We start from the raw sequence: 72,089 nt of genomic DNA on the forward strand, positions 1-72,089 counted from the left end.
AAGTGCCCAGATGGCTTACCTCACGCCAAACAAAGGCAACTGACAACATACTTCAAACAAATGGCAACAAAACCCCAGTTATCTGCAAGACAAATTCTGCAGGCTTTGGGTTTCATGGCATCCTGCATTCTACTAATTCCATATGCGAGACTGCATATGAGGAAACTTCAATGGTATCTAAAAAGTTTATGGAGCCAACATTGTCACAGCCTGGAAATAATGATTCCTCTCATTCCCTGCCTACAACAGGAGTTTCTTTGGTGGGCAGAGACATGTCAACAAAACAAGAGACTGTCATTCACTCTACCCCCTGCCACCCAAACCCTAACTACAGATGGATCAGACTATGCTTGGGGGGCCCACCTGGCAGGGAGATGCATTCAGGGCAAATGGAGCCCAAATCAAATACATCTGCATATCAACCAGAAAGAGATGCTAGCTGTTCAGAATGCTCCGACAGCCTTCAAGGACTTATTTCATCCAGGACAAGTACTGATAGACTGACAACACCACAGTTATGTGGTACATAAACAAGCAGGGGGGGTACACATTCCTACCCCCTTTACAGACTTGCCATGGCTTTGTGGAACACAGCCTTGACTTGCCAAATACATCAAGCTCAATTCCTGCCAGGAAAGCAAAATACTCTGGCAGATGACCTACGCAGAAATCTTATGGACCCACACAAATGGAAACTGGATCAAAAAATCTTCATTTTATTACAGAAATGGGGGGCCCAGACATAGATCTATTTGCCTCTCCCCAAAATTAGCAGTTAGACAAATTCTGCGCAAGAACTCATCACAAAAAAGCATGGAAAGTGGATGCTCTATCCTTCAGCTGGAAAAACCTATCAGTCTATGCCTTTCCCCCTATGCCTCTACTCTCCAAGGTCTTACTAAAAGTCAGACAGGAAAAAACAAAAATGATCCTAATTGCTCTGGACAGGCCTCGCCAGCACTGGTACCTGCTTCTAAGGAATATCTCACCTTCCTCCATGGTACTTGCCTCAAATACCTCATCTACTGTCTCAGCAGAACTATCAAATTCTGCACACACAGCTCCAAACTCTGAATCTTGCAGCATGGCTAATCAACTAATTATTCAAACAACACCTCTCAGTAAATCTGTGATGGATGTCATTTTGGAAGCCAGAAGGCCTAGTACTAGAAAATCTTGTGCTGATAAATGGAAGAGATTATGTGCTTGGAACCAAGCAAAGGGAATAGACACAGCAAAGTCCAATATCCCTCAGATTTTACAATATTTGACTGAGATGCTTGACAAGGGCTTATCTTTTCTTCAATAAAAATCCATGCCTCTGCCATCTCTGCTCATTACAACACAGAGCCTACCTTTTCTCATCCGCTGCTTAAACAGTATCTTAAAGGGGCCAAAAATTTAAGGCCTCCCAGAAGAGCACCAGATCCTGCATTGGACCTAAATTTTGTGCTGGAAAAACTCACCCTACCTTCTTTTGAACCAGCAGCTACTGCAGATATAAAATTTCTATCTTGGAAAACAGCTTTTCTTTTGGCAGTCACTTCAGCAAGAAGGGTTTCAGAACTACAGGCTCTCATGGCAGTGGAGCCTTTTATTATATTTTACCCGGACAGGGTGTCCCTCAGGACCAATCCTTCTTTTATGCCTAAGGTGGTATCCAGTGTGGCTCTTAACCAGACCATTCACCTGCCAACATTTTACTCAAATCCACAGAACAAGGGGGAGCAGATTCTGCATTCATTTGATGTACACAGACAACTGAGATTCTACTTAAATAGGACCAAATCTATAAGAAAGTCTGAGCAACTAGTGGTAGCATTTGCTGCAGGGTAAGAGGGGAAGGCTGTTACAAAGCAGACTATTTCTAAATGGATAAGCCACTGCATTCGTTTCTGCTATTTGCACCATGGTAAACCTGTGCCCAAGGGGATCAGATCACATTCCACCAGGGCTGCCTCTACTTCAGCAGCTTTTCTCAGAGGGGTCCCAACCAAAGACATTCTAGTAGCTGCTACTTGGAGCTCTTTTCATACTTTCACAAAGCATTATCATTTACCTCTCTTCTCCAAATCCAGGACAGGCTTTGCCACTGCAGTCCTGCAGGGCCTTATAGCCGCTGCTAATGCTGTTTAGTTCCATCCTCCAATCCATAGCTTTGGGATCCTACCCAAATGTAATGACTGCAACAGTGAAACACGAAGAACATAGTACAGTTGTGTACACTTACCATAAATGTAGATGTTCAAGTGTATTCACTGTTGCAGTCTGGGTACCCACCCACCATCCCCCATTCTATACCTTTTCTTTCCTTCACTATACTCAAAAGCCTTTGTGGTGTATTTGCTTTTAGTTGAAGGTAAATTTTATGTTTCTAGGGTGCATTTATATATTTAGTTTATTGAAATATTTTTGCTCCCCATTTGGGGGGCACCTGACATCTGGGGCAAGAAAAACTGATTAAAATGGCATTGGCTGCATGTTTTATACCCCTGACGTCATGGAAGAGACAGCAACCAATGCAGGACCCAAGACTTTGTTATTCAGGCCGACTGAGGGCAACCTGCCAGCAGATTACCCAAATGTAATGACTGCAACAGTGAAAACTCTATAACATCTACATTTATGGTAAGTGTACACAACTGTACTTTTTGTCTATGGGGAATGGCACCCTGCAGTGGTGAGGACCCTGTGTTACAGATTTATCAGCCTTACATATATTCACTCCAAAGCTATGGGTTGCATTGACCTCCCAAACTGCAACATGAGTTATCTTGTTAAACTTGACTGCCAACAGTTTGGCTCTTTGAAGGAGAGTTGTCCTATTTTCATGTTGCAGTATTCCAATTGTTAGGTTTTCCTGTCTTTCTACCCAAACATCTGGCCAGTGTACAAAAGCTTCTAGTCACTGTTCGGTATATAGGATGTCTGACGTTGGGCCAGGGAGCTTGGGCCATAAATGACATCTGCACATACCTTTCCTCAAAACTTCTCTGCCGCCATTCGAACATCAGCGTTCCTGCCATCTTTGTTTCGAGTCTTTGCTAAAGATAAGTAACTCATTGGGAACATTTTGTTTCCTTCTATTACGCATGCTTGTTAGGGTTGCATGTCATCCAGTAAGGGAAAGTGCAAGTGTGGTCGTCAAATCCTCCTTAAGGACACCCACAATCTTTGCTTTTTCTGTCTAGGGCATCACACAGCTATCTTTCCTGCTTGACCTGTCAGGCCTTAGTTCTGAAAACCCTTCGTAGTCACCTACACGCACTAAATATCTAAAGTGAAGTTGTTCTATCTCGCCATTCATTCTTTACTGATTGGTTCAGAACCAATCCTCAGTTCCAACTCTGCTGACTGCAAAAGCTCAAGGCCAACTCCCTATCCCATGATGCACCATGATCTTCCCTCAGATCTTATTTGCCGCTGCAACTAGATCGGGTGTAAGCTCTGGCCAGTGAAGAACTTTTTGAATCAATTAAGCAGAAATCTTCTGGGCCCACATGAGTGGCAACTCAACAGAAGCACCTTCATCCTAATAACTCAGAAATGGGGAACCCCGAAGGTCGAGCTCTTTGCCTCTCACACCAAACATAAGCTCAGCAAATTCTGCACCAGGGAGCATTACTGCATGGCTTGGAAAGTGGATGCATTGTCCTTCCCTTGGGTCAGTCTGTTGGTCTATGCTTATACTCCTGTACCTCTCATCCCCAGGGTACTGATCAAAATAAGGGAGGAAAAACCAAGGACCATTCTCATAGCTCCACACTTGACCTCACCAGCACTGGTGCCCCTTGCTGCGCAGCCTGTCCTCACTACTCCATGGTATCTTCCTCAGATTCCAAACCTCCTGACCCAAAGGGAAGGGGAGTTCTTGCATCCCCAATTGCAGACAATCAATTTGGCAGCTTGGCTTATTCCCTAAACCTGAACCAATCTGTCAGCCTCATTAAACAAGCTCTGGATGTTTTCCATGAGGCCAGACATCCTAGTACCAGAAAGTCTCATGCTGATAAATGGAGAAGGTTCTGTACCTGGATCCAGGCTAAGGGAGCCAATACGGCACAGCCCTCCCTCCCATCCTGGATTACTTAGCTGACCTTATACACAGTGGCCTCTCTTTCTCCTCTATAAAAAATTCATGCCTCTATTTCTGCTCATTTTCCCACTGAACAGCCCCTTTTCTCACACCCTTTGATCAAACAGTTTCTAAGAGGGGCATGCAACTTGAGGCCACCTAGAAGGGCACCAGCTTGGGACCTTAACTTTGTATTGGAAAAGCTCACCCTGCCCCTTTTCGAACCAGCTTCTTCTGCAGAGTAACATTTCTCTCTTATGGAAGACAGAATTCCTTCTGGCCATCACTTCAGCCAGAAGAGTCTCTGAGCTGCAAGCACTCATGGCTATGGAACCCTTCATCATCTTTCATGCAGATAGGGTATCCCTCAGAACTAACCCATCCTTCATGCCCAAGGGGGTGTCTAGTGTGGCTCTCAACCAATCCATTCATTTGCCCACCTTTTTTCCTAATCCCCTGAACAAGAGAGAAAGGATTCTTTACTCTCTATGTGTACAGACAGCTCAGATTCTATCTAGACAGGACAAAATCCTTCAGAAAGTCTGATCAACTGCTGGCTAGATTTGCTACATGGGCAGAAGGCAAAGCCATCTCCAAACCATTTCCAAGTGGATAGCACACTGCATCCATTTCTGCTACAAACAGCATGGAAAGCCTCCCCCAAAGGGGGTCAGGACACACTCCTCCAGATCAGTCTCCACCTCTGCGGCTTTCCTCAGAGGAGTCCCCACTAGGGACATCCTGGAGGCTGCCACCTGGACATCTGTTCACACTTTTACCAAGCATTACCACCTGCCCCTCTCCTCCAAATTCAGGGCAGGGTTTGCCTCTGCAGTCTTGCAGGGCATCCTAGCCAGCCCCTAGTTTCATTGACTGCATCCACCCTTTTCCTCAGCTTTGGGAATCAACCCAAATGTGATGACTGCAACAGTGAAACACGAAGAACATAGTACAGTTGTGTACACTTACCATAAATGTAGATGTTCGAGTGTGTTCACTGTTGCAGTCCTGCCCCCCCCCCCTCCAATCCCCCTTTCTTCTCTTCCTCCTTTTATTACCATTCTAACTTGTTCTCCTTTCCTTTCAAGGGACTTATTGGTATTTATTTTCCACTGGTGGGGTTTCTTCCACCAGATCCTGGCCTTTTACTTAGAGGCTCCTGACAGGTTAGGGCAAGAAAAACTGATGTAATGGCGTGGGCTGCTTTACTTTATACTACTGACAACCTGACGTCAGTCCTCAAGTGACATCAACTGACGCAGCAAAAGAAAAGACCCAGAAAAGACCCGTCTACTCTAAACACCTTTTTTTGGTGATTCCAAAATTCAAGATGCTAACTATTCAACAGTTGCTCCCTATGCTAGGCAAAGATGCCTGGTTGGCAACACTAGATTTAAAGGAAGCATACCTGTACATCCCAATCGGAATCTTGCAGAAGATACCTACACTTCAAAGCAGGCTACATGCACTATCATTTCTCTGCACTGCCCTTTGGCTTATCTACTGCGCCCAGGGTATTCACAAAGTGTCTAGCTTCAGTCATTGCATTTTTCAGGCAAAGCAATATTCAAGTATACCCTTACCTGGATGATGTCCAATTCAGGCAGAAAGCCAGGACATTTTGAATCATCTGGCCTTTGTACAAAGGGTACTAACTTGTCTGGGGTACACCATAAATGAAAAGAAATTACACCTGGTACCCTGTCAACAAATTATACTCCTGGGAGCAAGCTTGAATGCAACTTCCCAGATGGCTTTCCTCACGCCAAAGAAACAAATTCATTTAACAACCTACTTCAAACAAGTGGCCACAAAAACCCTACTATCCGCAAGGCAAATACTACAAACCTTGGGGTTCATGGCCTCCTGCATCCTTCTAATTCCATATGCGAGACTGCATATGAGTAAACTACAATGGTATCTAAAAAGCCTATAGTGTCAACATTCTCAGGATCTAGAAGCAATGATTCCTGTCATACCTTGCCTACACCTAGAGTTCCTTTGGTGGGCAGAGGCCTGTCACCAAAACAAGGGACTACCATTCACACTATCCCATGCCACCCAAACCCTAACAACAGACACATCAGACTATGCATTGGGGGCTCACCTGGCAAGGAAGTACATTCAGGGCAAATGGAACCCAAGTCAAATGCACCTGCATATCAGTCAAAAAACTGTTAGCTGTACAGTATGTTCTGACAGCTTTCAAGGACCAAATTCTTCCAGGACAATTAGTGGTAAAGACAGACAACACCACTGTTATGTAGTACATAAACAAGCAGGGGGGTACCCATTCTTACCACCTCTGCAGATTAGCCATGGCATTGTGGAACACAGCCATGAGCTACCAAGTGCATCTACAAGGTCACTTCCTGCCAGGAAAACTAAATACACTGGCAGACGGACTAAGCAGAAACCTCATGGACCCACACAAGTGGAAACTGGAACCAAGGATTTTCAACATGTAGACAAGCCCAGATATAGACCTGTTTGCCTCCCCACAGAACTATCAATTGGAGAAATTTTGCACAAGGACTCCCCACAAGCAGGTATGGAAAGTGGATGCTTTGTCCTTCCTCCTCTGCCTCTGATCTCCAAAGTACTGCTAAAGGTAAAACAAGACAAACCAAGGACATTTTTGATTGCACCAGACTGGCCACGCCAACACTGGTACCCCCTCTTGCACTGTGTGTCACTGTTGGCCCCATGGCACCTGCCTCAGACTTCTACCCTACTGTCTCAGCAGGAGAACCAGATTCTGCACCCTCAGCTTCAAACTCTGAACCTAGCAGCCTGGCTAATTTCCTGATCTCTCCTTTACCATCCCTCAGTTAACCAGTGATGGATATCATTTTAGATGTAAGGAGGCCTAGTACTAGAAAATTTTATGCTGAAAAATGGAAAAGATTCTGTGCCTGGAACCAATCTCAAGGGACAAGCACAGCAGCGCCCAGTTTACCTCAGATTTTACAATACTTAACTGAGATGTTTCACAAGGGCCTGTCCTTTTCCTCCATCAAAATTCACGCCTCAGCCTTTTCAGCTCATTATAACACACAACTTCCCCTCTTCTCTCATCCACTGCTCAAGCAGTTCCTCAGAGGGGCCAAAAATTAAGACCACCCAGGAGAGCTCCAAACCCAGCCTGGGACCTTAACTTTGTATTGGAAAAAATCTCTCTCCCTCCTTTCAAGCCAGCTGCTACTGCAGTTTTAAAATTTCTTTCTTGGAAAACAGCTTTCCTTTTAGCAATCACATCAGCTAGAAGGGTATCGGAATTACAGGCCCTTATGGCAGTGGAACCATTCATCGTCTTTAATGCAGACAGGGTGTCCCTCAGAACTAATCCCTCCTTCATGCCCGAGTTGGTATCCAGTGTGGCGCTTATTCAGTCCATCCATTTGCCAACCTTCTTTCTTAATCCACAGAACAAAGGGAAACTGATACTGCACTCCTTAGATGTACACAGACAACTTAGATTCTACTTGGACAGGACTAAACCTCAAAGGAAATCTGAACTGCTGGTGGCATTTGCTGCAGGGACAGAGGGAAAGGCTATTTCAAAGCAAACTATTTCTAAATGGATAGGTCATTGCATTAATTTCTGCTATAAGCACCATGGAAAACCTATCCCACAGGGGATTGGACCCCACTCAACCAGGGCTGCATCTACCTCTACAGCCTTTCTCATAGGTGTCCCTACCAGGGACATCCTAGAAGCTGCTACCTAGAGTTCTGTACATACTTTCACCAAGCATTACCATTTGCCAGTTTTCTGTACGTCCAGAGCTGGCTTTGCCACTGCAGTCTTGCAGGGCCTTATAGCTGTTCCTAATGCTATCTAAATTCCTCTTCCCATCCTTAGCTTTGGGAATACACCCAAATGTGTGATGACTGCAACAGTGAAACATGAAGAACATAGTACAGTTGTGTACACTTACCATAAATGTAGATGTTCAAGTGTATTCACTGTTGCAGTCCTGGTTACCCTCCCTCCAGCCACCTGACTTCTTTTGGCTATACATCTACTCTCCTTTACTATGCTTAAAAGCTATTTGGTGTATTTGCTTTTTTGTTGAAGGTATAACCTTGTATGTTTATATATTTAATTGCTCCCCATTAGGGGGTCACCTGACATCTGGGGCAAGAAAAATTGATGTAATGGTGTCGGCTGCATGTTTTATACCCCTGACATCATAGAGGAAGAGACAGCAACTGACGCAGGACCCAAGACTTTGTTAATCAGGCCGACTGAGGGCTACTGCAAGTAGATAACCCAAATGTGATGACTGCAACAGTGAATACAGTCTAACATCTACATTTATGGTAAGTGTACACATCTGTACTGTATTCGGGCTGGCCAAGGGCTACCCTGGTATGGATAACCCAAATGTGATGACTGCAACAGTGAACACACTCAAACATTTGCATTTATGGTAAGTGTACACAACTGTACTTTCTAGGGGTTACTCCATTCCCTTCTCCCAGCCCCCTCCAATTTGGAAATTTCTCCCATCCATACCACCCTGCCAAAGGGAATTGTCCAATCTCGAGGTGCAAGACCTCCTTCAAAAAAGAGCATTTCAAGTGGTCCCAACAGGATGAGGATCTGGAACTTACTCATTTCTTTTTGGTGCCAAAGAAGACCAAGGACCTGCATCCAATTCTGGACTAAAGCGAGCTGAGTCTGTCAAGTCCAGGTTCTGGATGATCACTGTTCAGTCCATTCTGCCTCTTTTGCTCAAGTATGATTGGATGTGCTGGGTGGATCTCAAGGACGTGTACTATCATATAACGATTGACAGATGCTGCAGGAGACATTTACACTTTTGGTTAGGGCCAATCATTACCAGTTCAGAGTCCTGACCTTTGGACTCACCACAGACCCCCGTGTGTTTCCTAAATGTATGGCAGCGGTGGCAGCTCATCTCTGTCTCCAAGATATCCAGGTTTTTCCATACGTAGACGATTTGCATTTCATGTATCCCATGAGGCATTGACTATCACTGGCCACCAGGTATGGCCTCAGCCTTTTCCAGCATCTAGGCATCATGGTGAATCTTCCCCAGTCTAATCTCATTCCAAGCCAAAACCTGAAGATGTCCTTCAAGGATGCATCTGCAGTCCTTACATATGGGTTGTCCTGCCTCAGGCAGCCATTCGGTCGGCCGGATTCCAAAGTCTGGGTCCGGCGTCGGCTGATGTCACCCTCTCCCTGATGTCAGAGGGCCTGGGGTATAAAAGCGTCAGCCGACGCCATCTTCCTCAGTCTTTCTTGCCATGTGGTGCCCAAAGCAGAAGCAGTTCGCAAGTGCCGGTCGGCCAGCTCCTGTAACTTCAGCTACCGAAGACTTCAAAAGCTAAGTACCCCGTTGGGGACTCTTTCTTGCCTCAGCCGATGTCAGATCAAACGCTTAAAGTTAATAATTGCTTAACTTGTGGGAAATAAATACCTCATAAGGATTTCCATTCCTACTGCCTCCCCTGCCTAGGCCCAGACCACGACGTCTCGGCCTGTACAGCCTATGTCTCCTTCAACCGACGCACTCTTGGGCATCGGGCGGAGTTTGCAGAGGAATTTTTTGGGGCTAGTTACTGTTACAATATGCTGTCGGAGACTCCGACTACTCATTTAATCAAAAAACGGAAGGACAAGGACCGACACACGTGGACCGTGGTTTTGGCTGAAACCATGCCTAGGCCTACCGCGAGTGTCTCGGTCTCGGCTGAAACCGAGTCCTTGCTACTTCCGACCGTCGAAACCGCACAACCGACAACCTCGGCCCCGGAGGCCTCTGCTGAGTCGGTTATAGAATTTCCCTCAGAAACCGGTGTTCCGGAAACATCCGACACCATTTCTCTAGACAAAACTACGCCAGCACGTGGAGCAGCCAGACCTCCTGCATCCATGTCCATAAAGGCATTCACTAGGGCTAAAGCTGCTAAACAGCCAAAATCTCTGCCTCCCAAGGCTATTCCTCAGGGATCCACTACAGGTTCACAGATTCTAAGTTTAGCTGAGGACCTTATTTCTGTAATTAGGGGTTCTCAGCCACATCCGGACAGGGGCTCCCAACCTCCTCTAGACAAAAGGCCCAGGGTTGAGCCCACTGATCCCCAGTCCTCTGATGAGGCCTCAGATGGCTCTGTTCTTTCAGACTACCAGGAGGAGGCCTTTATGGCCTACGAGGATTCTGATGCAGAGGAATCTATTCCCTCTGCCTCCCCTCCTGAAGAGCTGTCCTTTGGGGAGACCCTTCACTCCATGAGAGAGCATCTCAAATGGCAGGGCCAGGAATTCTCTGATTCCAGGAAGAGATTAAGGACCTTTCTGCATTTACCTCAGCGTAGACCTTTGGCTATTCCTCCTGTTTTGGATGTCATTGATGATGTGTACTCTGAGTCTAGCATTACCCCTGACTCCCTTCCTCCGGCTCCTGTCAAACCCGATAGGTACTACAGGGTCCCGGACTCACATCATTTCCTTTACAAGGCCCACTCTGCTGATCCTGAAACTATTTCCCAGGGCCCTAAAGGGGTTGCATCTGCCACTACTAAAAATCCACTCCCCTCTGAAAGGGAGTCCAGGGCTTTAGAGAGATGGGGTAAAAAAGTGTATACTTCTTCCACTCTTTCTATGAGGGCATTAAATTGTCAATTCCATATGATACAGTACCAAGAGTATTTGTTAGATGAATTGCATAAAAACTGTCTTCACCTGAACCCCTAGATCGCAAGTCACTTCAGGATCTGGTACATAACTCCCAACAGGTTAGCAACCATTTCTTGCAGTGTGGTTATGATGCATTGGAAGCTTCATGTAGGTCAGCAATGACAGGTGCAGTCATACGTAGGCATGCTTGGCTGAAGGAACAAACTCTGCCAGATCATGCTAAAGCAAAGCTTCTGGATGCGCCACTGGAAAAGCAAAAGTTATTTGGCTCCACTGCTCAGGAGGTCTTAAAGAAACTTGAGGAAAAGGCTAAATCTGTACAGATAGTCAAAGATTTTCTCCAGGTCCAACCACCAAGATTCAGCAGAAATTGGCCCTCTAAGAATTGGTCCTTTCCAGACACAGAGAGATTTCAGAGAGGCAAGAACAGGTGTGCTAGAGGTAGAGGGCAAGCTAGAGGCTCCTACAAAGGACATCAATGGCAGCCTCCTGACCAGAGAGGTAGTGCAGGACCTACAACTGCTCCACAAGGACAGACTCAATGACTTCACCTTGACCCCGCCAACCAGGGCTCAGTTGGAAGCACCTTTGGGCAGAAAGCTATCTTTATTCTCAAAAAATTGGCACAGTATTACAAGGGACAAATAGACACTGCAAATAATAGACAAAGGATACAGGTTCCATTTTCATACATTACCAAAAAGAAAAGGCATGCCAAACCTGCCACCGAATCAAAGGACAGAGGCTTTAAAACAAATCTCCAACCTATTGCAAATGAAAGCTATAGAAAAGGTTCCTCTCACAGAACAAGGCCAAGGATTTTATTCCAGACTATTCTTTGTCCCAAGAAAAGAAAAACAATGGAGGCCTATTCTCGACTTGTCCACACTGAATACTTATCTCATTGTGCCAAAATTCAAAATGCTAACCCTTCAGCAACTCCTTCCCATGCTGGGCAAGGGGTCTTGGCTGGTAACTCTAGACCTCAAGGAGGCATACCTGCATGTCCCTATTAGACAAAGTTGCAGAAGACACCTCGGATTTCTTGCAGGTTCAGAGCTTTATCAATTCTCAGCATTGCCCTTTGGCTTATCTACTGCGCCCAGAGTATTCACGAAATGCCTGGCATCAGTAATTGCACACTGCAGACTTCACAGGATTCAAATATACCCATATCTGGACGACTGCCTTATACAAGCAGACAGCCAACAAACTTTGGTAAAACACTTGAATTATGCCATCCGCCTACTTCAGGCTTTGGAATATACAGTCAACATTCACAAATCAAGACTTGTTCCATCCCAAAGGATAATTTTCCTGGGTGCGAAGCTAGACACAACCACCCAAATGGCTTTTCTCACAGAAGAAAAACAAAGACAACTACCAGATTACTTCGAAAAACTGACAAAACAAACTCAGCTGACTGCAAGGAAAATCCTGCAGGCCCTGGGTTACATGGCATCTTGCATTCTTCTGATTCCACAAGCAAGGCTACATATGAGGAAACTACAATGGTACCTAAGGAGTTTATGGTGGCAGCACAGTCACAGCCTAGAAGCTTTGATACCACTCATTCCATGCCTTCAAAAGGAATTTCGGTGGTGGGCTCAAGCAAGCCAGTCAAACAGGGGTCTGCCCTTCAGCAAACCAATAATCAGCCAAACCATTACAATGGACGCTTCAGACCATGGATGGGGAGCACACATGGAGGGCAGATGCATCCAAGGACTATGGTCACAGAAAGAATTGCACATGCACATAAACCAGAAGGAAATGCTGGTGGCGATACATGCAATCAAGGCCTTCAAACATTTCCTGCACCAAGGACACCTGCTAATAAGGACAGACAATACCACAGTTATGTGGTACATAAACAAGCAAGGAGGTACCCATTCCTACCCTCTTTGCAGGCTGGCAATGAATCTTTGGGAACTTTCCCTAAAACTCAATATAGAGCTGCAATCCCAGTTTGTGCCAGGAAAAGACAATATACTGGCGGACAGCCTAAGCAGAAATATCATGGATCCACATGAATGGATGCTGCATCCAGACATCTTCCTTCAGATATCACAATCATGGGGGAGACCGGACATAGATCTTTTTGCCTCCCACCACAACCATCAGCTGAAGAAATTCTGCTCAAGGACATACCACCCACAAGCATGGAAAGTGGACGCCCTCTCTTTCAGCTGGAATACTCTAACAGTGTATGCATTCCCACCTCTTCCATTAATGACCAAGGTCTTACTGAAGATCAGGACAGAGCAGCCCAAAGTGATTCTGATAGCTCCGGACTGGCCCAGACAACACTGGTACCCACTGTTAAGGAGCATGTCACGCACAAAACCGTGGCCTCTACCACAATGGCCACTTCTTCTGACACAACACAATTACAAAACTCTGCACTCCAGCCTGAAAACCTTGCAGCTGACAGCCTGGAGAATACCTTGACTCCTCACCAGGATAAGCTATCCAAGACAGTGAAGAACATCATCATGAAAGCTCGCTGGCCTTCCACAAGAAAGGCATATTCAGCAAAATGGAAAAGATTTTGCACTTGGAACACCACAAAGGGCCTAGATGCGACAGTGATGAACTTGGCACATATCCTGGAATACTTGGCGGAAATGATCCACAATGGCCTTTCATACTCTTCCATAAAAATTCATGCTTCAGCAATTTCAGCAGAATACAATACTGATCCACCTGTCTTTTCTCATCCTCTCCTAAGGCAGTTTCTAAGGGGAGTTAAAAACATCAATCCTCCAAGGAAACCACCAGTGCCTACATGGGACTTTAACTTCATGTTGGAAAAATTAACTCTACCTCCCTTTGAACCAGCAGCATCTTCAGAGCTACAGTTCCTGTCTTGGAAGACTGCCTTCCTTATGGCCATAGCCTCAGCAAGAAGAGTATCTGAGTTGCAGGCTCTCATGGCAGTACAACCATTTCTTATTTTTCATCAGGACAGAGTTTCACTGAGAACCAATCCTTCATTCATGCCAAAGGTGGTATCCAGGGTCTCACTGAACCAAGCTATTCACCTGCCTACCTTCTTTCCAAATCCACAGAACAAAGGGGAGAAACTTCTGCATACCCTGGACATTCACAGACAGTTGCGCTACTACTTGGACAGAACTAAGACTTACAGAAAATCTGACCAGCTATTTGTAGCATATGCTGCTGGTGTACAAGGAAAAGCACTTTCCAAACAGACAATTTCAAAATGGATAGGGAATTGCATTCGATTCTGTTACTCTTTTCATGGCAAAACCATGCCAGCTAACATTAGACCTCATTCCACCAGAGCCACAGCCACCTCCACAGCCTTCTTAAGAGGGGTGGCTACCAAGGACATTTTAGAAGCTGCTACATGGAGCTCCGTGCATACATTTTCCAAGCATTACAACTTACCCTTATATTCCAGATCCAGAGCAGGCTTTGCTATGGCAGTCCTGCAGGGCATTTTAGCTACACCATCCCTTTCTTAGATCCTACCACCCCCAGCTTGGCTATGGTATTATACCCATATGTAAGGACTGCAGATGCATCCTTGAAGGACATAGTACAGTTACCTACCATAAATGTAGATGTCCGATAGGTATGCATCTGCAGTCAGGTTTACCCTCCCTCCTTCCCCTCTGTGGTATTTTCTGGGTACTTATCCCTCTTATAGCTAGCTGGGGTTATCTATTATGGTGTATTTGTTTTATATTACTGTGCATGTTTGGAATTTTTTGCATCTCTCCAAATTTAGCCTTCCTTAGAGGGCACTGGCATCTGGGGCAAGAAAAACTGAGGAAGATGGCGTTGGCTGATGCTTTTATACCCCAGACACTCTGACGTCGGGGAGAGGGTGACATCAGCCGAGGCCGGACCCAGACTTTGGAATCTGGCCGACCGAAGGGCTGCCTGAGGCAGGACAACCCATATGTAAGGACTGCAGATGCATACCTATCGGACATCTACATTTATGGTAGGTACAAAACTGTACATTCATCGGGTTCCATCTGGACACTGTATTTGTCGACTGCATAACTGCCTCCCTGCACGGTCCAGCTCATTCGAGATCAGGTCTCTCTCTTGCTGGAGCTAGTGTGCCGATCTGTTCACTTTATTCTCCAAACGTTGGGTTTGATGGCAGCTGCCATTCAGTTGGTACCTCTCAACTGGTATCACATGCAAATTCTTCAATGGATTTTGGCAGACAAGTGGTCCATTCTGTCTCGGCTAATGTCCATGATAAAGTTGACTCAGGTGTGCAGGAATCATTGGTTTGATGGCTTCACTCTCTTAACCTATTTCTAAGCAGACCATTTTGTCTTCCCTGCCCAAGGCCACAGTGACCACGAACACCTCCCTGTTGGGGTGGGGGGGCATTGACAGGACAGTTCAAGGCATGTGGTCCCTTGCAGAGACCAAATTGCACATAAACGTCCTGGAGATGAGCAGTCCTAATGTTGCAAGCCTTTCAGGAGTTCTCCCTCTGGGGACTATAGCAATTCAGACTGACAAAATGGCAGTTGTTTGGCATATAAACAAGCAAGGGGGAACGTACTTATCCTCTGTGCAGAGGCACCTTGAAAATGTGGGAATGGGTGAGGTCTTCCAGGTGCTTTCTTCTTGCGACTCATATACCCTGGCGTTCCAAAGTGTTGGCCTGACAGACACAGCAGGTCCATCTTCAGTCCTAACGAGTGGTCCCTGGATCCGTCAGTGGCAAGACAAATCTTCGACCATTGGGGTCAGCGTTGCTGCAACTTTTTTGCCTCCCTAGTCAACCACAAATGCAGCAATTACTTTGCCGTGATTCCCCCCATCAGGGGAGTCACCCAGGGATGCTCTAGTTCATGATTGGCCTCTGGGTCTCCTCTATGCTTGTCCTCCTATTCCCCTAATACCCAAAGTCCTTCAGAAAGCTTGTTGTGTAAAGACCCCTCTCCTCCTCATTGCCCTTTTCTTGCCTCATCAAGCATGGTTCTCCTTCCTAAGGTCTCATTTGGAGTATCCACCTTGGGTACTAGATCCCATTCCGGATCTTATTTTCCAGTCTCTGGACCCTTCGCCTAACTGCATGGTTTCTCCAGTTCCATTAATCCTTTCGTAGTCCAAGATTCCTTCCCCAGTGAGGAGCATTATTTTAGCTTCTCAAAAACTGTCTATGAAAAGGTGTATTCCAGTAAATGAAAAGCAGTCCCTAACACCAAAAATCAATGGAACCAGCTAGTCCATGTAAGCAGTCCCTAACACCAAAAATCATTGGAACCAGCTAGTCCATGTGATATTCAATTCCTTTCCTGGAAGACTGCTTTTTAGTGGCCATTACTTCAGCCAAGAGGGTCACTAACTCCAGGCTCTGTGCATTAAGCCTCCGATGTTCTTAGTGTTTCACTCATCACATTTGGGTTATCCTGCCATGAGTAGCCTGAATACCAGAGGCTTAGTATTTCTGTGTCAGTTGCTGTCGCTCCAGGACTGACGTCAGGTTGTCAGTGGTATAAAAACAGGCAGCCTACACCATTACATCAGTCTTTCTTGTCAAGGAGCCCGAAGCAGAAGCAGTTCACATGAGTGCCGGTCGGCCGCTACTTTAGTTTTCATTTCTGAATTGAAGTTGAAGTCTTCTAAAGCTAAATACACCATTGGGGATCCTTTTTTCTTGCTCTAATCGATGTCAGGAAAAGTTAACAATTGTCTCACCTGTGGAAAGCAAATACCACACCGAAACTTCCATTCTTACTGCATCACCTGTTTAGGCCCAGACCCTGACATCCCTCGCTGTTGCTTTTGTGCTTTGTTCAACTCCAGAGCTATACGTTGTCAGGCCCTTATTGTAGCTAGATATTTTCACGCTCAGTCCTTGAATTCCATTATGGCTTCGGTAAGCCATCTGACTACTGATCTTCTGAAAAAACATAAGAATAAAGACAGACACAGACCGCACAGATCCAAAACTGCCGATGACACTTCCGCTAAGCTAGTCAGTTCTCCGGTCCTCAGTGAGTTGCTTTCACAGCGCCTGATGCCCACTTCTGTGGATTCGCAGGCCGCTACAGAGTCCCTTTCGGAGTCCGGTATGCTGCGAGACTTTGACTAAGGATCCTGTGGATGTCTCTACCTTGGATGGGTCCAGAGGCGCTGAGCAGGCACCGGCTTCAGAGGAAGTACTTTGCACTACTGATACTCGACACAGACAGACTTCTTTCACGTATTCAGTTCTTTCTAAAACTACCGAGTTTCTAAGGCCCAGGGTACAAACTACACACAAAAAACAGACGACCCAAGCTCATGCACCTGCTTCCTTTCCTCAATCTCAAATGCTTAAAATACACGAAAAAGGTAAAAAACACCAAAAACTCAATAAAAACACCACGACTCAGGACACCAAAACTTTGTAGGATTAGCGCTTTCGTTTATGCTGATTAGATAAACTTCATCAGATACAAACCAAAGGGAAACAGTCATTTATATATACAAAATAACATGACATCACATCCTGTCAATCAAGAATTACAAAAAATATAGATATATAAAGAATAAACATATTATTGATAAAACAATTAATGTATATGAAATATGTTAAAAATATGTAAATATATATATATATATATATATATATATATATATATATATACTTATTAAATATATATATACATTATCTAAAAATAATTTACAGTAATCTAACGAAATAATGCCTTCAGTTTCAACAAACTCATAATGGAAACTGTGTCATTAAGTCCAGGAAACACAGAAGCATTCAGCCTAAGCTGCCACATAAGTTCCTTTTCCTCTAAGTGTAGAGAAACAGGTCCCCCTCTCCCACTATCCAAAACTTTTTCTATCACTAAAAATTTAAATTCATGATGTGGGAAGTCTGATACATGCCTAGCCAAAGCGTTTGTTAGATTTAATTTTGCTATAGCATGTGTATGTTCATATATTCTACATTTTACCATTCTATCAGTCTTCCCTATGTAATATGCGGGACATTGGTTACATAGGGCTAGATAGACTACTCCTTTGCTGTTACAATTGAATTTATCTTTTAAATAAAATTTACATCCATTAATTTCAAAAAATTCAGAGACATAAATATATTTACACATGTTACAAGCCCCACACTTGACCATTCCACAGTAATGTCTATAAGTGTTTTTCTGTTTAAATTCCAAAATGTTCTTTAGATTTCTCCCTTTTCTAAAGGTGACATTAGGTGTCAAGCCCAAGATATCTTTCAAGGAGATATCGTCCAACAAAAAGGACCAATTTTTAATGATGATTGTTTTTATATTGTGAAAATGTAGTGATGAAATTAGTGCCTATAAAGTCCTTATCAAATTCACTACTATTTGAACTGGATGATTCAATGGATGTATAACTTGAAATATTTGGTTTATTAACATCTAAACAGATGCTTGGTGAATCAGGTAATACATCCATCCCATATTTTAGGATTGGTGAAAATATTCCTTGCTGTCTTTTAAATGTTACTTCTCTCGTAAGATCATTAATGAGACTAGATGGATATCCCCTATTCAAGAACATATTATACAATATTCCACATTCATCTTCGAAGTCATTCTCCAAAGTAGACATTCTAGCTGCCCTAACCAACTGACCTTTAACAATTCCACGATGTCCTTCAAGGATGCATCTGCAGTCATAACATATGGGTTGTCCTGCCTCAGGCAGCCCTTCGGTCGCTGGATTCCAAAGTCTGGGTCTGGCCTCGGCTGATGTCGCACCTTCCCCGACGTCAGAGCGTCTGGGGTATAAAAGCATCAGCTGACGCCATTTTCCTCAGTCTTTCTTGCCGCGCGGTGCCTGAAGCAGAAGCTGTTCGCAAGTGCCGGTCGGTCAGATCCAGTGATTTCAGCTACCGAAAACTTCGAAAAAGCTAAGTACCCCGTTGGGGACTCTTTCTTGCCTCAGCCGATGTCAGATAAAGTAAATAATTGTTTAACTTGTGGGAAACAAATACCTCATAAGGATTTCCATTTATACTGCCTTCCTTGCTTAGGCCCAGACCACGACGTATCGTCCTGTTCAGCCTGTGCTTCCTTCAACCGACGAACTCTTACACATCGGTCGGAGTTTGCAAAGGAATTTTTGGGGCTAGTTTTGCATATAAAATGCCGTCGGAGACTCCGACATCACATTTGGTGAAAAAACGGAAGGACAAGGACCGACACTCGCGGCCCGTGGTTTCGGCTGAAACCACTGTAAGGCCTACCATGATTGTCTCGGTTTCGGCCGAAACTGAGTCCTCGGAGATTCCTTCATCCGAATCCACTCAACCGACCACCGTGGCCCGGGAGGCACCGGCTGAGTCGGCTACCGAGCTACCTACCGAAACCAGTGCCCAGGATATGTCCGACACCATACCTTTGGACATATCTACTCCTGCACGTGGGGCAGCTAGGCCCCCTGCTTCCATGTCCATTAAGGCCTTTTCTAGGGCTAAAGCTGCTAAACTTTCTAAAGCTTTGCCTCCCAAGACTACATCCCAGAGGCCTTCCTCTAGTTCTCAGATCCTCAGCCTTGCAGAGGACCTTATTTCTTTAATTAGAGGTTCACAACCTCACCCAGACAGGGCCTCTCACCCTCCACCAGACAAAAGGCCCAGGACTGAGCCTTCTGACCCACACTCTTCAGATGAGTCCTCGGATGGTTCTGAGTTGTCAGACCACCAGGAGGAGGCTTAGTCGCCTATGAGGATTCTGATGCAGAAGAATCTATCCCTTCGGCCTCCCCTCCTGAAGAGTTTTCTTTTGGTGAGACTTTACACTGCATGAGAGAGCATTTTCAATGGCAAGGTCAGGATTTCTCTGATTCTAGAAAAAGATTAAGGACCTTTTTACATTTGCCTCAGCATAGGCCCTTAGCTATACCTCCTGTTTTGAATGTAATTGATGATGTGTACAATGATGTCAGTACAGCCCCTGATACTCTCCCTCCGGCCCCTGCCAAACCTGATGGATACTACAGGGTCCCGGATTCTCATTTTCATCTGTATAAAGCCCATTCTGCAGACCCAGAAACTATTACTCTGGGCCCTAAAGGGGTTGCGGCTGCCTCTGCCAAAAATCCTCTACCTTCTGAAAGAGAGTCTAGAGCTTTAGAGAGATGGGGAAAGAAGGTATATACTTCTGCAACTCTTTCCGTCAGGGCACTAAATTGTCAATTTCATATGATACAGTACCAAGAGTATTAGTTAGATGAACTGAACAAAAAGCTTTCTTCTCCTGAGCCCCTTGACCATAAATCCCTTCAGGATTTGGTACACAACTCACAGCAGGTTAGTAATCATTTCTTAAAATGTGGTTATGATGCATTGGAGGCTTCATTTAGGTCAGCTATGACTGGGGCAGTTATTCGTAGGCATGCCTGGCTGAAGGAACAATCTTTGCCAGACCATGTTAAAGCTAAACTCCTGGATGCTCCAATGAAGAAACAAAATTTATTTGGCTCCTCTGCTCAGGAGGTCTTAAAAAAGTATGAAGAAAAGGCAAAATCTGTGCAAACAGTTAAGGATTTCCTACAAGTACAACCACCAAGATTCAGCAGAAACTGGCCTACTAAGAATTGGTCCTTTCCAGACTCGGACAGAGCCCAGAGAGGCAGGAACAGATGCCCCAGAGGCAAAGGCCAATCTAGGGGCTCTTACAGAGGCCGCCAAGTGGCAGCCTACCAACCAGAGAGGTAGTGCAACAGTAGCAACAACAACCACTACACCAGGACAGGCTCAATGACTTTACTCTGATTCCGCCCACCAGGGCTCAACTAGAAGCACCCTTGGGCAGAAAGCTTTCTTTATTCTCGGAAAATTGGCATTATATTACAAGGGACACATGGACACTGCAAATAATAGACAAAGGATACAGGTTCCACTTCCACACTTTGCCAAAAGAGCGGAATGCCAAACCTACCACCAAATCAGAGGGCAGAGGCTTTAAAGCAGATCAACAACTTGCTTCAAATGAAAGCTATAGAAAAGGTACCACTTTCAGAGCAAGGCCAAGGATTTTACTCCAGACTATTCCTTGTACCAAGAAAAGAAAATCAATGGAGGCCTATTCTCGACATGTCCGCACTGAATACTTACCTCATTGTGCCAAAATTCAAGATGCTGACCCTACAGCAACTTCTTCCCATGTTGGGCAAGGAGTCTTGGCTGGTGACTCTAGATCTCAAGAAGGCATACCTGCACGTCCCTATTCGACCAAACTGCAGAAGACACCTCAGATTTCTTGCAGAATCAGAGCATTATCAATTCTCAGCATTGCCCTTTGGCTTATCTACTGCGCCTAGAGTAGTCACGAAATGCCTGGCATCAGTAATTGCACACTGCAGACTTCAGGGGATTCAAATCTACCCTTATCTGGGTGACTGCCTTATACAAGCAGACAACAAGGTAAATTTGATAAAAGACTTGGCCTATGCCATCCACCTACTACAGGCATTGGGATACACAGTCAACATCCAAAAATCAAGACTGGTTCCATCCCAAAGGATAACCTCTCTGGGTGCGGATCTAGACACAACCACCCAAATGGCCTTTCTCACAGAAGAAAAACAAAAACAACTTCCGGATTACTTCATGAATTTGACAAGACAAGCTCAGCTTACTGCAAGGAAAATCCTGCAGGCCCTGGGTTACATGGCATCCTGCATAATTCTGATACCACAGGCCAGGCTGCATATGAGAAAATTACAATGGTACCTAAGGAGTGTATGGTCTCAACACAGTCACAGTTTGGAAACGTTGATACCAATCATTCCTTGCCTTCAAAAGGAATTCCTGTGGTGGGCTCAGGCCTGCCAGTTCAACAGAGGGTTGCCTTTCAACAAACCAAAAACAAAACAAACCATCACCACGGACGCTTCAGACCGAGGATGGGGAGCACACATGAAGGGCAACTGTATCCAAGGCTTATGGTCTCAAGGACAGCTACACATGCACATAAACCAAAAGGAAATGCTGGCAGTGATGCATGCAATCGAGGCTTTCAAACCCTTCCTCCATCAAGGCCACCTGTTAATAAGGACAGACAACACCACGGTCATGTGGTACATAAACAAGCAGGGAGGCACACACTCCTACCCTCTATGCTGGCTGGCTATGAATCTATGGGAGCTATGCCTGAAACTCAATATCCAACTGCAGTCCCAGTTCGTGCCAGGAAAGGAAAATGCACTGGCAGACAGCTTAAGCAGAACTACCATGGATGCACACGAATGGATGCTGCACCCAGACATCTTCCAACTCATAACAAAGGCATGGGGAACGCCGGAGATAGATCTGTTCGCCTCCCCCCTCAACCATCAACTGAGGGCATTCTGCTCAAGGACATACCACCCACAAGCATGGAGGGTGGACTCTCTCTCTCTCTCTTTCAGCTGGAAAGCTCTAAAAGTATATGTCTTCCCACCTCTTCCTTTAATGTACAAGGTTCTACTGAAGATCAGGGAGGAACAGCCAAGAGTGATTCTGATAGCTCCAGACTGGCCAAGGCAACACTGGTATCCACTATTGAGGAGCATGTCACAGGCAAAACCATGGCCTCTCCCCCTATGGCCTCTTCTTCTGACGCAGAACAATTTCAAGATCATGCATCCCAATTTGAAAACATTGCAGCGAACTGCCTGGAAAATCCCTTAAATCCAAAACAAAATGTTTTATCACAGAAAGTGAAGGACATTATCATGGAAGCTTGCCGGCCTTCCACAAGGAAGACATACTCAGCTAAATGGAAAAGATTTTTCATTTGGAAAACATCAAAAGGCTTAGATGTGACAGTGGCAAGCATGACACATATTCTAGAATACTTAGCAGAACTGTTCCACAATGGCCTTTCCTATTCTTCCATAAAGATTAATGCCTCAGCAATTTCAGCAGAATACAATGTGGATCCACCTATCTTCTCACAACCTCTCCTCAAGCAATTTCTGAGAGGGATCAAAAATATCAAACCTCCAAGAAAACCCCCTTTACCTGCTTGGGATCTCAACTTTGTCTTGGAGAAACTAACACTTCCTCCCTTTGAACCAGCAGCAACAGTGGATCTTCAGTTTCTGTCTTGGAAAACTGCATTCCTTCTGGCAATAACTTCAGCAAGAAGAGTATCTGAGTTACAAGCATTAATGGCAGTACAGCCATTTCTTATCTTCCATCAGGACAGAGTTACACTAAGAACTAATCCTACTTTTATGCCAAAGGTGGTATCTAGGGTATCCTTGAACCAAGCTATTCACTTGCCTACATTCTTCCCAAATCCACAGAATAGAGGGGAAAAACTTCTGCACACCCTGGATATACACAGATAACTACGCTACTACTTGGACAGAACTAAAAGTAGCAGAAAAACTGACCAACTATTTGTAGTACATGCTGCTGGGGTGCAAGGAAAAGCAATTTCCAAACAGACAATTTCAAAATGGATAGGAAATTGCATTCGATTTTGTTACTCCTTTCATGGAAAGTCAGTTCCTGCAAACATCAAGCCTCATTCCACAAGGGCTACGGCCACCACTACAGCCTTCCTACGAGGGGTAGCTACCAAGGACATTTTAGAAGCTGCTACTTGGAGCTCCGTGCATACATTTACCAAACATTACAATCTACCTTTATACTCCAGATCGAGAGCAGGCTTTGCTACTGCAGTCCTGCAGGGGATCTTAACTACGCCATCTTTTTCTTAGTACCTCCTCCCCCAGATTGGCTGTGGTATTCTACCCATATGTTATGACTGCAGATGCATCCTTGAAGGACATAGTACAGTTTTGTACCTACCATAAATGTAGATGTCCGATAGGTATGCATCTGCAGTCAGGTTTACCCTCCCTCCTACCCCTCTGTGGTATTCCTAGGGTGTTTTCCCCTGTTTTAGCTAGCTGGGGGAATCTATTATGGTGTATTTGTTTGTACATACATGAATATATATATATATATATATATATATATATATATATATATAAAATTTTGCAAATGTTTGGAATTCTATTGCATTATCCAATTTTAGACTTCCTAGAGGGCACCTGGCATCTGGAGCAAGAAAAACTGAGGAAAATGGCGTCGGCTGATGCTTTTATACCCCAGACGCTCTGACGTCGGGGAAGGTGCGACATCAGCCGAAGCCAGACTCAGACTTTGGAATCCGGCCGACCGAAGGGCTGCCTGAGGCAGGGTACAAAACTGTACTTTTTTGATGTAGTGGATGGCAGCTAGAAAAGTGGAGAAATGAGTTTGAATATGTTGGTTTTCGATATATTCTAGATGTGAAGTATTAAGGGAATAGTTTTTGTTTAACAGAACATCTAAATAAGTAATAGATTTCTCTTGAAATTCATAGGTGAATTGGAGAAAGTTTGTAGAATTGTTCATGGCAGAAATAAAAGTTTCAACACCTTCGTTATTTCCCTTCCAAAGAATAAAAATATCATCTAGGTAACGAGTATACCACATTACATTCTCTGTGAAAAGGGGATTTTTAAAAAGAAAATTCTCTTCCCATGCTGCCATCACGGTATTAGCGAAGGTCCCACCACAAGGGGAACCCATCGCTATCCCAGTTTTCTGCAAAAAGAATTTCCCATCGAAGGTGAAAAAGTTATTCGTCAGAACTATTTCTAACAAATAAATCAAAACATCAATATCTTCTCCAGCCATACCTTTATCTAATAAAAAATCCCTGATCCATTCACACCCAGTATTTTGTGGAATACAGGTGTAAAGATCCCGGACATCTATGGTTAGAAAATTATATTCCATATTAAATTGGACTTTATTAATAGCTTCCAGAAATGCCCAGGAATCTTTACAAATCTGTTTTTGATTTTTTAAGAACGTTTTAAATTTTTGATCAATATATTTGGCACAGCCACAAGTAATAGACTGCCTACCATCAATGATTGGTCTCCAAGGAGGCATATCTAAACCTTTGTGGATTTTAGGCAGTCCAAAAAGTCTCGGAATTAGGGGGTAAGTCATCTTCAGATAATTGAATAAATCACTATCAATTCTATTTTCCATAAAAAGGTCAGTTATGTAACCATTCAATCTCCGGTAAGCACCATTGATTTCATTCAATGAGACCTCCAAATAGGCTGGGGAGTCTAGTAAAGCCAATATTTTGTTGATATAATCATCCTTATTAAAGAATACTAAACCCCCTCCTTTATCGGGTTTGCAAATCCATACATTAGCGAATTTCAGAGTATCTAACAAGTTGAGTTCATATTCAGATAAATTATTATTTTTGTTATTCTTACATTTGTACCATGTATGTAATACACATCGGATATCATTCTCACATATTTTTTCATACAAATTAATTAGTGGGTGTAAAGGTGGATTGAAAACACTTGCTATTCTGAAATCACTAAGTAAGCTTGTAGTGTTATTAAACATAACTTTCAAGTTTAACTTTCTGGTAAAAAGTTTTAAATCAACTAGAGTCTTAGCTAAATCACTTTTAAAGCCAGGGATAAAATTTAAACCCTTTGCTAACACATCTACTAATTGTATATCAGGTCGGAAATCAGAGTAATTATATATCTTGAAATCACCATCAGTATTTGAGATTATCTCAACATTTTCAGATAGATTAGTCTCAATAAGATGGAAGCCAGAACCTACAAGAGGAATCAACATTTCTTCCTCTTGTTCTGGTATTTCCTCTTCTTCTGAGTCTGATATCTGGGCACATGTTGTTGACCATTCTTTTTACCCCCGGCCTGAAAAAACTTTTTATTATTATTATTCCTTGAATTGCCATTGTTATTATTTACCCCAATATTGGTTGTCTTATTAGCAATTCTTTCACTTCTCCTTATTGGTGAATTATCATTCATTTCACATTCTTCATGCACAACATCTACTGACTGAAATGAACATTCAGGGTCAACATTATCATCAGTGGAAATAACATTACCACTGCTCAATACATTATTATTATTCCCAAGATTTATTTTGGGGAGGGGGTACACAGTACCTTTAGTGTAAGCTAAAGCATCCCTGTTTAATTTTTTAACTTTGTTCTCTTTGATTTTTTCCAACGAGCTAACAATACTGGAAAAAATACGTAGAAAATCAAACTTATATCTAGGAAAATTCTTATCCATTCTAATGGCATTCTCTAATACAGTAACTTCATTTTCCAAAGTTAACAGTTGTTCACTATAATGTTTAATGAGACAGTCAATAAACTCTAGTCCTTGTTTGTCAAAGAGATGTCGAAGATCTTGATGAAACTGTGAGTGTGGCACTAAACCATTCGGAAAACGCCACTGTCTCAAACCCTTAGGTACTTGTTGTCTCATATTACACTCTTTGAGATATTGTATCTCTATTTGTAACTTCTTAAATTTAAAAAGCTTTACATCAGAAGTCTTTAAATTGTTAGCCAAATCATTAGAATCTATGTTATCATTATGTTGCATATCCACGACATTATTGTTGAACAAATTGTTCGGTTCTTTCAACCAGTCATTTGGTATAGGGATAGACGAGACAGTACCTGTATTGTTAGAGGAATTACTACGAATAAACAGATTGTCCGAACCATTCGATGGCCTCGCTATAGCAGCATGAGTATTTCCATTGATGTTACCAGACCTATTCAACGGTAACCCATTCGACGATCCTGCTCTAGCAGCATAAGTCTTTCCATTGATGTTACCAGACCTATTCAACGGTAACGCATTCAACGGTAAAGCACTTGCGTTACAGTTATGTCCATTCGCGCTGTTTATAGCAGCTGTAGTAGGATTCAAGTTCCGGTACACCCGATCATTCGATCCTGGTGATGCATTGGGTTCAAAGTTCAATGGCTGCTGTTGTTGGGGCTGCTGCTGCGGTAGTTGATTCGGACCATTTAGGCATTGTGAGGTACTGTCTAATGTTTCATTCACAGTTTTATTACGATCAATGTTTCCACTATTTCCACTGTTATCACGAGTGGTAACATCCTTAGGTTTGTTGAAATTCGAGGCATTCACGTTAGGACTCCGACTCATAATCCCTGCAACCTGGCTTGCAAGGTTCTCCACATGTTGCGTGAGGAGTTCAATAAGAGCCGTTAGTTTCCCTACAGAAGTTGACTCATTGTTACTGCTGGTTAAATTTAAACCAGCTGGGTTGACACCATCATTGTCCAGTGAGTCTGAGGTATTAAATAAACTTTGAGATCCAGTAGCCATGATGTTCCAAACACAAACTCAAGAAAAACACGAAAAAGGTAAAAAACACCAAAAACTTTTTCAAATGCTTAAAATGGTGGAAGACCTTATGCTTATTAGGGGAAGCCAGGCTACCCCTTCCAAAAGAAAGAGACTTGTCCCCAGTATTTTTAGCTGAACAGGAGTCCAATGATTCTGATGCTTCTGAATATGAAGACATGCAACCCCTCTCTGCTTATGAGGATTCTGATGTAGCAAATCCATTTCTTCTGCCTCTCCACCTGAGGATTTTTAATTTGGGGAAACCCTTCATACTTTAAGGGACCATTTCCAATGGGAATGTCAAGACTATCCTCAGTCAAAAAAGAGACTCTGGGAATTTAGATTTACCACAGCACAGACTTTTGGCCATTCCTCCTGTCCTGGAAGTTGTGCATGATGTTTTTAGGGAATCCAGTTTGACTCCTGACACCCTTCCTCCTGCTCCCAGGAAACCTGACAGGTACTACAGGGTCCCTGACTCTCTCAAATTCCTTTTCAAAAATCCTACTGCTGACCCAGAGATCATCTCTCAAGGACCTAAAGGAATTAAAGCAACCTCGGCCAAGAATCCCATCACCTCAGACGGGGATTCCAGAGCTTTAGACTGATGGGGTAAAAAAGTATATACCTCTGCTACTCTTGCTATTAGATCATTACATTGTCAGTTCCACATGCTGAAATAGCAGCATACCATGGAACTCTCAAACAAAAAATATCTTCCTTTCCTGCTTGTGCAGAAAATAAAGAATTACAAGAGCTTATGCATTCTGCAAGTCAAGTTACTATGCCCACCTTGCTATGTGGCTTTGACGCCCTAGAAGCATCTTGCAGGGCAGCAGTCAGTAGTTCTGTCCTTAGAATGAATACTTGGTTTAAGGAACAGATCATGTCTCCTGTCAAGGCTCCTTGCCAAAGCACTAGAGGTTTTAGTAAATTTTGGTGCTTGGATCCTGGTTCTACGTTGTTTTTTTTCAACTTTGCTTAGATCCTGTCATCTTTGTTCTAACAGTTAAAGACTTCTTACAAGTCCAGTCTCCGAGGTTCGGTAGGCATTGCCCCTCCAAGCACTGGTCCTTTCCTACTCCCTTCTAGCCAGCTCAGCCCAGACCCAAAAGAAACAGACCCCACCCAGACAGCAGCCCCAGGGAATGCAAAGATCTAAGAAATGGAGATGTTCATCGTATTTCACTGTTGCAGTCATTACAATTGGTTATCCTGCTGGCAGGCTACCCACAGTCGGCCCGAGTTCCAAAGTCGGTTGCTGTCACCTATTCCCTGACGTCAGTGCGCCGGGGCTATAAAAGATGCAGCCGATGCCATTTTCTTCAGTCTTTCTTGCCGCGTGGTGCCCAAAGCAAAAGCAGTTCGCAAGTGCCGGTCAGCCGACTCCTGAGATTTTCAAATTCAAATTTCAGATCCGAAGTCTTCATTAAAGCTAAGTACCCCATTGGGGAAACTTTTTTCTTGCTCCAGACTGATGTCAGAAAAAGTTAATAATTGTATTTCTTGTGGGAAGCAAATACCTCAAGGATTTTCATTCTTGCTATATTCCTTGCCTAGGCCCTGACCACGACGTTGCTAGTTGTCGGTTTTGTGCTAGATTTAACCAACGCACTATTAAGCGTCGATACGATTTTGCATTTCATTACTTTGGCAGAAGATTCAATTATATAATGCAGTCGGATCAGCAGACTACCAGAGTTTATAAAAAGCGCAAAGTAAAAGAAAAAGACAGGCATCCGAGGTCCAAAACCGACGACGAGGCTTCCGTTAGACCTGTCGCCAGTTCTCCGGTTCTCAGTGAGGCACTTTAGCAGCCCCTGATGCCTGCTACCTCAGAGCCACAGGCCGCTTCCGACTCCCATGTGGAGCCGACTAGACCGCTGGAAACTCAAGGTATTAGACACTCGGAAACTATTCCCCTCAGACGATGGGTCCGGAGCCGCTGAGCAGGCATCTGCTTCTGAGGGTATTTTCAGGCCTACGCAGTTATATGTAAAGCCATCTTCAGCTTCAAAGACTAAAACAGCTCTAAAGACAAAGAAAAAAGTACAGCATTCTCCTGGACTGGCCTCCATGCCGAAAAAACAGATGCTTAAAATGGCCGAAGACCTAATTACTTTGATTAGGGGTTCCCATCCCCCTCCTAATAAGAGGCCTAGGCAAGACATAGATTATGAATCTTCAGATCAGGTTTCCATTTCTTCTGATTCCTCTTCTGAACAGGAATATTCCCTTCCTCCCTATGAGGATTCTAATGCTGAAGAATCTATTCCTTCAGCGTCTCCTCCTGAGGATTATTCTTTTGGTGAGACCCTGCATACTATGAGGAAGCATTTCCATTGGGAGAGCCAGGATTACTCAAAATCCAAGAAAAGGCTCAGAGACTTCCTTTTATTACCCCAGCACAGGCCCCTTGCTGTTCCTCCTGTTTTAGACATTGTAGATGTATTTTCAGAGTCCGGTCTGTCTCCTGACTCTTTACCACAAGCTCCTGTTAAGCCAGACAGATGCTACAGGGTTCCTGATTCTCATAAAGTTCTTTACAAAAACCCTGCTGCTGACCCAGAAACTATTTCTCAGGGTCCCAAAGGGGTCAAGGCTTCCACTGCAAAAAAACCTATCCCTTCTGATAGGGATTCAAGGGCCCTGGACAGATGTGGAAAAAAAATTTTATACTTCTGCTACCTTGGCTGTAAGAGCTTTAAATTGTCAGTTTCATATGCTTAAATAACAACAATATCTTATGTCACAGCTTAAACAGAAAATGTTGACAAATTCAGAATGTGCAGAAAAAGAAATGCAGGATTTATTGCATGCAGCTGAACAAGTGGGAAAGCATACTTTGCAATGTGGTTTTGATTCTCTAGAGGCCTCTTGTAGGGCCACAGTTACAGGTTCTGTCATTAGGAGGCATGCTTGGTTAAAAGAACAGAATCTGCCCGATCATGTTAAAGCAAAGCTTTTAGATGCTCCATTACAACATGATTCCTTATTTGGTGTTAAAGCAGAAGAGGTGTTGAAGAAAATGGAGGACAAAGCTAAATCTATTTAAACAGTGAAGGATTTCTTACAGGTACAGCCTCCCAGATTTAGCAGGAACTGGCCTACAAAGAATTGGTCCTTTCCAGTGTCAGACAGGCCACAAAGAGGCAGATCACAGCCCCAAGGCTCATACAGGCCTAAACAATGGGGTGCTTCTACCTCCAAAAGCGGAGAGGAAAAATCACAGCCATACAGGAAACAGTCTCAATGACCTTCCCCTGCCAGCACCAAGCACTTATCTTCTGGCAGCTCCTTTGGGGGGGGGACTAGCACTTTTTTCACAAAATTGGCACATGATCACCCAGGACAAATGGGTCTTAAGTATCGTATCTCAAGGCTACAGGTTCCACTTTCATACTCTGCGAAGGCCAAATGGTATGCCAGACCTGCCACGCATTCAATGGGCAGAGGCACAAAAGCAAGTTTCATCCCTCATGGACATGAGAGTCATTCAGCAAGAACCACAGCAAGAGCAGGGACAAGGATTTTACTCAAGGCTATTCTTGGTACCCAGAAAGGACAAAGTCTGGAGACCAATACTGGACCTGTCTATCCTAAACACATTCCTGGATATTCCAAAATTCAAAATGTTAACTCTGCGGCAGCTTCTGCCCATGCTGGGCAAGAAAGCTTGGCTTGTGACTTTAGACCTAAAGGAGGCGTACATGCATGTACCAGTCAGACAGTAATGCAGAAGGTACCTCAGATTTATAGCTGGCTCAACGCACTATCAATTCTCTGCACTGCCCTTTGGCTTATCTACTATGCCCAGGGTCTTCACAAAATGCCTGGTACCAGTAATTGCATTTTGCAGACAAAGAGGAATACAAATATATCCTTACTTGGATGACTGCCTTATTCAAGCAGAGAACAAGAACATCGTACCACAGCATCTGGCGTTTGTAAAAAGATTATTAACAGGTCTAGGGTACACAGTAAACGAAAAGAAATCAAAAATCATACTGTCTCAAGAGATAATATTCCTGGGTGCAAGCTTAAATACAACTGCCCAGATGGCTTATCTCACGCCAGACAGACACAGACAACTGACTACTTATTTCAAAATGTTGGCAACAAAGACCCAGTTATCTGCAAGAAAAATTCTGCAGGCTTTGGGCTTCATGGCATCCTGCATACTGCTAATTCCATATGCAAGACTGCATATGAGGAAACTACAATGGTACCTGAAAAGTGTTTGGACTCAACATTGCCACAACCTGGAAACAATAATTACCCTCTTTCCCTGCCTGCAACAGGAATTTCGATGGTGGGCAAGAGCCGGTCACCTCAACACGGGACAGCCATTCACCTTACCCACAGCCAGGCAGACATTGACAACAGATGCATCAGACTATGCCTGGGGTGCCCATATGGCAGGAAGATGTATTCAGGGCACATGGTCCGCAAGTCAAATGCATCTACATATCAATCAAAAAGAGATGCTAGCTGTTCAGAATGGCCTTACAGCCTTCAAGGATAAACTTCATCCGGGACAACTACTGATAAAGACGGACAATACTACAGTCCTGTGGTACATAAACAAGCAGGGGGGCAGGCATTCCTACCCCCTCTGCAGACTAGGCATGAACTTGTGGAACACAGCACTGACTTACCAAGTACATCTGCAAGCACAATTTCTGCCAGGAAGGGTAAATACTCTGGCAGACGAACTAAGCAGAAACCTAATGGATCCCCACGAGTGGAAATTGGATACACAAGTCTTCAGCATGATAACAAGGAACTGGGGATGCCTGGACATAGACCTATTTGCCTGTCCTCACAACTGCCATTTACAAAGATTCTGCACAAGGACTTATCACAAGCAAGCATGGAAAGTGGATGCTCCATCTTTCAGCTGGAAAAACCTGACAGTATATGCCTTTCCTCCTCTGCCTCTCCTCCCCAAGGTACTCCTCAAGGTCAGACAAGAAAATCCAAAAATGATACTTATTGCCCCAGAGTGGCCCGCCAGCACTGGTACCCAGTCCTAAAGAGCTTGTCTCAATGCCCAGCTTGGTCATTACCTCAAATTCCTCACTTATTGACCCAACAAGGCAGTCAGATACTGCACAGTCAAATCAGGACCTTAAACCTGGCACCATGGTGGATAATGTAGCCATTCAAGACACACCTCTCTCTAAAGCAGTGATGGATGTTATTTTAGAGGCCAGGAGGCCTAGCACCAGAAAATCTTATGCAGAAAAATGGAAGAGATTCTGTGCTTGGAACCAGGCAATAGGTATTGACACGACTGTTCCAAATATTCCTCAGATTTTTCAATACTTAACTGAGATGCTGGATAAAGGCCTTTCCTTTTCTTCAATTAAAATTCATGCCTCTGCCATTTCAGCTCATTACAATACAGAACCACCTATTTTTTCTCATCCATTGCTAAGGCAGTACCTCAGAGGAGCAAAAAACATAAGACCTCCAAGGAGAGCTCCAATATCTGCTTGAGACCTCAACTATGTCTTGGAAAAACTCACACTGCCTCCGTTTGAGCCAGCCTCTGCAGCTGATATAAAATTCTTATCCTGGAAAACCGCTCTGCTCCTAGCAATAACCTCCGCTATACGAGTCTCAGAGTTACAGGCACTCATGGCTGTGGAACCTTTTATCATTTTCCATCCTGACAGGGTTTCTCTAAGGACAAACCCTACATTTATGCCTAAGGTAGTGTCCAGTGTGGCCCTTAACCAAACAATTAATTTGCCTACCTTTTACCCAAACCCACAGAATAAGGGTGAGAGACTTCTGCATTCTTTGGACATTCACAGGCAGCTATGCTTCTACTTGGATAGAACTAAAGCTTTCAGAAAGACTGAACTTCTAGTGGCATACGCTGCAGGATCACAAGGAAAGCCGATCTCAAAACAGACTATTTCAAAGTGGATAGGCCACTACATTCGTTTCTATTCACAGCATGGCAAATCAGTGCCTAAGGGCATTAGGCCACATTCAACCAGAGCAATAGCCACTTCAGCAGCTTTCCTCAGAGGAGTACCAACCAAAGACTTACCTCTCTACTCTAAATCCAGGGCAGGCTTTGCCACTGCAGTTTTGCAGGGCCTGATAGCCTCTCCTAATCCTCTTTAGCCAGCCTCCCAACCTTAGCTTTGGGATTCAACCCAATTGTAATGACTGCAACAGTGAAACACGATGAACATAGTACAGTTGTGTACCTACCATAAATTTAGATGTTAGAGTGTGTTCACTGTTGCAGTCCAAGTTACCCACCCACCATCCCCCTTTTCCTTGCTGGGACTTATCTGTACTTCTCTATTCTAGACAACCTATGTGGTGTATTTGCTTGTAGTTGAAGGAAAAGTTGTTTTTTGTGTATGCATGCTTATTGGCATAATTTAGCCTACCTTTTTAGGGGCACCTGACGTCTGGGGCAAGAAAAACGGAAGAAAATGGCGTCGGCTGCATCTTTTTATACCCCTGGCGCACTGACGTCAGGGAAGAGGTGACAACAACCGACGCTGGACCCAGACTTTGGAACTCGGGCCGACTGTGGGTAGCCTGCCAGCAGGATAACCCAATTGTAATGACTGCAACAGTGAATACACTCGAACATCTACATTTATGGTAGGTACACAACTGTACTTTCTTCCTTTTCAAAAACAGGGAGTGCAAGCCACCCCCTTATGATAAGAACTCACAATGACTTTACCCCTCCACCCCTTACCTCTGCCCACCTGCTTGTGCCCCTAGGAAGAAAAATCTTCTTCCATGCAAGCAACTGGGCCTCTATTACCAATGACCGATGGGTCCCCAACATAGTGTCCCAGGGATACAGATTTTATTTCCACACACTGCCAACCCCAAAAGGGTTCCCAGATCTTCCTCCAAACCAGTGGGCAGAGGCGGAAAAGCAAGTCCTTTCCCTGCTGTCCAGGAGGGCAATACAGCATGTTCCTGCAGACCAGATAGGCCAAGGTTTCTAGTCCAGATTCTTCCTGGTACCCAGAAAAGATGGCACCTGGTGCTCAGTCCTCAATCTATCCATTCTAAACACCTTTCTGGTGGTACTAAAATTCAAAATGTTCATGCTACAGCAGTTTCTTCCTATGCTTTCCAAGGATGCTTGGTTAGCCACCTTAGACCTAAAAGTGGCCCACCTACACATCCCAATAAAGGAATCTTGCAGGAAATATCTATGATGTTCTTTGTGTTTCACTATTGCAGTCATCACATTTGGGTTATCTACCTGCAGGTAGCCCTCAGCTGGCCTGAATACCAGAGTCTTGGATTCCTGCATCGAATGCTCTCTCTTCTTCCATTACGTCAGGTTGTTAGGGGTATAAAACATGCAGCCGACGCCATTACATCAGTCGTTCTTGCCGCATGGTGCCCGAAGCAGAAGCAGTTCGCAAGTGCCAGTCGGCCAACTCCCGAAATTTTCTTTTTCGAATTTCAGAAACAAAGTCTTCAAAAAAAGCTAAGTACCCCGTTGAGGGTTCCTTTTTCTTGTTCTTAACCAATGTCAGTAAAAGTTAACAATTGTCTTGCCTGTGGAAAGCAAATACCTGATAAATGATTTTCATTCATACTGCATTCCTTGTTTGGCCCAAATGACGATGTCCCTTGCTGTCAGTTTTGCGCCTTGTTCAGTCCTTGAACTATACGTCATCGGTCTAGATTTGCAGCAGATTATTTTGGTACTCTGTATAACTGTCCAGAAATGGCTTCGATAAGCCATCCGACTACTGATATTGCGAAAAAACATAAGGATAGAGACAGAACGCATAGGTCCAAAATTGTCAACACTTCCGTTAAGCTAGTTGCCAGTCTGCTGGTAGTCAGTGAGGTGCTTTTGCAGCCCCTGATACCCACTACCTCAGGTTCGCAGGCCTCTACTGATACCCATTCGGAGTCCGGTATGCTACGAGATGCTGCTTCTACTATGGAACCTGCAGATGTCTCTAACTTGGATGGGTCCGGAGCCGCTGTGCAGGCACCGGCTTCTGAGGGTGTATTCAGGCCTACAGACTTGCATTTTAAACAGACGCCGTCTTTCTTCATCCAGGCCTAAAACTCTACCCACGCCTAGAAAACCAACGTCCAAACTGCATGCTCAGGCCCATATGCCTAAAAAAACAAATACTTAGAATGGCTGAAAGACCTTATTACCTTAATTAGGGGAAGCCAGCCTACCAACTCTAAGAGACCTAGAACTGATTTTCCTTCTGATCAGGAATCTGATATTTCTGTTTCTTCTGATTACCAGGATTTGCCCTTATCGACCTATGAGGATTCTGATGCAGAGGATTCCATTCCCTCTGCTTCCCCTCCAGAAGATTTTTCTTTTGGTGAAACCTTGCACACTCTTAAGGAGCATTTCCACTGGGAAAGCCAGGATTACTCTTATTTTAGGATTATTCTTACTCCTCCCTCAACACAGGCCTTTATTTATCCCTCTTGTTCTGGACATTGTAGATGATGCTTTCTTGGAATCTAGCATTTCCCCAGACACTTTACCTCCAGCTCCCAGAAAACCTGACAGGTATTACAGAGTACCTGACTCTCACAAGTTCCTCTTCAAGAATCCTACTGCGAACCCAGAGACCATTTCCCAAGGACCAAAGGGTATTAAGGCTACTGCTGCCAAAAACCCTACCCCTTCTGATAGAGATTCCAGAGCCTTGGACAGATGGGGTAAGAAGGTATATACTTCTGCTACTTTGGCCATTAGGGCTTAAAATTGCCAGGTTCATATGTTAAAGTATCAGCAGCATATTATGGGACTGCTTAAACAGAAAATGATGTTGATTCCTGACTGTGCTAAACACAAAGAATTACAGGATTTAATGCATTCTGCAGAACAAGTTGGTAATGTGGTTTTGACTCTTTAGAAGCATCTTGCAGGGCTGCTGTCACTGACTGGGTCTGTACTTAAAAGGCATGCTTGGCTTGAGGAGCAAAACTTGCCAGATCATGTTAAAGCTAAATTACTGGAAGCTTCCTTAAGCCAAGACTGCCTGTTTGGCAACAAAGCAAAAGTCCTCAAAAAGATGGAGGAAAAAGCTAAATCTATGCAAACTGTTAAAGATTTCCTCCAAGTACAGCCTTCCAGATTTAGTAGGCATTGGCCTTCAAAGAATTGGTCCTTTCTAGCCTCTTCCAGGCCTTCTGAGTCCAAACCCAGGAACAGCAGACCACCTAGATTACAGTCTCAGGCTATGCACAAGCCTAAGCAGTGGGGGGGGGGGGGCTCCCACTTCCAAAGCAGGGAGTAGTAAGACACTCCCCCTATAGAAAAATGGCACAATGAAAACCTTAATCCTTCCAAGCCCTGCTCAAGTACCTGTTCCCTTAGGAGGAAAGCTCGCCCTGCATGCAAAAAACTTGGAACTCATTACCCAGGACAAATAGGGTTTGAATATAGTTTCCCAAGGATACAGATTCCACTTCCACATCCTACCCAACCCCAAACGGTTGGCCAGACCTATGCCCAAATCAGTGGGCAGAGGCTCTACAGCAGGTTCTCTCTCATCTAAGTATCAGGGCTATTCAACCTGTCCCAGCAAAAGAAAGGGGACAAGGTTTTTATTTAAGACTTTTCCTGGTACTGAGAAGACAGCTCCTGGTGTCCTATCCTGGACTTCTGTATTCTAAACACCTATTTGGTAATGCCAAAATTCAAAATGCTAACACTTCAACAGCTGCTTCCTGTGCTAGTCAAAGCTGCCTTATTGGCAACCTTAGACTTAAAGGAAGCTTACCTGCACATTCCAGTAAGGGAATCTTGCAGGAAATACTAACGCTGCAGGGCAGACTCCATGCAATATCAGTTCTCTGCACTTCCCTTTGGCTTATCTACTGTACCCAGGGTATTAACAAAGTGTCTAGCTCCAGCCATTGCATTTTGCAGGCAGAGAAATATTCAGATCTACCCATACCTGGACGATTGTCTGATTCAGGCAGAAAGCCGGGACTTGCTATTAAAACATCTGGCATTTGTAAAGAAACTTCTAACCTCACTCATGATACACCATAAATGAAAATAAATCCAATCTAGTACCCTTTAACAGATTGTATTCCTGGGAGCAAGCTTGAACACAACTTCCCAGATGGCTTTCTTTACTCCAGAGAAACAGTTTATTTGACAACCTACTTCAAACTGTTGGCCACAAAGACCCAACTATCTGCAAGCCCATGGGCCTGTTGCATTCTACTAATTCCATATGCACGGCTGCATGTGAGGAAACTACAATGGTATCTAAAAAGCCTATGGTGTCAACATTCTCAGGACCTGGAATCGATCATTCCTATCATTCCTTGTATAAAGACAGAGTTCCTTTGATGGGCAGAGGCCTGCTATACAACAAGGTGCTCCCTTTCACTCTACCCCCTGCCGCCCAAACCCTAACAGATGCATCAGACTATGCATGGGGGGCTCACTTGGTAGGGCAGTGCATTCAGGGTAAATGGAACCCGAGACAGATGCACCTGCATATTAACCAAAAAGAAATGTTAGCTGTACAGAATTCCTGACAGCCTTCAAAGACCACATTCTTCCAGGACAATTATTGGTAAAGACAGACAACACCACAGTTATGTGGTACATAAACCAGCAGGGGGGAACCCACTCATACCCTCTCTGCGGACTAGCCTTGGTTCTGTGGAACACAGCCTTGAGCTACCAAGTGCACCTACAGGTTCAATTCCTGCCAGGCAACCTAAATTCTCTGGCAGATGACCTAAGCAGAAATCTCATGGACCCACACAAATGGAAACTGGAACCAAAGGTATTCGAACTCTTGAACAAATGGGGGACTCTAGAGATAAACCTGTTTGCCTCCCCTCAGAACTACCAATTGGACAAATTCTGCACAAGGACTTCCCACAGTCAAGCTTGAAAAGTGGATGCCCTGTCCTTTACCTGGGAAAGCCTCTCTGTTTATGCCTTTCCCCCTCTGCCTCTCCTCTCGAAGGTTCTGCTAAAGATCAAACAGGACAAGCCAAGGACAATACTGATTGCACCAGACTGGCCATTACAGCACTGGTACCCACTCTTGCGCAGTATGACACTGCTGGAACCATGGCACCTGCCTCAGACCCCTTCCCTGCTGTCCCAGCAGGCGGGCCAGATTCTGCACCCTCAGCTTCAAACCCTGAACCTTGCAGCCTGGCTAATTCATTGAGCTCTCCGATGGCATCTCTCAGTAAGCAGGTGCTAGATGTCATTCTGGAGGCAGGGAGGCCTAGTACTAGAAAATCCTTTGCTGAAAAGTGGAAGAGATACTGTTCCTGGTGCCAGACTCAGGGGATGGGCACAAAAGTGCCCAGTTTACCTCATATACTTCAGTACTTAACATAAATGCTCCACAAGGGCCTATCCTTCTCGTCAATTAAAATGCATGCCTCTGCCATTTCAGCACATTATGATACTGAACCCACCCCTCTTCTCTCACCCCGTGGTAAAACAATTCCTCAGAGGGCCAAGAATTTAAAACCCTCCCCCAGTAGAGCCCCTACTCCAGCTTGAGACCTTAACTTTGTATTGGAAAAGTTCACTCTCCCTCCTTTTGAGCCAGCTGCCACTGCAGAGTTGAAATTCCTTTCTTGGAAAACAGCCTTTCTCCTAGCCATCACTTCAGCAAGAAGAGTGTCTGAATTGCAGGCCCTCATGGCAGTGGAGCCCTTCATTATCTTCCATGCAGACAGGGTTTCGCTCAGGACCAAGCCTTCCTTTATGCCCAAGGTGGTGTCTAGTGTGGCCCTAAATCAGTCCATTCATTTGCCTACCTTTTTCCCAAATCCACAAAACAAAGGATAACGAATACTGCACTCTTTGGATGTGCATAGACAGCTTAGATTCTATTTGGACAGGACTAAGCCTCTCAGAAAATCTGAACAGCTGCTAGTTAGCTTTGCTGCAGGGGCAGACGGGAAGGCCATTTCAAAGCAAACCATTTCTAAATGGATAGCCCATTGCATTCATTTCTGCTATAAGCACCATGGCAAGCCCTAGCCCACAAGTGGGATAACATCACATTCCACCAGGGCTGCATCTTACCTCTACAGCCTTTCTCGGAGGAGTCCCTACCAAAGACATCCTAGAAGCTACCTGGAGCTCTGTACATACCTTCACCAAGCATTACCACATGCCTATTCTTTCTAAATCCAGGGCTGGTTTTGCCACTGCAGTCTTGCAGGGCTTAATAGCTGGCCCTAATGCTCTCTAGCTTCCTCCTCCCTTTCTTAGCTTTGGGAATCAACCCAAATGTGATGACTGCATGACTGCAACAGTGAAACACGAAGAACATAGTACAGTTGTGTACACTTACTATAAATGTAGATGTTCGAGTGTATTCACTGTTGCAGTCCTGGTTACCCTCCTCCAGCCCCCTGACTTCTCTTGGCTCTACCTTTCCTTCTTGTTTGGTGTATTTGCTTTTTGATGGAGGTGTGCCATAACATCTAATTGCTTCCCATTGTGGGGGTACATGACATCTGGGGCAAGAAAAACTGATGTAATGGCATCGACTGCATGTTTTATACCCCTAATGTCATTTAAGAAGAGAGAGCATCCAACGCAGGAATCCAAGACTCTGGTATTCAGGCTGGCTGAGGGGCTACCTGCAGGCAGATAACCCAAATGTGATGACTGCAACAGTGAATACACTCGAACATCTACATTTATGGTAAGTGTACACAACTGTACTGTTCAGGGCAGGATCTATGCACTTATTTCACAAAGAAATATTCAAATTTACCCCTACTTAGACGATTGCCTGATTCAGGCGGACAGTCAGCAAAAGCTGTTACAGCACCTGACCTTTGTAAAGGACCTTCTGACCTTCCTGGGGTATACTGTCAATGAAAAGAAATTAAAAATAGTCTTCACACACAAAATTGTATTCCTGAGAGCAAGCCTGGACACAGCATCCCAGATGGCATTCCTTACTCCAGAAAAACAAGCCTACCTGACAGACTACTTCTCTCAACTAACTACCAGAACCCAGTTATCCGCAAGGAAAATCCTGCAAGCTGTAGGGTTCATGGCCTCCTGTATTCTACTCATATTCCGTATGCCAGACTGCATATGAGGGAACTACAGTGGTACCTAAAAAGCCTTTGGTGTTAAAACTCTCAAGACCTGGACACTATCATACCAATGATACCTTGTCTAAGGAAAGATTTTCTTTGGTGGGCAGCAGCATACATCCACAAGGGACTTCCCTTCTCGCAACCCCATGCTGCCCAGACCATCACCACAGAAGCATCAGACTATGCCTGGGGTGCATACCTGGATGGCAGGTGCATTCAGGGCCACTGGTGCCCAAATCAAATACATTTGCACATCAACCAAAAATAGATGCTAGCTGTTCACTCTCCTGATCAAAACAGACAACACTACAGTAATGTGGTATATCAACAAGCAGGGAAGGGACTCTTATCCTCTCCGCAGGCTCACCATGACCCTTTGGCACATGGCCTCAGCCATGCAACTACACCTGCTAGCACAATTCCTGCCAAGCTCCCTAAACTCTCTGGCAGACAACTTAAGCAGAAACCTGCTAGACCCACAAGAATGGCAGCTAGACCAAAGAACCTTCACCCCTGTAACCCAAAAATGAGGCACCCCGAAGGTGGACCTCTCTGCCTCCCACTCCAATCTCCTCAGCAAATTCTGCACCAAGGAGCCTTACAGCAAGGCCTAGAAAGTGGATGCGCTATCCTTCCAGTGGATAAATCTCTCGGTCTATGCATTTCCCCCTCTACCACTCATTTCAAGGGTACTGCCCAAAATAAGGGAGGAAAACCCGAGGGCAATCCTGATTGCCCCCAGACTGACCACGCCAGCACTGGTACCCACTGCTGTGCAGCCTGTCACCCCTGCCACCATGGGACCTACATCAGATCCCAACACTCCTGACCCAGAGGAATGGAGAATTCATGCATCCCCAATTGCAGACCCTTGACCTGGCCGCCTGGCTTATTCCCTGATCTCTCCTCAAGCTGCCAGCCTAAGCAAACAAGTCCTAGATGTTATACGTGAGGCCAGATACCCCAGCACTAGAAAATCCTATCCTGACAAGTGGAAAAGCTAAGGGAGCCAGAATGGCACAGCCCTCCCTACCTCTCATCCTGGATTACCTAGCAGATATATTACACAGGGGTCTATCCTTCTCTTCTATTAAAATTCATGCCTCTGCTGTCTCTGCTCATTACAACACAGAGCCACCTCTGTTCTCACACCCTGTCATCAAACAGGTCCTACGAGGGGCTAACAACTTAAGGCCACCCAGAAGCACTCCTACCCCAGCTTGGGACCTTAACTTTGTGTAGGCAAAGGTCACCTACTGCCCTTTGAACCTGCAGCTTCAGCAGAGTTAAAATTCCTCTCTTGGAAGGCAGTTTTGCTTCTGGCCATCACTTCGGCTAGAAGAGTGTCAGAGTTACAAGCACTCATGGCTGTAGAGCCCTTCATCATTTTCCATGCTGACAGAGTCTCCCTCAGGACTAACCCTTCTTGCCTAAAGTGGTGTCCAGTATGTCTTTCAACCAATCCATTAATTTGCCCACCTTTTTCCCTAACCCACAAAGCAAGGGTGAAAGGATTCTGCACTCTCTAGGTGTGCACAGCCGGCTCTGATTCTACCTGGAGAGGACTAAATCTTTTAGGAAAACTGATCAGTTGCTAGTCAGCTTCGCAGCAGAGGGCAAGGTCATATCCAAACAAACAATCTCCAAATGGATAGCACATTGCATCAGTTTCTGCTACAAACAGCATGGGAAACCACCCCCAAAGGGGGTCAGGATACATTCCACCAGGGCAACCTCCACCTCTGCAGCTTTTCTCAGAGGGGTTCCACCAGGGACATCCTGGAGGCTGCAGCATGGACATCTGTTCATACCTTCACCAAGCATTACCACCTGCCTATCTTCTCCAAATCCAGGACAGGCTTTGCCACAGCAGTCTTGCAGGGCATCCTAGCCAGCCCCCCAGTCTTCTTGACTGCCTCCACCTTTTTCTTCAGCTTTGAGAATCAACCCAAATATGATGACTGCAACAGTGAAACACAAAGAACATAGTACAGTTGTGTACATTTACCATAAATGTAGATGTTCGACTGTATTCACTGTTGCAGTCCTGCCCCCCCCCCTCCATCCCTTGTCTCTCTCTCTCTTTCTCTCCTTACAGGGAATTTTTGGTATTTACTTTCTACTGGTGGTGATGTTCATCGTGTTTCACTGTTGCAGTCATGACTGTAGGTTTTCCCCTGCCGGCAGGCAGTCCTCGGTCGGCCAGAATCCCAAAGTCTGGGTCCGGCGTCGGCTGTTCAGCCATGCTCCCTGACGTCAGAGGGCCAGGAGTACAAAGCTGACAGCCGACGCCATGTTCTCCAGTCTTTCTTGCCGCGCGGTGATAGCAGTTCGCAAGTGCCGGTTGGCTGACTCCTGACAATTTTTTATAAATGTACTTCAGTCCGAAGACTTTCTTCTCCTACTCAAAGCTAAGTACCCCGTTGGGGAAACTTTTTTCTTGCTCCAGTCCGATGTTAGAAAAAGTTAATAATTGTATTTCATGTGGGAAGCAAATACCTCATAAGGATTTTCATTCTTACTGTATTCCTTGCTTAGGCCCTGACCATGACGTAGCTAGTTGTCGGTTTTGTGCTAGATTCAATCAACGTACGATTAAACAAAGGTACGATTTTGCATTTAATTACTTCAGTAGGCGTTTTAATTATAAAATGTCGTCGGATACGGTTCTGGCTACCGGAGTTCACAAATGACGCAAGGATAAAGACAGGCCTCTGAGGTCCAAATCAGACGACTATGTACAAGCAGAGCCAGCTTCAGGTTCGGCCGTCATCAGTGAGGCGCTTTTGCAGCCCCTGTCGTCGGCCATTTCAGAACCGATGGCCGAAATGGACTCCCATGAGGAGCCAACTAGGCCTTTGAATATTTCTGTTGCAGGACCTTCAGACAATGCTCCTTTGGATGGGTCCGGAGCCGCTGTGCAGGTACCGGCTTCCGAAGGGGTTTTCAGGCCTACTCAGCTTCTAATAAAGGCAAAGACAAAGGCAAAGACTCCTTCCAAATCAAAGACTACAGCCCAGGCCTCTTCTGATCCAGCACCCAAGTCTCAGAAACAGTTACTTAAGATGGCAGAGGACTTACTTACTATGATTAGGGGTTCACATCCCCCTCCAGATAAAAGGCCAAGGCAGGAAGTTTATTATGACTCCTCTGATCAGGCTTCTGTTTCTTCAGTTTCTTCTTCTGACCAGGAATATTCTTTCCCTCCTTATGAGGATTCTGATGCTGAGGAATCCATTCCTTCAGCTTCTCCCCCTGAGGATTTCTCTTTTGGGGAAACTTTGCATGAAATGAGGGAACATTTTCACTGGGAAGGACAGGAGTACTCGGAATCTAAGAAAATACTAAGGGATTTTCTTCTTCTTCCCCAACATAGACCCCTGGCTATTCCTCCTATTTTGGATATTGTGGATGATGCTTTTTCGGAGGCTAACTTAACTCCTGACTCTTTTCCTCCAGCTCCTGTTAAGCCAGACAGATATTATAGGGTTCCTGATTCCCACCAGTTTTTATACAAGAATCCTACTGCTGAGCCTGAAACCATTTCTCAGGGTCCAGGGGGTTAAGGCCGCTTCTGCTAAAAAACCCATTCCCACTGAAAAGGATTCCAGATCTTTAGAAAGATGAGGCAAAAAAGTGTACACTTCTGCTACTTTATCTATTAGGGCTTTAAACTGTCAGTTTCATATGCTGAAATACCAGCAATTTCTCCTGTCTGTTTTAAAACAAAAGCTAACTTCTATTTCCGCCTGTGCAGAGGATAAGGAATTACATGACTTAATGCATGCCACTGAACAAGTTGGAAAGCATGGTTTACACTGTGGATTTGATGCCTTAGAGGCTTCTTGTAGGGCTGCTGCCTCTGGCACAGTCATTAGAAGGCATGCATGGTTAAAGGAACAAAATTTGCCAGATCAAGTAAAGGCTAAATTATTGGATGCTCCTGTTCAGCATAATGTTTTGTTTGGATCTAAAGCTGAAGAGGTGATAAAGAAGATGGAGAACAAGGCAAAATCCATGCAAACAGTTAAAGATTTCTTACAAGTACAGCCACCCAGATTTAGTAGGAATTGGCCTACAAAAAATTGGTCCTTTCCCAATTCAGACAGGCCTCTGAGGGGTAGATACAGACGCTCCCGAGGAAGGCCTCAAACGCAAGCCTCTTATAGATCAAGACAGTGGACTGCTTCCACCCCTATGGGAGGAGAGGAGAGGAGAGGACAGGTCGCAAGCTCATAGAAAACAGACTCAATGACTCCCTCTGTTGGGCTGCAGGAACTTCTTGCCTGGAAGCCCCTCTCGGAGGAAAACTTTCTCTTCTTCACCTAAATTGGACTCGTATAACCCAAGACAAGTGGGTTCTGCATGTGGTTTCAAGAGGTTACACATTCCATTTTCATACCCTACCAAGACCAAGCGGATGGCCAGATCTTCCAAAACATCAATGGTTAGAGACCTTAAACCAGGTGGAAGCTCTCTTGGCTATGAAAGCCATAGAACTAGTTCCACTTTCAGAGAGGGGACAAGGTTTTTACTCAAGGCTCTTTCTAGTCCCCAGGAAGCAAAATTCATGGAGACCCATTCTGGATCTGTCAGTCTTGAACACTTTCCTCGAGATACCAAAATTCAAGATGCTTACTCTACAGCAGCTACTTCCAATGCTGACCAAAAATGCATGGATGGTAACTTTGGATTTAAAGGAGGCATACTTACACATTCCCATCAGGCAGGAATGCAGAAAATACCTCAGGTTCAAGGCCGGATCGAGGCACTATCAATTCTCTGTGCTGCCCTTTGGATTGTCTATTGCGCCCAGGGTCTTCACCAAATGCCTGGCTCCAGTAGTAGCTTATTGCAGACTCAAGGGAATTCAAATTTACCCTTATCTGGACGACTGTCTTATTCAGGCAGACAACAAGGATGTCTTACTCCAGCATCTAGAGTTTGTTCAGAATCTTCTCAAGTTCCTGGGATTCACTGTAAACATAAAAAAGTCAAATTTGACACCCTCACAACAGGTAATTTTTCTGGGCGCTTCTCTAAACACAACAACCCAGATGGCATTTCTGACATATGAAAAACAATTACAGCTGGCTTCAACTTTCAAAACCTTGGCAACATTAACTCTGCTATCTGCAAGGAGATTCCTGCAGGCTTTGGGTTACATGGCCTCCTGCATCCTTCTCATACCATATGCAAGACTACATATGAGGAAAATACAGTGGTACCTAAAAAGTGTATGGTCTCAGCATTGCCACAGTTTAGACATACAGATCTCCATCCTGCCTTGTCTCCAAAAGGAATTCCTTTGGTGGTCCAAGGCATGTACTGTAAACAAAGGAAAGCCCTTCTGTCTACCTCCTGCCACTCAGATACTGACCACGGACGCCTCAGATTATGCATGGGGAGCCCATTTTCAGGGCAACTGTCTGCAGGGCCTTTGGACAAAGGATCAGAAGCACCTGCATAACAATTTAAAAGAAATGTTAGCCATTCAGAAAGCTCTATTGGCCTTCAGTAATCTTCTACAACCAGGACAACTACTGATATGGACAGACAACACCACAGTTATGTGGTACATAAACAAGCAAGGGGGGATCTCATTCCTATCCCCTTTGCAGACTAGCCATGAATCTTTGGAACACAGCTCTAACTTGCAAACTGGACCTTCAAGCTCAGTTTCTACCTGGGAAGCAAAACGTCTTGGCAGACAGTGTGAGCAGAAACTTATCGGACCCACACGAATGGATGCTGGACACCGAAATATTCAAGATGATTACAGCAGTCTTGGGGATGTCCTCACATAGACCTCTTTGCATTCCACCTCAATCATCAACTACAGATTTTTTTCACCAGGACATTCCACGAACTAGCTTGGAAAGTGGATGCTCTATCATTCAGTTGGAGAAACCTCTCGGGGTATGCCTTTCCACCTCTTCCTCTTCTTCCACGGGTATTATTAAAGATCAAACAGGACAAGCCCAAGATGATAATCTTGCTGGCCCCAAATTGGCCTCAACAATTTTGGTACCCAACACTGAAAAACCTTTGTCTGGAGCCTCCTTGGGTTTTACCACAGACTCCGAACCTTCTGTCCCAACACCAGGGTCAGGTTCTGCACTCCCATGTCAAAACTCTCAGCCTGGCGGCCTGGTTAATCCAGGGTCTTTGATTCATTCTCTCCTACCCAAGCAGGTTATGGATGTCATTTTAGAAGCCAGACGTCCTAGCACTAGAAAATCTTATGCAGGAAAATGGAAAAGATTTTGTTCCTGGATGCAGGCTCAGGATTCTGATCCTCTTATTCCTAACATTCCTCTGATTTTACTTTACCTTACAGACCTCTTACATAAGGGTCTCTCTTTCTCTTCAATAAAGATACATGCCTCTGCTATTTCTGCTCATTATAATACAGACCCTCCAATCTTTTCCCACCAGCTCATGAGACAGTTTCTCAGAGGAGCTAAGAACTTAAGGCCCCCTAGATCTCCTCCCATTCCTGCTTGGGATCTCAACTATGTTTTGGAAAAACTCACCTTACCTCCTTTTGAGCCTGTTGCCACAGCTGACATCAAGTTTTTATCTTGGAAGACAGCTATCCTTTTAGCTCTGACCTCTGTCAGGAGAGTCTTGGAGTTGCAAGCTCTCATGGCTGTGGAACCTTATATTATTTTTCATCGACAGGGTGTCTTTAAGGACTAATCCTACTTTTATGCCTAAGGTGATTTCCAAAGTGGCTTTAAATCAAACTCTATTCACTTGCCAACTTTTTTCCCCACTCCTCAAAATAAGGGGGAAAGGATCTTGCATTCCTTGGACGTACACAGACCACTACGTTTTTACCTGGACAGAACCAAGGACATCAGGAAATCAGAGCAATTGTTTGTTTCTTATGATTCAAGTTCCCATGGTAAAGCTATTTCAAAACAGACCATTTCCAAATGGATTGCTCATGGAATCAGATTTTGCTATTCACACCATGGAAAGCAAATCCCAGGGAGTATAAGGACTCACTCTACCAGAGCTGCTGCCACTTCAGCTGCCTTCCTCAGGGGAGTTCCTACCAAAGACATTTTGGAAGCTGCAACTTGGAGTTCAGTGCATACTTTTTCCAAGCACTACAATCTACCTCTTTACTCTAAGTCTAGGGCAGGCTTTGCTTCTGCTATCTTGCAGGGCCTTTTAGCCACCCCCTCTTCTTTATGACCACCTCCCTTTTATTCTGCTTTGGGATTCAACCCTACAGTCATGACTGCATCAGTGAAACACGATGAACATAGTACAATTGTGTACACTTACCATAAATGTAGATGTTCGAGTGTCTTCACTGTTGCAGTTTGGGTTTCCCTCCCTCCTGTCCCCTCTTATTTTTTCTTTTGTATGGTTCCCTTCTTCACCCTTCTTTTGAGGTGTATTTGCAAAGGGTATGGGATCTTTCTCATTTTGGAGCACCTGACATCTGGGGCAAGAAAAACTGGAGAACATGGCGTCGGCTGTCAGCTTTGTACTCCTGGTGCTCTGACGTCAGGGAGCATGGCTGAACAGCCGACGCCGGACCCAGACTTTGGGATTCTGGCCGACTGAGGACTGCCTGCCGGCAGGGGAGAACCCTACAGTCATGACTGCAACAGTGAAGACACTCGAACATCTACATTTATGGTAAGTGTACACAACTGTACTTTCTTCCACCATAGCCTAGCTCCCTATTTGGGGGCTCCTGACAGGGCAAGCAAAACTGTTGTAATGGCGTCGGTTGCCTGTTTTTATACCACTGACGATCTGACGTCAGTCCTGGAGTGATAGCAACTGATGCAGAAATACTAAGCCTCTTATATTCAGGCCGACTGAGGGCTACCCCTGGCGGGATAACCCAAATGTGATGCTGCAACAGTGAATAAACTCGAACATCTACATTTATGGTAAGTGTACACAACTGTACTTTCATGATCTTCCATAAGGACAGGGTGTCCTAAACAAATCCATCCTCTTTAAAGTGGCATCAGAAGCTAATCTCAATCAGTCACTTCATCTATCGGTTTTCTTTCCTAAGTACTCTAACAAAGGAGAATATATCTTGCATTGTTTAGATGTCTACAATTACATTTTTATCTAAAAAGGACTGAGGAGATTAGAACGTTGGACCAACTCTTTGTGGCCTTCTTTCAAAACAGAAATGGCCAGTCAATCTCCAAAAGTGGCTATTTCCAGGTGGATTGCTAGATGTTCATAGTGTTTCACTGTTGCAGTCATTACTCTTGGGTTATCCTGCTGGCAGGCTACCTTCAGTCGGCCAGAATTCCAAAGTCTAGGTCCAGCATTGGTTGCTGTTGCCTCTTACCTGACGTCAGTGCGCCAGGGGTATAAAAGATGCAGCCGACGCCATTTTCTTCAGTCTTTCTTGTCGCTCGGTGCCCGAAGCAAAAGCAGTTCGCAAGTGCTGGTCGGCCGACTCCTGAGATTTTCACATCCGAATTTCAGAACCAAAGTCTTCATTAAAGCTAAGTACCCCATTGGAAAAACTTTTTTTCTTGCTCCAGACCAGTGTCAGAAAAAGTTAACAATTGCATTTCTTGTGGGAAGCAAATACCTCATAAGAATTTTCACTCTTACTGTATTCCTTGCCTAGGCCCTGATCACAATGTTGCTAGCTGTCGGTTTTGTGCTAGATTTAACCAATGCACTATTAAGCGTCTGTTCGATTTTGCATTTCATTACTTTGGCCAAAGGTTTAATTATATAATGCTGTCGTAACAGCCGACGACCGGAGTTTACAAAAACCGCAAGGACAAGGAAAAAGGCGTCCGAGGTCCAAAACTGATGAGGCCTCTGCTAGGCCAGTCACCGGTTTGCTGGTTCTCAGTGAGGCACTTTCACAGCCCCTGGCGCCTGCTACCTCAGAGCCACAGGCCACTTCCGACTCCCACGTGGAGCTGACTGTGCCTCTGGATACTCAAGGTATTGGACACTCGGAAATCATTCCCTCAGATGGGTCCGGAGCCGCTGAGCAGGCATCTGCTTCTGAGGGTGTCTTCAGACCTACACAACTATATATTAAGCCATCTTCAGCTTCAAAGACTAAAGCAGCTCTAAAGACAAAGAAACAAGTACAGCATTCTCCTACTCAGACTTCCATGCCTAAAAAACAGATGCTCAAAATTGCCGAAGACCTAATTACTTTGATCAGGGCTTCCCATCCCCCTCCTGATAAGAGGCCTAGGCAAGAGACAGAGTATGATTCTTCTGATCAGGTTTCCATTTTCTCTGATTCCTCTTCTGAACAGGCATAGTCCATGCTTCCCTATGAGGATTATGTTGCTGAAGAATCCATTCCTTCAGCCTCTACATCTGAGGATTATTCTTTTGGGGAAACCATACATACCATGAGAGAGCATTTCCACTGGGAGAGCCAAGATTATTCTGAATCTAAGAAAAGGCTCAGAGACTTTCTGCTACTTCCTCAGCACAGACCCCTTGCTATTCCACCTGTTCTAGACATTGTAGATATATTTTCAGAGTCCGGCCTGTCCCCTGACCCTTTACCCCCTGCACCTGCTAAGCCAGACAGATACTACAGGGTTCCAGATTCTCATAAATTCCTATATAAAAACCCCGCTGCTGACCCAGAAACTATATCTCAGGGTCCCAAAGGGATTAAAGCTTCCACTGCAAAAAACCCTGTCCCCTCTGATAGGGATTCTAGGGCTCTAGACAGATGGGGGAAAAAGTTTACACTTCTGCTACCTTGGCTGTAAGGGCTTTAAATTGTCAGTTTCATATGCTTAAATATCAGCAATATTTAATGTCACTGCTCAAACAGAAATTGTTGACAAATGCTGAATGTTCAGAGAACAAGGAAATGCAGGATTTATTGCATGCAGCTGAACAAGTGAGAAAACATACTTTGCAATGTGGTTATGATTCACTGGAGGCCACTTGCAGGGCCGCTGTTACAGGTTCTGTTATTAGAAGGCATGCTTGGTTAAAGGAACAGAATCTGCCTGATCATGTTAAAGCAAAATTATTAGATGCTCCATTACAGCATGATACTTTGTTACTAAAGCAGAAGAGGTGTTGAAAAAAATGGAGGGTAAAGCAAAATCCATGCAGACAGTCAAGGATTTCTTACAGGTACAGCCACCCAGGTTTAGCAGGAACTGGCCTTCTAAAAATTGGTCCTTTCCAGTGTCAGACAGACCACAAAGAGGCAGATACAGGCATCCCAGAGGCAGATCTCAGCCCCAAGGCTCATACAGGCCTAAACAATGAGGTGCTCCTACCTCCAAAAGTGGAGAAGACAAATCACAACCTTACAGGAAACAGTCCCAATGACTTTCCTCTACCAGATCCAAGCACATTTCTTTTGGCAGCCCCCTTAGGGGGAAAACTAGCACTTTTTTCATCAAATTGGCAAATGGTTACCCAAGACAAATGGGTCCTGAACATAGTGTCCCAAGGCTTACAGGTCCCATTTTCACACCCTACCAAGGTCAAAAGGTATGCCAGACCTGCCACTCAGTCAATGGGCAGAGGCACAAAAACAAATTACAGCCCTCATGGACATGAGGACCATTCAACAAGTACCACAACAAGAGCAGGGGCAAGGATTTTACTCCAGACATTTCCTAGTACCCAGAAAGGACAAAACCTGGAGACCAATACTGGACCTGTCTATACTAAATACGTTTCTGGAAGTTCCAAAATTCAAGATGTAGACTCTACAGCAGCTACTGCCCATGCTGGGCAAGAAGGCTTGGCTTGTAACTTTGGACCTAAAAGAGGCATACCTGCTTGTCCCAATCAGACAATCTTGCAGAAGATACCTCAGATTCATAGCTGGTTCAATGCATTGCCAGTTCTCTGCACTGCCCTTTGGCTTATCTACTGCGCCCAGGGTCTTCACAAAATGCCTGGCACCAGTAATTGCGTTTTGCAGACAGAGGAATTCAAATATATCCCTACCTGGACGACTGCCTAATTCAAGCAGAGAGCAAAGACATTCTTCTAGAGCATCTGGCGTTTGTAAAAAGATTACTAATTGGCCTAGGGTACACAGTAAACGAAAAGAAATCAAAACTAGTGCCCTCTCAAGAGATAATATTCCTGGGTGCAAGCTTAAATACAACTGCCCAGATGGCTTATCTCATGCCAGACAAACAAAAGCAACTGACTTCTTACTTCATGAAATTGGCAACAAAAACCTACTTATCTGCAAGGAAAATCCTGCAGGCCTTGGGTTTCATGGCATCCTGCATTCAACTAATTCCATATGCCAGACTGCATATGAGGAAACTACAATGGTATCTAAAAAGTGTTTGGACTCAGCATTGCCACAGCCTGGAGACAGTAATTGCACTCATTCTCTGCCTGCAACAGGAGTTTCGATGGTGGGCAGAGGCCTGTCACCACAACAAGGGTCTGCCATTCAGTTTACCCACAGCCAGACACTGACAATGGATGCATCAAATTATGCCTGGGGGTCCATCTGGCAGGCAAATGTATTCAGGGCACATGGCCTGCAAACCAGATGCATCTTCACATCAATCAAAAAGAGATGCTAGGTGTTCAAAATGCCCTGACAGCTTTCAATGTCCTGCTTCATCCAGGACAGCTGCTGATAGACAGACAATACTACGGTCATGTGGTACATAAGCAAGCAGGGAGGTACACATTCCTACCCCCTCTGCAGACAAGCAATGAGGAGCTTATTGGCGGCAATGGCGACGTCAGCGACCCAATGGAAACCTTTGAACCTGCTAATACGCCCAATATTTTCCATTTGGGCAACAGTGGAGAGAGGAGCATGAATATGGAAAGAGGCACTTGCGGAGATGCCACTCATGCTCAAGGTACTGATGTCCTTCAAGGATGCAACTGCAGTCCTAACATATGGGTTGTCCTGCCTCAGGCAGCCCTTCGGTCGGCCGGATTCCAAAGTCTGGGTCCGGTGTCAGCTGGTGTCGCCCTTTCCCCGACGTCAGAGCGCCTGGGGTATAAAAACGTCAGCCGACGCCATCTTCTCCAGTCTTTCTTGCCACGTGGCGCCCGAAGCAGGAGCAGTTCGCAAGTGCCGGTCGACCAGCTCCTGTGTTTTCAGCTACTGAAGTCTTCAAAAAAGCTAAGTACCCCGTTGGGGACCTTTCCTTGCCTCAGCCGATGTCGGATAAAAGTGAAAAAGTTAATAATTGTTTAACTTGTGGGAAACAAATACCTCATAAGGATTTCCACTCTTACTGCCTACCTTGCCTAGGCCCAGAACACAACGTCTCAGCCTGTGCAGCTTGTGCCTCTTTCAATAGATGCACTCTTAGGCGTCGGTCTGAGTTTGCACAGGATTATTTTGGGGAAGATTTCTGTTATATCATGCCGTCGGAGCTTCCGACAGCACATTTACCTAAAAAACGGAAGGATAAAGGACCGACACCCGCGGTCCGCGGTCTCGGCCGACACCATTCTTAGGCCTACCGTGAGTGTCTCGGTCTCTTCTGAACCGGTTTCGCAACTGGTACAGACCGACGACACCGCTCCACCGGTTACTTCGGTACCGGAGGCCAGCTCGGTGCCAGTTTCTGTGCTCCCCTCTGAGACCGTAGCCCAGGATATTTCTGACACCATTTCAGTGGATAAGACTACTCCAGCACGTGGGGCTGCCAGGCCTCCAGTGTCTATGTCCATTAAGGCCTACACACGTGCTAAGGCTGCCAAACAGGCTAAGTCTCTCCCTCCAAGATCTGTTTCTCTGGGATCCACTTCTGGTTCTCAAATTTTAAGTTTAGCTGAGGACCTTATTTCTTTGATTAGGGGTTCACAGCCTCATCCAGATAGAGGCTCTCAGCCACCTACTGACAAGAGGCCTAGGATTGAGCAGGTAGACTCCCAGTCCTCCAATGAGGCCTCAGGTGATTCTGCACATTCAGACTACCAGGAGGAGGCCTTCCTGGCCTACAAGGATTCTGATGCGGAGGAATCTATTCCCTCTGCTTCTCCTCCTGAGGAGTTTTCCTATGGGGAAACGCTTCATTCCATGAGGGAACACTTTAAATGGCAAGGCTAAGAATACTCAGATTCTAGGAAAAGGTTAAGGGAATTTTTAAAGCTACCTCAGCATAGACCCTTAGCTATTCCTCCAGTTCTAAATGTTTTAGATGATGTGTACTTAGAATCTAGTGTTACCCCTGACTCACTCCCCCCTGCTCCTGTCAAGCCAGACAGGTACTACAGGGTCCCAGACACACATCAATTTCTGTACAAGGGCCATACTGCTGACCCTGAAACTATTTCTCAGGGGCCTAAAGGTGTTTCTTCCACTACTGCTAAGAACCCACTCCCTTCGGAAAGAGATTCTAGGGCTTTAGAAAGGTGGGGCAAGAAAGTATATACATCTTCCACCCTTTCTATGCGAGCATTAAATTGTCAATTCCATATGATTCAGTATCAGGAATACATGTTGGATGATTTGCAAAAGAAACTGGCATCCCCTGAACCATTAGATAGAAAAGGGTTACAGGAATTGGTTCGTAATACTAAGCATGTTAGCAGCCATTTCCTTCAGTGTGGATATGATGCATTGGAAGTTTCATGTAGAGCAGCAATGACAGGTGCGGTCATATGCAGACATGCTTGGTTAAAGGAACAAACATTGCCAGGCCATGTGAAAATTAAGCTTTTGGATGCACCACTAGCGAAACATAAGCTATTTGGTGCTACTGCACAAGAGGTTTTAAAGAAAATAGAGGAAAAGGCAAAATCATTGCAAACAGTCAAAGATTTCCTCCAGGTACAGCCTCCAAGATTCAGCAGGAATTGGCCTTCTAAACATTGGTCCTTTCCTGACACAGACAAATTTCCAAGAGGCAAAAACAGACATGGCAGAGGTAGAGGGCAAACTCGAGGCTCCTACAGAGGACATCAATGGCAGCCTCCGAACCAGAGAGGTGGGGCAGGACCTTCCACTGCTCCGCCAGGACAATCTCAATGACTTGACTTTGACTCTGCCATCCAGGGCTCAATTAGAAGCACCTTTGGGCGGAAAGTTATCTTTATTCTCAAAAAATTGGCACAATATTACAAAGGACAAATGGATACTGGAGATAATAGACAAAGGATACAGATTCCATTTTCATACACTGCCAACAAGACATGGCAGGCCAAACCTGCCACCAAATCAAAGGGCAGAGGCACTCAAACAAATAACAAAACTACTTCAAATAAGAGCAATAGAAAAGGTTCCTTCTGCAGAACAAGGACAAGGATTTTATTCAAGACTGTTCCTTGTTCCAAGAAAAGAAAACCAATGGAGACCCATTCTGGACTTGTCCACATTGAATACTTACCTTATTGTGCCAAAATTCAAAATGCTGACTTTACAGCAACTCCTTTCCATGCTGGGCAAGGGGTCTTGGCTGGTAACTCTGGACCTCAAGGAGGCATACCTGCATGTCCCAATCAGACAAAGTTGCAGAAGATACCTCAGATTTCTTGCAGGCTCAGAGCATTATCAATTCTCAGCATTGCCCTTTGGCTTATCTACTGCGCCCAGAGTGTTCACGAAATGCCTGGCATCACTAATTGCACATTGCAGACTTCAGGGGATACAAATATACCCTTATCTGGACGACTGCCTTATACAAGCGGACAGCCAACATGCCTTGTTAAAAGACTTGGACTATGTCATTCACCTGCTGCAGGCCTTGGGATACACAGTCAATATTCAGAAATCAAGTCTCGTACCATCCCAACAAATACCTTTCCTGGGTGCCACACTGGACACAAACACCCAGATGGCGTTTCTGGCAAAAGAAAAACAAAAACAATTACCAGAATACTTCAGAAGATTGGCAACACATACCAAGATGACTGCAAGGAAAATCCTGCAGGCCCTGGGTTTCATGGCATCTTGCATTCTTCTGATTCCACATGTAAGGCTGTATATGAGGAAACTACAATGGTACCTAAAAAGTCTATGGTCTCAGCACAGCCACAGCCTGGAAACATTGATCCCACTCATTCCATGCCTTCAAAAGGAATTTCTGTGGTAGGCTCAAGCAAGCCAGAAAAACAAAGGTCTGCCTTTCAGCAAACCTCATACAAGTCAAACCATAACAACAGATGCCTCAGACCATGGATGGGGGCACACATGGAGGGCAGATGCATTCAAGGACAATGGACACAAAAAGAAAAGCACCTGCATATCAACCAAAAAGAAATGCTGGCAGTGATACATGCAATCAAGGCCTTCGAAACTTCATGCATCAGGGCCATCTACTAATAAAGACAGACAATACCACAGTTATGTGGTACATAAACAAGCAAGGAGGTACCCATTCCTACCCTCTTTGCAGACTGGCAATGAATCTCTGGGATATTTCCCTACAATTGAAAATAGAGCTACAATCCCAGTTTGTACCAGGGAAGGACAATGTTCTGGCGGACAGCCTAAGCAGAAACATCATGGATCCACACGAATGGATGTTGCATCCAGACATTTTCTTACAAATAGCTCAAGCATGGGGAAGGCCGGATATAGATCTTTTTGCCTCCCACTTCAATCACCATCTGAAAAAGTTTTGCACAAGGACATACCATCCTCAAGCATGGAAGGTGGACGCTCTCTCCTTCAGTTGGAATTCTCTAACACTATATGCCTTCCCACCTCTTCCTTTGATGACCAAGGTGTTACTAAAGATCAAGACAGAGCAACAGAAAGTCATACTGATAGCTCCAGACTGGCCAAGACAACACTGGTACCCACTGCTGTGGAGCTTGACACACACCAATCCGTGGCTCCTTCCTCAATGGCCACTTCTTCTGACACAGCACAATTACAGGACACTACACCCCAGCTTGAAAACATTGAAGCTGACAGCTTGGAAGATTCCATGACTATTACTCAGGATACACTTTCCAAAAGGGTAAAAGATATCATCCTGGAGGTGCGCAGACCTTCCACTAGAAAAACATACTCAGCAAAATGGAAGAGATTTCTTATCTGGAGCAGCAAAAAGGGTCAAGACCCATCAGTGATGAGCATTCCACAGATCCTGGAATACTTGGCTGAAATGCTCCACAATGGCCTTTCATATTCTTCCATAAAAATACATGCTTCAGCGATATCTGCCAAACATAACACTGATCCGCCTGTATTTTCTCACCCATTGCTAAGACAGTTTCTAAGAGGTATAAAGAACATCAACCCTCCAAGGAAACCACCAGTGCCTGCATGGGACCTCAACTTCATGCTGGAAAAATTAACTCTTCCTCCCTTTGAACCAGCAGCATCTTCAGAGTTGCAATTTCTGTCTTGGAAGACAGCCTTCCTTCTGGCAGTAACCTCAGCAAGAAGAGTCTCTGAGCTACAGGCCCTTATGGCAATGCAACCATTTCTCATTTTTCACCAGGACAGAGTTTCTTTGAGAACCAATCCGTCATTCATGCCAAAGGTGGTATCCAGGGTGTCCCTGAATCAAGCTATTCACCTGCCTACCTTCTTTCCCAATCCTCAAAATAAAGGAGAGCGACTTCTGCACATCTTGGACATACACAGACATTTACGCTACTACTTGAACAGAACAAAGTCTTTCAGAAAATCTGACCAGCTTTTTGTAGCTTTCGATGCTGGATTGCAGGGAAAAGCAATTTCCAAACAGACAATTTCTAAATGGATTGGAAATTGCATTCGATTCTGCTACTCTTTTCATGGAAAAACTGTGCCAGCTGACATCAGGCCACATTCCACCAGAGCTACAGCCACCTCCACAGCCTTTTTAAGAGGAGTGGCAACAAAGGACATTTTAGAAGCTGCTACATGGAGCTCCGTGCATACATTTTCCAAACATTACAACCTGCCTTTATACTCCAGGTCCAGAGCAGGGTTTGCCTCTGCAGTCCTGCAGGGCATTTTAGCTACACCATCTTTGTCTTAGTGCCTACCACCCCTAGGTTGGCTATGGTATTCAACCCATATGTTAGGACTGCAGTTGCATCCTTGAAGGACATAGTACAGTTTTGTACCTACCATAAATGTAGATGTCCGATAGGTATGCAACTGCAGTCAGGTTTTCCCTCCCACCTACCCCTCTGTGGTATACTTTTGGGTTTCCACCCTTCATTTTAGCTACCTGGGGTAATCTTTTATGGTGTATTTGTTTTTATGCTGTTGTACTTGTCTGGAATTTTTCTCTATTTTTCAAAATTTAGCCTTCCTTAGAGGGCACCTGGCATCTGGGGCAAGAAACACTGAAGAAGATGGCGTCGGCTGATGTTTTTATACCCCAGGCGCTCTGACGTCGGGGAAAGGGCGACATCAGCCGACACCGGACCCAGACTTTGGAATCCGGCCGACCAAAGGGCTGCCTGAGGCAGGACAACCCATATGTTAGGACTGCAGTTGCATACCTATTGGACATCTACATTTATGATAGGTACAAAACTGTACTTTTTTTCTGGTGAAAGCAACCAAAAAGAGACCAAAGACTGGTTACAGTCCAAGCCCATATTTAATTTTGATTTTAATTCCAGTGGGCATCACAATGGACAATATAATGTTGTGGATGGAACTTATAAAAATAAATTGGAACATTTAAGCAAATTGATGTTTAAGTTTAGAACCCTAGAAATAGAAAATGAATATTTAAAGGAATGCATTTCCAGAGAAATTGTGCCAAAAGGCCTACGTGTTTTTAAGTTTCCGAATAATGTTGTATATGATTCAGGTTATTATAAAGAGTTATGTGAAGTATTTAACAAATGTGGTCTTGATGTGCTCAGGTTAATTATTAAAGAAAATGTTAGAGTTCAAGAAGTTATAAACAAAGATATAGAGAAATTGGACCAGTATATTAAAAACGACCTGGTATTTGGTATACAGGATGAAAGAAGAAAGTATTATGATTTAAGAAAAGATATTGATCAAAAATGTAATGACATTATTAATAGGAAAATGAAAAAATTACAGAGGGATATGAAAGAATATGAGAATAAGATTAGTTACCCCAAACCTCGGGGGTTTAATTATACAAATTATAATAACTATAATAATTATTACCGGGATAGAATGTACACTTTGGACGAAGAGCCTAATTTGGAGCCACAGAATGGTAGGGAAGAAGTATATCCCAACTATGATAGGGAATATGACCAAGCGTTTCCCCCTGTAAGGAGGTCGGAGAGGTTGTTGAATAGGCAGGCCCCACAGTACACAAATTTTCAGAAGAATGGAGGGAGAGGGGGGAGGGGGAGATTTTAGACACCCTCCCAACCCACCCAGATAATACTACTACTACTAACACTAATACTGTTAGTAGTGATATAATAATTGATGGACAATGTTATACGTGGGGCAATTTTTCTATATACAACTTCAGTAAGGTTATGATCACAAAAGAACATTTTTAATGTTAAAATGTTAAAAAACCTGGAGAAGGTTTTGGAGGGAGAAATTAGGAAACATGGAAATAACTGTAGATGGGAGGAGAATATTACTAAACAAGAAAAAGCATTATTATATGATATGAAACATAATACTGATATAAGAGTTATGAAGCCGGATAAAGGGGGAGGCATTGTGATCATGGATAATATTTTATATGATAGTAAAATGTATTCCCTACTATGGGAAGAGGATAGATATGTTTCTGCATCCATAAACGAAATCAACATAGCATATAATAAGATTGATTTAGACTTGTATGATATGTTACAAGAAGAATTGATAGACTATAACAGCTATAAGTATTTAAAAGTTGATAAACTTAGGTTACCTACGGCCTTTGGGATTCCGAAAATACATAAAAATAAAGAGGACCCACCTCTTCACCCTATAGTGTCAGCGGAAGGATCTAAGACCCAAACTTTAGCGAAATATGTTGATTTAAAACTAAAGCCTTTATGGATTAACAGAGAAAGTATATATTAAAAGATTCATGGGACCTGTTGAAGGATCTCAATAAGTGTAAGTGGCAGGAAAATGTGTTATTTATAACTATTGATGTGGTCGATTTATTTTCCTCCATTCCTTACCGGGAAGGTAAGGAAATGCTAGAGGAAATAGTTTTTGAATATGGAAGAATGACGCACAAAGACAAATTAGCCAGTCTCTGGCTTATTGATTTAGTTTTGAAATACAATTATATTCATTTCAAAGGTGAGTTCTTCCAACAAATTAAAGGAGTAGCAATGGGGGCCGCTTGTGCCCCCACTTATGCTAACCTTGTACTAGCCAAATGGGAGGAGAAATATATAATAGAATCCGAATACAAATCTTGTTGGATTCTTTATAAAAGATTTCTGGATGATATTGTAATTTTTTGGACTGCAGGGTTAGAAAAATTTGATGAGTTTTTAACGTATATGAATAGCACTACCTGTTTTTTAAAATTCACCCATAATATTTCTGATAATAAAATGATATACTTAGATTTGGAAATGTATAAGGAGGGAAGCAAGTTTGAGACAAAAATATATAGGAAGGATACCTTTTGTAACTCTTATTTGCACTTTAAAAGTGCACATCCTAAACATTGTAAGAAAAACATTGTTAAAGGGCAATTTGTCAGAGGGAGCAGGATGACAAGCTTAGACATTGATTTTCAGAAAGAATGTGATCTGCTGGAAAGTATGCTTAAGGAAAGAGGTTATCCTATCAATTTTATCAAAGAGATTAGGAAAGAAGTTGAGATAGGAAGAGTAGACAGATTTGCACCTATATACTGTAATAAAGTAATTGGCCAGGTATTGGGTGAAAGTGAGGAAAGGAATGCCGTAAGCTATGAGAAAACAAAAAATGGAGAGGATTTTTCACAGGCTCTGATATTAGAATACAATGGGCTGAATAATGGTATTAGAAAAATATTTCTTAAGGAGTGGGATAGATTTATATGCTTAACGGATATTGATGATTTAGCTAAAATCCCTAAAAAGGTAATATATAAAAACTCTCAAAACTTAGGAAACATTTTAGAAATTAAATATGGACGCAGTAAAAATAGAAATAAAAAAGTACATACAAATGTGGACGTTGTAGTCAGTGTTGTCATGTGATACATAAGGAAGGGCATTATATAGAAAGTAGAAATAAATGGATAAAAAGTCCAGAATATTTCAATTGTGAGACCAAAGGAATAACATATTTAGCTTTTTGTGAAGTATGCAATTCCTTTTATGTAGGAAAGACCGAGAGAGCCCTCAAAAGAAGGATTTATGAACACATGTATGAAATTTCCACTGGAAAAGAGAGCAACGCACTTTATAAACATAGTAAAGTATATAAGGAATACAAATATAAATTTTTAATAATTGAACAAATAAAGAAAGACATCAGGGGTGGACCATGGGACGATAGAGTGGAATATAGAGAGTTGTGGTGGCAGCTGATATTGAATTCGGATAAATATCCAGGACTGAATGATAACATATCTATAATGCCATTACTAAGGTTAAGAGCAGCTAAGTTATAGTTTGAGATTGTAAATATGGATAACCACCACTGGATGTCGCTATTGTGTGTGTGGATATATATATATATATATATATATATATATATATATATATATATATATATATATATATATACACATACAAATGATAATAGTATTCCTATATATATCAGTATTTCTAAGCACTGTGACAAATTTTACATTTTAAAGTTTTTTTCATACATGTCTAATATGCTTTTTAAGAGTTATTTCAAAGTCTAAGTTATTTATTTATTTATTAAATATTAAATATTTATTATAATATTAATATGAAATGAATAACATTTGACTTATTAATTTTTATAAGATTGTCTGAACATCTTAATAAAAGGACAATTATTTTTAAATTAAAGCATATTTACACAAAGATTTGGTCATCTTAAAGATAATATTGACATAGTTCATTAATTCTGTAAGACAAATTTTAATACGCTATCTCTAAGGAGAAAATAATGCACATATTCAAATTTATTGTTGCTATGTTTTTAGCTGTGGAGAAAAATGGAAGGAAGTATATTGGTTAAATGGTTAATTAATTGATCAATTGAATAATACTAATGTATATAAAATGGAGGGTTGAATTATACTGGTCGTCTGATGAAGTCGCTTAACCTGACGAAAACACTGTTTTTTCTTGTGTACAATCTGGTCAAAAGGCATTCATGTCTTTATACTTATTTTTATTTTCATTTTAATTTTTTAATAAACGTTGGAAACCAAGGAGTTGTGCCTTCACATTTTACTTTGCTGACTCGTTTTGGTGTTCTGGTGATTTTTAGCGTATTTTTTGGATTTACAAGATTACTAATTGGCCTAGGGTACACAGTAAACGAAAAGAAATCAAAACTAGTGCCCTCTCAAGAGATAATATTCCTGGGTGCAAGCTTAAATACAACTGCCCAGATGGCTTATCTCACGCCAGACAAACAAAAGCAACTGACTTCTTACTTCATGAAATTGGCAACAAAAACCTACTTATCTGCAAGGAAAATCCTGCAGGCCTTGGGTTTCATGGCATCCTGCATTCTACTAATTCCATATGCCAGACTGCATATGAGGAAACTACAACGGTATCTAAAAAGTGTTTGGACTCAGCATTGCCACAGCCTGGAGACAGTAATTGCACTCATTCCCTGCCTGCAACAGGAGTTTCGATGGTGGGCAGAGGCCTGTCACCACAACAAGGGTCTGCCATTCAGTTTACCCACAGCCAGACACTGACAACGGATGAATCAAATTATGCCTGGGGGTCCATCTGGCAGGCAAATGTATTCAGGGCACATGGCCTGCAAACCAGATGCATCTTCACATCAATCAAAAAGAGATGCTAGCTGTTCAAAATGCCCTGACAGCTTTCAATGTCCTGCTTCATCCAGGACAACTGCTGATAGACAGACAATACTACGGTCATGTGGTACATAAGCAAGCAGGGAGGTACACATTCCTACCCCCTATGCAGACAAGCAATGGCCTTATTGGACACAGCATTGACTTTTCAAGTTCACCAGCAAGCACAATTCCTGCCAGGAAAAACAAATTCACTGGCAGACGAACTAAGCAGAAACCTCATGGATCCCTACGAATGGAAACTGGATCCACAAGTCTTCAGCATAACAAGGAAATTGGGATGTCCAGACATAGATCTATTCACCTCCCCTCACAACTGCCAATTGCAGAGATTTTGCACAAGGATTTATCACAAGCAAGCATGGAATGTGGACGCCCTATCCTTCAGCTGGAAAAATCTGAGAGTATATGCCTTTCCTCCACTGCCTCTCCTTCCCAGGGTACTCTTAAAAGTCAGACAAGAGAAGCCAAAAATGATACTGATTGCACCAGACTGGCCACGCCAGCACTGATGCCCAATCCTAAAGAGCTGGTCTCAAGGTCCAGCATGGATATTGCCTCAAATTTCTCACTTGCTGACCCAACAAAACAACCGGATTCTGCACAGCCAACTCAGGACCTTAAATCTGGCAGCATGGCAGATAATGTAGCCATTCAGATCACTCCTCTTTCAAAAGCTGTTATGGATGTTATCTTGGAGGCCAGGAGGCCCAGTAACAGAAAATCTTATGCAGAAAAATGGAAGAGATTATGTGCTTGGAACCAGGAACCAAGGCATTGACACGTGTGTACCAAATATCCCTCAGATTTTACAATACCTAACTGAGATGCTGAACAAAGGCCTTTCTTTCTCATCAATTAAGATTCATGCCTCTGCTATTTCAACCCATTACAATACGGAACCACCTATTTTTTTCTCATCCTTTAATAAGACAGTACCTCAGAGGGGCCAAAAACATTAGGCCTCCAAGGAGAGCACCAATTCCGGCCTGGGACCTCAATTATGTTTTGGAAAAACTCACACTGTCTCCTTTCGAGCCAGCATCAACAGTGGATATAAAATTCTTATCCTGGAAAACTGCTCTGCTCCTAGCAATAACCTCTGCAAGACGAGTCTCGGAGTTACAAGCACTCATGGCTGTGGAACCTTTTATCATTTTTCACCCAGACAGGGTTTCTCTGAAGACAAACCCAACATTTATGCCTAAGGTGATGTCCAGTGTGGCCCTCAACCAAACCATTCACTTGCCTACCTTTTATCCAAATCCACAGAACAAGGGTGAGAAAATTCTGCATTCTTTGGACATACACAGGCAGTTACACTTCTACTTGGACAGAACTAAAGCTTTCAGAAAGACTGAGCAACTTTTAGTGTCATATGCTGCAGGATCACAAGGGAAGGTGATCTCAAAACAGACTATTTCAAAATGGATAGGCCATTGCATCCTTTTCTGCTATTTTCAGCATGGGAAATCAGTGCCTAAGGCCATTAGGCCTCATTCCACCAGAGCAGCAGCCACTTCAGCAGCCTTCCTCAGAGGAGTACCAACCAAATATATCTTAGAGGCTGCAACTTGGAGTTCAGTGCACATTTTCACAAAGCACTACCACTTACCTCTTTACTCTTAAGTCCAGAGCAGGCTTTGCCACTGCAGTTCTGCAGGGCCTCATAGCCTCTCCTAATCCTATTTAGCCCAGCCACCCTTCATCAGCTTTGGGATTCAACCCAAGAGTAATGACTGCAACAGTGAAACACGATGAACATAGTACAGTTGTGTACCTACCATAAATGTAGATATTCAAGTGTATTCACTGTTGCAGTCCAGGTTACCCTCCCACCATCCCCCTTTTCTTTGCTGGGACTTATCTGCACTTTTCTATCCTATACAACCTATGTGGTGTATTTGCTTGTAGATGAAGGAAATGTTATCTTTGTGCATGCATATTTATTGGCATATTTTTTCAGCCTACCAATTTGGGGGCACCTGACTTCTGGGGCAAGAAAAACTGAAGAAAATGGAGTCAGCTGCATCTTTTATACCCCTGGCGCACTGACGTCAGGGAAGAGGTGACAGCAACCGACGCTGGACCTAGACTTTGGAATTCTGGACAATTGAGGGTAGCCTGCATGCAGGATAACCCAAGAGTAATAAATACACTCAAACATCTACATTTATGGTAGGTACACAACTGTACTTCGTATTTCCTCTATTTATGCTAGTAAGCATTTAGAATTATCCAAACCAGTTAATGCCCATTCTACTAGGTCTTTTGCTATGTCATCAGCCTTTTTGGCTAGACTTTCCCTTGATGAAATTTGTGCTGCTGTGACTTTGTCTAATCCAGATACTTTTGTTTTGCACTAGGAATTGGACTTGGCTAGGAACAGGGCTTCCTTTGGTTCCTCTGTGCTCCAAGAAACCCAAAATGATAGCACAAGCCAATAAGAAACAAAAGTCCAAGGCAATGAACGAAGCAGAAAAAAGCTGGTAAAAACTGAAATCACTGTTTAATCCAACGACCGTTAAAATTCTTTGGTACAACAAATGACAAGCAATAAAACACCAAACCCAATAAAGTTGAGCGCGCTTTCACTTTGCCAATACAAAGCTTCATCAGAACAAAGAACACTTAATACAAATTGTTTAAATATAATGTGCTGTAATAAAATAATTGAGTTAATGTCTTAAAAAGACCTTGCCTCGTAAAGACCACAAACAAGTGTCAAAGCTATTACACTATTAAAACTTGTGTGCAGTCAGCAATAAAATTAAATGATCTATATATAATGTATTAATATTTAATTCTCCTAATGTACTATAACATCATAAAACTGAATGTAATGACACGAGTACTGTAACTATATATTACACAGTGCCTTAGCTAAATATACTGAATCCACGTAGTAAAAAAATTCATATAGAAATCCGTAAAGGGAATCAAATCATCATAACAAAAATGCTGACAAAAATGCTAACAAAAATATATAAATGGAATCTACCAAAACCTTATAACACTGTGTAAAACATCACAACTTAGCCTGCCTTCATTTCAATACACTGTTAATGTAATCGTTGATGCCCAGGGGGTCTACCAGTGTCAGTTTTTAGCTGCCAAAATAATTCTCTAAACTCGACCCTGGACTCCCAGTTACCCCTGCGAGGGTCGATAACCACGTGTTCTAAAACAGCAAATTTGATGTTCATGTTATGACAAATTAATGAATGCTTATAAAAAGCGTTTGATTCTTTTTCTTTACTAATTTCATAAAAATGTTCATATATTCTTTTTCTAAGAGTACGTGTAGTTTTCCAATATAAAAACTATTACAACTTAAACATATACCAATGTAAATTAATCCCCTTGTGCCGCAATTATATTTGGAAGCTGTAAACCTAATTCCTCTAGAAGGGATCTGTATATCTCACTGTTGTAGAATAGATTCACACTGACGACAAGCACCACATTTGTAGGTACCCCTTTTAGACCTTTTTATTCCAAACTGTTGGATGTCACTCCTGTCAAACATATCCTTTAAATTCATGCCTCTTCTCCTTATAAAGGAGGGCTGAACAGGGATATATTTCCCTGTATCATTACTAGCTTTCAATAAAGGCCAGTATTTTTTAATAATTTCTTCCACTTTCCCTGATGTAGCCGAAAACGTGTGTAAATGCTTGATTGTAATGCACATCATTCTCACAATCTGAGGCCGTATCCACCTGACCAAGACCTTTAAGTGGAAAAAGCTTTCCATCCCTGTTGTCAACTACCTCCTTAACTAAACCTCGTACCAAAAGGTTGGGGTAGCCTCTTTCAAAGAAGAGTGAACTAATATATTTAACTTCTAGAAATATCAAATCATCACTGGTCATTCTAGAGGCCCTAATCAACTGGCCTTTAACAATTCCTTTTTTCTGATGATGTGGATGTCCACTTTCAAAATGCAAATACATGTTCGAGAAACTGGATTTCCTATATAACTTGGAATGAAAACGTTGATTCAACTTGTCTTTATATAGAGTAACATCTAAATAATTACTACTAGAATCTTCAAATGTATAGGTAAAGCTCAAAAAATCTGTACAATTATTCAAATATTCCATAAATTCCACAAATAGGTCTCTGGAACCCCTCCATAATATACAAATGTCATCCAGGAAGCTAGTATAAAATGAAATATATTTGTGCCAACCACATATGGAATGAAAACGTTGATTCAACTTGTCTTTATATAGAGTAACATCTAAATAATTAATACTAGAATTTTCAAATGTATAGGTAAAGCTCAAAAAATCTGTACAATTATTCAAATATTCCATAAATTCCACAAATAGGTCTCTGGAACCCCTCCATAATATACAAATGTCGTCCAGGAAGCTAGTATAAAATGAAATATATTTGTGCCAACCAGTATTAAAAACAAACCTTTGCTCCCAAAAGTACAGGACACAGCATAAATGGGGGCACATGCTGCCCCTATTGCAACACCCTTTTTTTGTTGGTAAAGGTCACCATTAAAATAGACAAAATTATTTTTCAGAATGGTCTCAGTAAAATCTAATCAAATTAATCACATTCCCACCTAAGCCTGTTTCGGAACATAAAATTTCCTGGAACCATTCCAAGCCAATATTATGTGGAATATTTGGAAATAACTCGACCACATCAATAGTAGCAAAACATATATCCGCTTCATATTTATCATTGGTTATTCTTCTCAGAAAATCCCAAGAATCTTTAGTAATGTGTGGTACTGAGTTAATAAATTGTTTCAATTGGGAATCAACAAAAATAGCCAAAGGCTCAGTGATGCTACCAGCCCCTGCTACTATAGGTCTAAACTTAAGCACATCAATCCCTTTGTGCACTTTGGGAATTCTAAATATAGCAGGGATCCTTGGATTCTCAACGTGCAAAAGGAGTATTTCATTTATACTCCCCTGAAGTAAATGGTCAGATAAATAATTTATCTTGGAGTGGGCGATATTGATTTCATTCCTTGATACTACTGTATAATGATCTGAATCTTGTAAAATGTTATGTATGTATGTATCATACTCGTCATTATACATCAAAACCACCCCTCCCCCTTGTCAGGTTTCATAACTCTGACTTTTTCATTTTTTAACTTTTTCACTAATGCTTTTTCTTCTTCCACTGTGCTCCAGCATATTCTTCCTTGAGACCACCCAAGATACATAGTAGCTGAGGATTCTTATCCATCTGTGATGAATAATGACGTGGATAGCATCAGATAGTTATGTGCTTACTGTAACTTGACATCTGTGCTCTCCAGTGTCATTATTCATCACATTCCCGCCCTCCTTCCCCTGTCTTCTGGGGGTTCTTGCGAGGCTGAATTGGCTTGTATTTGGTGAGAATTTTTTTGGCCTTCTATTACAGTTTATGCATTTTTGCTAATTTAGCAACCTCAATCTGAGGGTTAGAAGGTAGCAAGGGAGTATGGGAAGGGGAGGAGCTTGAGCTCGATCTGTCGGAGAAGTTGCCGACTTGGATCCAAAACCCATCTATGATGAATGACACTGGATAGCCCAGATGCCAAGTTGTGGTAAGTACATAACCCTTTTTTTCCCTCTATCCAGTCATCAGGGTTGCGCTTGGAGGGTCAGTGAGGTGTTTGACGTGTATGAGAGGCCTGTTCCAGAGACGAGGCAGCTTCTGGCAGACAAGCCTGTCTCTCCAGCATGTTTTGTTAATGTTGCATATTAGATTTAGGCCTTTCATGCAGGTAACATGTGAGGAATTAGACTTATGGATATGGAGTATCTCTAGTAGGGCAGAGTCCACGATTGCCTTGTAGGTGAGAGACACACCATCTCTGAGCAATCTGTACGATACCAAGGAGAGTGATAGTGATTTGAGCCTGTCCGCATAGGACAGATGTTGGATTCTCTTTGTAAGGTATTTCTGTAGCCTTTCAAGTTGATGCAGGTGTTTGGAGAGAGGTACATAAAAAACAGAGCATTGTACTCAATTATTGGCCTAATGAGGAGGAGTACAGAGAGGTAATAACCTCCTGTTTTCTGGTGCAATCCCTTTACTTATGAGATGAGCCAAGTAAAAGGCTTTTCTGAGCACTGCCGCTACATGATGGTAGAATGTGAGATTGTTCTCAACCTGTGTACCAGGTCTCTTGCCACTGATGTGGTAATCAGTAGGGGCCATGTTTTTGCCGAATAGTATAATACATTTTTTTTGCATTTAATTTAAGGCTATAACTTTGGCACCAGTTATTTGTTGCTGTGAGACCTGCTTGTAGTATGTTAACATAATTTGGGGAGTCAGTCACGGCACCCAACTTAGTCATCCACAAACATGGTCAGCCACTGGCCTTTTATCTTTGCCTGAACCTCTGAGAAGTAGATGCCAAACAGTAGGGGCCCCAGGACAGATCCCTGGGGAGCACCACTAGTGACAGGTCTGCTGTCAGAGGTGGAGGCACCAGTTTTGACCTTGTGGATCCTATTGGTGAGCCATTTGGCCACCCACCTGATGAGATAAGGATTTTCCCCAAGTTGTGTTAGCTTTTCAATGATGCCGTAGTGGGGGATTGTGTCAAAGGCTTTGCCCAAGTCAAGGTAAGCTGTAACTCCCCTCATCCAGGGCCATGATGACAGACTTGAAGTCAACCAGGTTCAGCAGGCAAGATCTGCCATTGACTAATCTGAACTGGGTTGGGTTAAGTGCTTGGAGATTGCCTATGTCCTTGTTTGAGATCCATAATATGCTCCATGGCTTTACAGATCAGACTTGTCAAGCTAATGGGGCGATAGTTTCTAAGGTCAGTAGTGGCACCACCTTTTTGCAAGGGGATGACAGTGGTAGTTCTCCAATCTGCCAGAATAAAGTCTGTGGTTGAATAGGGTGCTCAATGGCAAAGCTAGTTATTGCTGGAGATGGTGCAGAATACAGCCTGGAATACTATCAGGTCCCATGGAAACTGTGTTCTTTCCCTTGGAATAGGGTCTTTAACACTTGATCTGAAGATGAAGTGCAGGACAAGTATAGGGGATATCAAATGGGCATTTGGGTGGGACGGGGGTGAGGTTTGCACTGAACCTATTGGCTGTCAGGTTAGCTAAGTCGAGATCAATGTTAGTGGTGCCATTAAGTACTAATTAAGAACAAACCTGGGCTTTGCCATGGAGGTTCCTGATGTAGCTGAAGAAGGCTTTGTGGTTTCCCTTTATTTTGGAGGCTAGTTTTGATTCATAATTGGCTTTGGAGATTTTCACTAGTGATCTAATTTGCTTGTTGAGGCTAAGGAGGGAGTTTTTCCAGTTGGGAATTTGTGCCTTTTTACCCTTGGACAACAGTTTCTTCCTTTTGTTGTAAAGCTTGTTGATAGAGGATGTCCACCAGGTAGGTTTTTTGTTTCCTTGAGGAGCAGTCTGTTGGGTATGGCTGAGTGCATGTAGGTGTACAGGTGCTTGTATACTGCATTGGCATACTGTTCAGCATAGTTGTCTGCATCCTCTGAGGTTGTTGGTGGTGTGAAGCTGCTGATACCTTCCCTTAGGAGGTTATAGTCTGCTTCTGAGAAGTTTTTTATCCTTGTTATGGCTGGGAGGATAGAAACGTCACATGAGACAGACCGATCTGATCTCACCAGGGAAGAAATTGCTATGAGATTGGTGCAGTGGTCACCCATGTTGGTGGTAACCAAGTTTAGAATGTTATCTCCCCTTGTGGGGGATGAGACAAGCTGGTCTAGTGTGTTAGAATTGATGAAGTCAAGGAATTGTTGGGTGAGTGCATTTAGTGCAGGAATAGTTCACCCAGTCTATGGTAGAGTAGTGAAGTCGCCAAGGATCAGGGTGTTAGGGGGTACCTTGATCGAGTTGAGTAGGTCCAGGAAGGAGGAGTGGGTGTCCTGAGTCATGGAGGGGGGTCTATAGCTGGCTATAACTTGGATGGTTGTCTTTCCAACTGTCAGTTGCACCTGAAGTAGTTCTTGTACGTCATGCTTGCAAACCAGTATGGAGTTGTGCTCGTCTTTAATGAAGATAGATTCCATCACCCTTAGTCTTCCCAACCTCATTTTGGGGTCAGAATCTGTGAAATGAGGTATAAGCTGGTAAAGCAAGGGTGCTCTCCGCAGCCTTGAACCAAATTTCTATGACTGCACAGATGTCTGTATCTTCCATTGCGAGGAGAGCCTCCAGTGAGTGCATTTTCAGGTTAAGGCTCCTAGGCTTAAGCAGTATGACCTTCAATTTGCTTTTTGACAGATCTTTTATGTTGGAAGATTTGTCTTTGGGACATTGCCTAAAAAAGGCACAATCGGGGGAAGTAAAGAGCCATGGCCAGAATCCAGAATCCCAGGGGTGACAGGTGGAGGCCAATTCTGACAAAGCATCGAGGCCTGTCAACCATGTCATCCCAGGCAGATACTGGATCCCCTTGGAATGACACCAGTAACTAAGCCAATTGTTGGAAGTCAATTCTTTTTTTGTTGGTATTGATATCATTCTCGGTGAAGGTAGGATGCCACTTAGGGCTAGGGTCATACCTGCCTGGGACACAAACACTGAGAGCTCAATCATGTCTCTCCATATAATCCAGGAAGGTACATCTCAAGTCATTCACACTAACATGGGCAATGACAAGAGTCATACTTGTACTTGTGGATAGACATAAGTACATGAGTGATGTGGTGGATTTTGGCATCTGACAGACAACTGACCATGGCCTTCTCCTTGCTAGCTTGGTGAGGGGGACATCAGTGTGTCTCATAGTTGAGTCGCTAATGACTAGTATGTTTGGTTTATTATGCATTATGGGTTGTGTTAGTTTATTACTATGCCTTAAGGACTGTGTTTGTGAGACATTGGTGTGTTGTCTGCTGTGTGTGATGTTTGATGTGTGCAGAATGTTTGTGATGTGGGCATAGCTTTCCATGGTATGATCTTAGACATGAGTGCATTCAAATTCCAGTATTCAAAGGACACAAGAAATATTTGAGGTTTGTGGCATCAGGATTCCTTTTTAGTTTAGTGGCTGCTTCAGGAGATTTACCCAGTACATGGCCTCAGTGACGGCAGAATCAAGGGCATCCACATTTACCCTAACCTGGATGACTCTCATCAAAGCTCAGTCTTTAGTTCACACTCGGGTTGTAAAGGTCCAACTTGCACCTCAGCTGAACAATGGTATTTCTAGGGGCACTGTAACACAAGTGCCTACACTGCATTCATACCTTCTATTGCAAGACCTCCACCATATCATCTTGTTCTTGCTTTTCGGTTTTCCTGTAGCACAGGAAGTGTGGCTGGTAGGTGGCACCATAGCCAGATATCAAGGCTTTTTAGCTTTTGTGTGTTGTACACTGCAGTCTGATTTTACTAGATTCCAGTGCAAGTACCAGGCTTAACATGGATATTTAGTGTTGTTGACTAATGTAGTCAGTAATGTGGAATTCTGGGGTTTGTGCAATAAAGTTTAGGATTGTACTATCTTGGGGATTTCTTTTACTTTAAGGTACTGTAGTGTCATAGTTGGTATATAGAATTAGCATGGGATGTAGGGGGGATGCTGCCAACCTGTTGGGGGATGCAAGGGGAATAAAGATGCTTTTGGTGTTGCAGTCTTGACTGTGAATTCCAGTAAACTGATTTTGATGGACTGAGGTGTCTTGTAAATCCATGACCATTTCCATCAACTTTTATTAAGAAGAACAAGTGCATTGAATTTCATTACAGATCCCTTTAAGTAATGGGAAGTGAGTTATAGAAAGTCATTTCTTCCACTAGAAACAAGCCTTGGTTTCATGGTTTTTACTGCTTCCAAGAGAGAGAGAGACTAGTGGAAACTGGTTCTTGGCTTGTCCGCCCTTAATATTTGTCAGGAAAAGTATCTTTTACCTTACAGCCCCTCCTGCTTTTGTCTTCTGTTGTATTGCAACTTTGGATCTGAAAATCCTAGTGGGACATAATAACGTTCAGTGGTCAGAGGGGAATTCCTAAGATTTTCAGATGGGTATCTTGTATTTCCAGAAGTCCTGAATGAAGTCATTGTTGCAACATTCCTGAAGTATGGGTTGTCACTGCTGACATCCATATGGTGTACCCAAGCTCTACCTTCCCTAGGTTGTATGTCTGCATGACCTCAGCTCATATGCTTTGGGGTCTATAGACAGACGGACAAGCCATGGATCCACAGACTATTACTCCACAAG

The sequence above is a fragment of the Protopterus annectens genome, chromosome 1.part0, assembly GCF_019279795.1.
Source record: "Protopterus annectens isolate FY-2018-M chromosome 1.part0, PAN1.0, whole genome shotgun sequence".
In the NCBI taxonomy this organism is placed as follows: domain Eukaryota; kingdom Metazoa; phylum Chordata; order Ceratodontiformes; family Protopteridae; genus Protopterus; species Protopterus annectens.